General features: G+C 38.0%; 1 protein-coding gene across 4 annotated transcripts; it reads left to right on the plus strand.

Annotated features, from left to right (window-relative positions):
* The first annotated feature begins 1,194 nt into the window (after positions 1-1,194).
* pou2f3 (POU class 2 homeobox 3) lies at positions 1,195-51,870 on the plus strand. 4 transcript variants are annotated; one of them, XM_087251929.1, is made up of 13 exons: positions 1,195-1,314; positions 1,706-1,762; positions 8,390-8,424; positions 8,814-8,915; positions 11,222-11,333; positions 11,475-11,563; positions 21,648-21,821; positions 24,085-24,226; positions 26,212-26,345; positions 30,372-30,536; positions 33,043-33,085; positions 33,196-33,310; positions 50,877-51,870. In XM_087251929.1, exons 2-13 carry the CDS (start codon positions 1,714-1,716, stop codon positions 50,914-50,916), a joined length of 1,200 nt encoding a protein of 399 aa, XP_087108055.1. In that variant the 5' UTR covers positions 1,195-1,314; positions 1,706-1,713; the 3' UTR covers positions 50,917-51,870.
* The last annotated feature ends 20,219 nt before the right edge of the window (positions 51,871-72,089 follow it).

A 72,089-nucleotide genomic window follows, 5' to 3' on the forward strand; every position in this document is an offset into this window, starting at 1 on the left:
CGCCACAGCGGAATGAACTGCCAACTTATCCAGCAAGTTTTTATGTAGCGGATGCCCTTGGGTTGTTGGTGGGGAGGGGATTGTCTCAAACGAAAGTGAAGACCAGGGGGTGGTGTCTCCATCCATGCCGCCCCTAGCAAGATGCAACCCTGGCCTATCATCCACATTGCTGGTAAGTGTGAAAAGGAACGACATCATACTGCCCCGTAGCGTTGGTTTTAAAGACAAAATGCCATATGTATGTCTGGCTACAGAAGTGTACAGAAATGTATATAGGGCTACGTTTTCTAGAATGAGTCTACGTTGCTTTATCATTCATCATTCATTCATTATTTTGTCGGCTTAGTCCCTTTATTAATCTGGGGTCACCACAGCGGAATGAACCGCCAACTAATCCAGCACGTTTTTACATGGTGGATGCCCTTCCAGCCACAACCCATCTCTGTAAGACATCCACAAACACTCATTCACACACACACTCATACACTACGGACATTTTAACCTACCCAACTCACCTGTACCGCATGTCTTTGGACAATGGGGGAAACCGGAGCACCCGGAGGAAACCCACGCGAATGCAGAGAGAACCTGACACAGAAAAGCCAACTGAGCCGAGGATCGAACCAGCAACACACAAACTTTTTGCTGTGAGGCAACAGCACTGACTACTGCACCACTGCTTTGCCCTTTCTGTTGCTTCTAGGACAATATAATTTTTTTTTTAATGTTCAATCCACTTTAATTTGTTACTTTAACCTAATTGATTTGTGTTTAGAAAACTTGAATGACTTGTGTGGAACCAAGCATTTTTTTTACAGTGTAAAATAAAATGTTATGAAAAAGTACATGATGTGGATTTGCCACACAAGTGCTGTAAAAGTTTGAATATAAACCTGTAAAGTGCCTGAAAAGGGTTTAAATGTGAACACCTTGTAATAATTCCAGCCTTGATGCAAACGCTATATCTGAACAAACAGAACTATGCCGTGTTCAATCAAAGAGCAGGCACACTTTAAGTTTTCAGTGTACACAGAGCACAGGCAGAACAGCACGCATGCTCTAATTCTCAAGCTTTTCCAAGTTTGCCGTCTGCCTTTTGTTGTTTTATGCAAAAAGTCAGAGTCTGGATAGGACACACCGAGGGCCTTATGCAAATGACGTGTCTATTGGCTGCTGTGGGATACTGACGAGCTCAATGCGCCTCTACTAACTAACCCACTTTGCTAAATGAGTTCCTCTGAACATTTTTAAAAAGGCTTCTCTCAGTTTGTGAGTTGAGAAAAAGCAGGAGACATAATTCAACAGACCTTTTAGGTAAGTGGATATTTTTTATACATACTGTATAAATACAAATCTTCTTGGTCTCTCAGATTCCTGCAGTCTTCTCAAGCAGTGACCGTTTTGTGGAATCATATTGTTTTGCATCGTACCTGTTCACAGCTCTCTATATTGACAGATTTAAATGTTTTTGACTAGAAGAGATTAGGGTGGAGAGACAGAGTGATTGTGGTGAATGCTCAACGGGGATACCCTTGCTCTTATGAATATTACAACGAGCCCTTTACATAAAGGAGAGCATTTGAAAGCTGGACACATTAGAATAAACCTCAAGATCATTTTACTGGCAGGGCCATGGCATGAATTGCCCCAGTGTCTGCATAAAGTTGTGATCCTGTAGGAAAATCAGCTGTATTTATCATTACAGATATTAAGATGAGCACAGACGCTGTTGAGCAGACAGAATCTCAGCATGAACAAGCTGGTAAGGAGCATTTTCACGCTTTCAATGTTGCTTTGAAACGGTTTCTTATCTAATGTGTGATGATATTTAGTGGAAACAACACACCTATGTGTGTGTATGTATGTATGTGTGTGTATTTATATATATATACATATACTGTAAAGAAATCTTAAATATTTTTAGTTATAAATTAAGAATTAAACTTAGTAAATTAACAAACCACATTCATTGTCATTAATTTTTGTTGGGCTCATTATTTATTGATCTAAAGTCTTAATGTTAATGAGTTGTAGCTTAAAGTAAAGTGTGAAATTGTTTGTTACAGTGATGACATACACAACATTTATACACATTTCGAAGTATTCTGTGCTATATTGAAAGTATTTGATTAACCTAAACCTAACTATCGCTAACTAACTATTAAAAAGCAGCTAATTAATCGTTTATTGAGCTAAAATCTTAGTTAATGGTTTGTTAATGAGTTGTAGTTTAAAGTAAAGTGTGATCTTTTTTGTTACAGTGATAATGTTCACAATATTTACACATTTCAAAAGTATTCTGTGCTATATTGGAGGTATTTGATTAACCTAAATCCAACTACTATCTTACTAACTATTTATAAAAAGCTAATTTGTATTGAGATCAAAATATTAGTTAAAAGTTTGTTAATAGTGTGAGTTGGTGCACTTAAAGTAAAGTGTAAACTTTTTTGTTACAGTGATGATGTTCACACCAATTGTACATATTTAGAAAGTATTCTGTGCTATTGGAGATATTATTTGATTAACCTAACCCCAACTACAATTTTACTAACTATTAATGAGCAGCTAATTAGAAATGTATTGAGCTAAAATCTTAGTTAATGGTTTGTTAATAGTGTTGTTAATAGAGTTGTTGCTTAAAGAAAAAGTGTGATCACAGTGATGTTGTTCACAATATTATAGACACTTATAAAGTATTCTGTGCTATTAGAAATATTATTTTATTAACCTACCCCCGATCTTACTAACTATTGATAAGCAGCCAAATTTGTATTTTTTTTTTATTAAAACTCTTAGTTTTAGTAATCTGTGGTCTATTGGAAGCATTATTTGATTACCCTAAACCCTTACTGACAATTAATAAGCAGCAGTTTAGCAGTTTATTGAGTTAATCATCTTACACTGTTAAAAATGATGGTTTCCACACAATTTAATCATGTTGTCCCAACATAAATCATAAACTTAAAAGAAAAAAAACTAAGAATTGTGTTGATTCAGCTCATTTTAAATAAGTAGTTGGAACAAGTAGCAAAACTCATTTTTGAGTGTAGTTAATGGTGTGTTAATAGCTTGAACTGTGTGGTATCCATTATTTGATAGAATTTTATAATTTTATTGGATTACTTTTTTTCCATTCCAATGGGAGTTTGTTCATTGTTTGATTGATGCTTTCTCACAAGTTGTCCATCTTCCAGTCATTTGTTTTTCCGACATTTTATGTGCGGTTGAATGTAAATACATGTGTTTGTGACTCACATTCACATCAAATGAGGATCATCATTTCACGAAGTGCCGCAGGGCTTCTTCACAACAACAGTTTGTGGTTTTGACCGGAACTTTAACTCTTTGTGTTGATGGCAGTATGTTCAAACTGTAGGAGTCATACTTTTTTGACTATATATATATATATATATATATATATATATATATATATATATATATATATATATATATATATATATATATATATATATATATAACATTGAAGTCAAAATTATTAGCCCCCCTTTGAATCTTTCTTTTTTAAATATTTCGCAAATCATGTTTAACAGAGCAAAGAAATTTTCACAGTATGTCTGATAATATTTTTTTTTTTTTCTGGAAAAAGACTGATTTGTTTTATTTTGGCTAGAACAAAAGCTGTTTTAAATTTTTAAACAACATTTTTAGAACAAAGTTATTAGCCCCTTTAAGCTATATTTTTCAATAGTCTACAAAACAAACCATTGTAAATAACTTGCCTAATTACCCTAACCTGCCTAGTTAACCTAATTAACCTAGTTAAGCCTTTAAATGTCACTTTAAGCTGTATAGAAGTATCTTGAAAAATATCTAGTAAAATATTATTTACTATCATCATGGCAAAGATAAAATAAATCAGTTATTTGAGATAAGTTATTAAAACTATTATGTTTGGAGATTATTGAAACAATCTTCTCTTCATTAAACGGAAATTAGGAAAAAAAAACAGGGGGATAATAATTTAGGGGGGCTAATAATTCTGACTTCAACTGTATATATTGATCATCTTTTATGTTCCAGGCATTGACAAAAATCAGTGAAACAAATATTCAAAAAAGAAAGTGTAACAGACATATAATTAGCATCTTGACAGTCAGATGAAAAAAAAGACAATATTTTTGTAGTCAGTATTGCTGTTTTACACTATTTATTGGTGTTAGGATGACAGTTTTATTTGATGATTATTATTATTATTATTATTATTATTATTATTATTATTATTAAGTTGAGTTATTAAGTAAACTTTACAAATTTAAGTGGATTGAACATCAAAAAATAACCTCCATAACTGTGTTGTTTCAGCTCATTTTAAAAAAAGTTATTCAAACAAACAACAGCGTCATTTTTTGTGTTTATTTTATTATTTATCACACAGAGTAGCTGAGCTTAGTAGATGCGTGCAGATTGATGAATGATACATCTGTACCAGGATGTATGTGGCGGTTTGTTTGCTGTGAAGCGCTCATATGCCTCAGGCGATACTGAATCATGCTCTGCTTACAATGGCTTCTGTAGGGAACAGTCCTGTTTAAATGAGGAAGCTGAAAGAAATGAGAATTCAGAGAGAGAGAGCCCTGTATTGTCTCTGAATGTTAAAACATATATACATATATATGTGTGTCATTTATGTTCCACCACCTCTGCGGTGTCAGGTGTTTGGTTATGGATTAGGGTTTGGGTTAGACCTATCAGATGTCCCAGCAGGTCATGTGATAACTATAAATATTTGGGTTGTAGAAGAAACAAGAAAATGCATGTTTACAAATAGTCTTTATTCTGAATAAAGCCTACTTGATCATTATCGAAAGCTCATCTAAATCCAGGGTTAAACCAGTTCATTGAAAATTAGATAAGTAAAAACATAAATTATGTATTTACATATTCATATATATGAATTAATTGATTAATTAATTTTCTTTTCGGCTTAGTCTCTTTATTAATCTGGGGTCGCAACAGCGGAATTGACCGCTAACTTATTCAGCACGATTTTAACCTTCCAGCCGCAACCCATCTCTAGGAAACATCCATACTCATACACCACGGACAATTTAGCCTACCCAGTTCACCTGTACCACATGTCTTTGGACTGTGGGGTGCAGTGGGTAGCACAATTGCCTCACAGCAAGAAGGTTGCTGGTTCGAGACCCGGCTGGGTCAGTTGGCATTTCTGTGTGGAGTTTGCATGTTCTCCCTGTGTTGAAGTGGGCTTGCTCTGGTTTCCCCCACAGTCCAAAGGCATGTGATATAGGTGAATTGGGTAAGCTGAATTGTTCAGTTTATGTGAGTGAATGAGTTTGTATGGATGTTTCCCAGTGATGAGTTGCAGCTGGAAGGGCATATGCTGGATAAAACATATGCCGGATAAGTTGGTAGTTCATTCAACTGTGGCAACCCCAGATTAATAAAGGGACTAGGCCGAAGAAAAATGAATGAATGAATATAAAATAAAATTAAAACACATAATCATTCATTCATTTTATTTTCGGTTAAGTCCCTTTATTAATCCTGGGTCGCCACAGCAGAATGAACCGACAACTGAACAATTTAGCCTACCCAATTCACCTGTACCACATGTCTTTGGACTGTGGGGGAAACCGGAGCACCCAGAGGAAACCCACATGAAGGCAGGGAGAACATGCAAACTCCACACAGAAACACCAACTAAGCCGAGGTTCGAACCAGCAACCCAGCGACCTTCTAGCTGTGAGGCGACAGCACTACCTACTGCGCCACTGCCTCGCCTAAAACATAAAATATAAAATAAAAACATAAAATATGATAAAAAAACTAAATATAAAAAAACATAAAATAAAAAATAAATAAAAACACAAAATACAAAGTAAAAACATAAATTATGAAAAACTAAATATAAAATAAAAACATAAAATATAAAATCAAATCAAATAAGACATAAAATATAAAAGAAAAAACATAAAATATGAAAAACTAAATATAAAATAAAAACATAAAATATAAATAAAAAAAAAACATAAAACATTAAATAAAAACAAAAAATATAAAATAAAATAAAAACATAAAATATTAAATAACATAAAAACATAAAATAAAAACATGAAAGATAAAATAAAACAAAATATAAAAAAATAAAATAAAAAATATAAAAACATAAAATATAAAATAAAATAAAAGCATAAAATATTATATAAAACAAAAACAGAAAATATAAAATGAAAACAGAAAAATATCAAATAAAACCAGAAAATATAAAATAAAATGAAAAAAAAACTGAAAATATCAAATAAAATAAAAACAGAAAATATAAAATAATAACAGACAATATAAAAATATTAAAAGTAAAATAAAAAAGTGCAACAATTACTAAAATATTAATTTTAGTCTTTTACTATTAGTTTTAAATAGTTTTTATTCTTATTTTGGACTTTGTATGTATAACATGACAGCATTACAATTTATTCTGACTTTAACATTTTAAAGGGATGTGGTATAATTAAAACACAGGTAATGGGTTCCAGCATGTTTTATAGTCACATTATTGTTATTGGAGCGTGCATAAGCATGTATGTTTGTGTGTGAGAGAGAGAAACACAGATGCACCTGGAGGTCTGTAAGTATTCAAATGTGAAGGCCTCTAAAGGTTGCCATGGAAACTCATTTGCATGATCTGATGATTTCCATACTGGAAGTTTAGCTCAGGAGAGGCTTGATTTCCATATTATGGGGGGAGTGAGTGGCACTGCAACCACAGCCTCATAGAGCTCCATTTGAAATTCAAATCAAGAGAGATTACCTGCCATTGACGACCTTTGAACCCCCAACTAACCCTCCACGCTCACTTCAGTGGAACGTTTGGCTGTTTGTTTTCATGGTGTGGTCCATTATAGATACTATGGCAAGACATTGAAGGTGAACAGGTTTTAAACACAAATAATAATTACCACCATACTTCTGGTGTGTACTAAACTAGAGGTATTGATTCATTAAATATGCACAGTTAAATATTTGCATTCATTTATAACTCAAAAATCTGAACATCGGATGAAGTCAATTTTGGTAATTTTAGAATAAAAGGTTTTGCAGATGAATTTTGAGCCTTTTTTATGTAAAACACACATGCACACACTAATATGTACACTTTAGGTACTAATATGCAGACTTGGGGTACTAATATGCACACATACTAATATTCACACTTTAGGTAATAATATGCACACTTTAGGTACGAATATGTACACTTTAGGAACTAATATATACACTTAAGGTAGTAATATTCAGACTTTAGGACCTAATTTTTACACTTTAGGTACTAATATGCACACTACATGTGCTACTATGCACACTTTAGGGACTAATCGGTGCACTTTAGGTACTTATATGCACACTTTACATAATAATACTCACACTTTAGAAACAAATGTTCACTCTTTAATAGCACACTTTAGGAACTAATACGTACACTTTAGGTAATATTATATATACTTATGGCACTAAGATTCACACTTTAGGTACTAACATGCACACTTAGGTGCAAAGATGCACAATTTAGGTTCTATGCACAGTTTGGGTATTAATATACACACATACTAATATTCACATTTTAGGTAAACCTTAGGTACTAATACGCACACTTTAGGTACAAATATCACACTTTAGTTAATAATACGCAAACCTTTTAATTAAACTTCACTATTTAGGTACTAATATTTACACTTTAGGCAGTACGGCTGGGTCAGTTGGCATTTCTCTGTGGAGTTTGCTCCAGGTTCTCCAGTTTCCCCCACAATCCAAGACATGCACTATAGGTGGATTGAATAAACTAAATTGGTCAAAGAGTTTGTGTGAATGTGAGAGTGTATGGTCGTTTCCCAGTACTGGGTTGCATCTGGAAGTGCATCCGCTGTGTAAAACATGCGCTGGATAAGTTAGCGTTCATTCCACTGTGGCGACCCCTGATAAAATAAAGGGACTAAACTGAAGAAAAATAAATGAATTAATTAATGAATTAATGAATATTCACACTTTAGATACTAATATTCACAAACTTTAGGTATTAACATACTCACTTTAGATACTCATCTGTACACTATAGGTATTGATATGTCTTTTAAAGGTACCTATATGAAACTTAAAGCTACAAACATACTTAAAAAGGTACCTCCACAGTCACAGCATTTGGACTAATTTCTGACAGTGCAAGAAAATTTTGAGTTTTTAAAATTGTTTTGTTTTAATGAAAACCTATGAACTAATGGTTGGCAAGTTAAAAGGTCAAGTGGTGAAGAAAAAACTGAAAAAAGTGTTTAGTAAAATAAGCTTGATCTAATTGAGAAAGCACACAGTGTAGATGTTAATGCAGAACTGTACTAACTTTCCTTTTATTTTCCAGACATTGAACAAAATGGCATCGACTTCACCAGACAAGTGAGTATACAAACATTGCTTTACTAAATGGTCATCATCAGAAAATGAACCAGATAGATACACAGAGCAGTACATAGCTACACTTATATGCAACGTTTTCTTTAGTCCTCATTAGTTCTGTCATATGATCTATTGGTAAGGACAGTGAAAGGTTTCGTGCGCAGGAACTAAGCTTCAGGCTTGGAGGGTATTTGCATACTGTGCCTGCGGGAAGGGAAGGAATGTTTGTTAAAGGCCCTCTCCTGCAGAACAAGTCCAGCAGCCTTACTGGTCTCTGAGTACACACATAAAACACACACACACACACACACATGCCCGAGGACCAAAACACAACTGTAAAATGTGCTCTGGGTTTGAGTTACTTAACATAGTCTTTGTTTGGTGTACAGATTAAAACCGAGAACCTGAACGATTCACCACATTCTGGATCTTCACACAAGACATGCCACTTAACTCAGGGATCACCGCTGCCTCCTGGCCAGCTGACTGGGGTATGTTTCTATCTCAGGCATGGAGAGGCTGGAAATGCATCAACTTTAGATGTTTGGGTGATATTTAAGTTCATGCAGTGGTCAAAAGGGAATTATGTTTTGTAGTGAGAAAATTAAGATGAAATAAAGTACTTGTATATTCTGTAATTGTAATATTTCTGTAATTCTGTGATATTGTATTCAAGTACAATGTGAATGTACTTGAATTGTAATTTTTATAAATAAATAAAATGTTTTGGTAACACTTTAGTTTAGGTTACAATTCATAGCTTAATAAATTACTTGTTAGCTGTTTATTGATATTTAGTTAGGAAGAAGTTGGGTATAAGTGTTTGGGTTGGAATAGGGATTTAGAATAAGATCGTACTTTATAATAGGGATGTCCCAATCAGGTTTCTTTGCCCTCTAGTCCGAGTCATTTGATTTTGAGTGTCTACCAATTCCAAAACCTGATCGGATAATTCTACAATACATTAAAAAAGAATAAAGAAGAGCAAAAAAGGATGTTCCTTGTTTTTTATTTTATTTACCTTATTTTAATATTCAACAATTCTGTTAACAAACAGAGCACTTCTGTGAGGTAGCTTGAACAATCAAGTTATAAATAACATCAATTCTTCACTTTTGGACTTTAGTGCAACAGTAAATATAAAAAAATCTAATTTTAAAACAAATAGCACCTCGACTTAAAACACCCGGCAGGCAGTCCCAAGTTTACATATCTTGAGTGTGAAGTCTTAATCCTGTGCCACCACATAACTGCAATTGTGTTAAACAATAATGAGAATATATAAACATATATATTCATTCATTTTTGACTTATTTCTTTTATTAATCTGGGGTCGCCACAGCGGAATGAACCACTAATTTATCCAGCATATGTTTTATGCAGCGGATGCTCTTTCAGCTGCAACCCATTTCTGGGAAACATCCATACACACTCATTCACACTCATACACTATTAACAACAATTAAGCCTACTGAATTCGCTTGCACATGTCTTAGGACTGAGGGGGAAACCGGAGCACCCTGAAGAAACCCACACAAACACGGGTAAAACATGCAAACTCCACACAGAAACGCCAACTGACTCAGCCAAGGCTCGAACCAGAGACCTTCTTGCTGTGAGGCAACAGCACTACCTACTATATATGTGTATGTACAGTTCAACTAATAAAAACTATTAGCCCCCGCTGTTAATTTTTTCCCCCAGTTTTTGCTTAACAGAGAACAGATTTTTTCTAACACGTTTCTAAACATAATTGTTTTCATATCTTATTTCTAATAACTTTCTTTTATCTTTGCCATAATGACAGCAAATAAAATTTGACTAGATATTTTTTAAGACACTTCTACACAGCTTTAAGTGAAATTTGAAGGCTTAACTGGGTTAATTAGGTTAACTATGCAGATTAGGGTAATTAGGCAAGTTATTGCATAATGATATTCGAGTCCTCATCAGGCGATAACATCCGATTCCGATCGAGTCTGAAACCGTGTGATCGGGCCCAATTTCTGATCCCGTGAACGGATGTAAGCAACTTTATAACTACTAATATACAGTTAATATCTTAATAATAGGCAAGTAATAGGACAGCAGTAAACAGCATGAATTGTGACCTAAAGTGTTCCCAATATTTTTATTACTGTTTTTTATATCAGCAGTATAAAATAAATGATGCATTCAGTGATCAAAAATTGTTAAACAAATCAAAACAATTCATTTTTATCTAATTTCTGAAAACTGAATTACATTTTATGTATTTTTTATTTTAATGAAAGAAAATTTTAATAATTAGTTGCAATTTTGCTTTTAAACACTACATTTCATTTAAATCTGTAAACTTAATTTTTTCCCAGTTCTCACTAATGAACAAAATAATGTTTAATGTGAGAAAAACAATATATTAAAAATGTAGTTTTAAATTTAGATATTTAAAAAAAATGTATATTAATAAATTAAATAAATTTTAATAATTGATTTATTAATAAAAAAAATTATGAAAATGAAAAACCACAGAAAAGCTTAGACTTTCATTTAAATCCGCTCAATTGTTTTCAAAATAATATCATAATGCAAAAATCTTGATAGACTTTATGCAAAATGTATTTTCCTTCTGTTTTGTTCTATAGTCTCCTTATATTTCTAGATTAATTATTGATGTATGGATGTGGGGATTTTTTTATACTAAATTTAAATCAGACGTGTTCTTGGTGAAATCATTTTAACTTTAAAGCTATAAAAAAAAATGTGCGAAAACATGTAATGGCTTATATTAATGACTAGGGTGATGGGTGTTTTTCAGGAGATGCCCTCCCTGCACCCTCTGCCGCAGCTCGTCCTGATGCCTGGATCTCACCTGTCTTCTCCTTCATCATTCCTCCTCTCACAGGCCCAGTCAGGACATCAAGGTCTGTGTATGTACTGTATTGCCTATATTCTCAGAAACGTTGTTCATCGTTGAACAAACAGTTTTTTTGCTTGATTTAACTGCAGTACATAAATGCTTACTTTAACGCAAACCCTAATGCATGTTAAATTATTTTTGTTTCCTACAGCACTCCTGCCACCCAATCTGCTTTCCTTGCCATCCCAGACTCAGACAGGACTTCTCCCGCACCAACCTGGTCTTGCACTCACTCCACAGGTACATTACAAATCAACAAATAAATGAAGGAATGAATAAATGAGTGAACGAACCAACCAACCAACCAACCAACCAACCAACCAACCAACCAACCAACCAACCTTCCATCCATCCATCCATCCATCCATCCATCCATCCATCCATCCATCCCTCAATCAATCAATCAATCAATCAATCAATCAATCAATCAATCAATCAATCAATCAATCAATCAATCAATCAATCAATCAATCAATCAATCAATCAATCTTAAAATCAACCAGTCAGCCAGCTAGCAATTCAACGAGACAGTCAGTCATTCAGTTAATTAGTTAAACCAACCAACCACTGAACCAGAGAGTCAGTTAATCAATGAAACAACCAACCAAACATCTAATCAGTCAGTCAGTCAGTCAGGCAGTAAGTCAGTCAATAAACCAACCAACCAGTCAGTCAACCAGTTAATCATCCAGTCAGACAGTCTAATTAACCAACAAACCAGTCAGGCAATCAATAAACCAACCAACCAACCAGTCAGTCAGTCAGTCAACCAACTAATTAACCAGTCAATCAATAAACCAACAAACCACTCAGTCAGACAATAATAAAGCAACCAACCAGTCAGTCAGTCAGTCAGTCAATCAATCAATAAACCAACAAACCACTTTTTCAGGCAATCAATAAACCAACCAACCAACCAGTCAGTCAGTCAGTCAGTCAATCAATAAAACAACCATCCAAACAAACAACTACCCAGCCAGTTAGTCAATAAACTAACAAACCACTCAGTCAGGCAATCAACTAACCAACCAACCAACCAACCAGTCAGTCAGTCAGTCAGTCAGTCAGTCAGTCAGTCAGTCAGTCAGTCAGTCAGTCAACCAACTAAATGACTAGTTAATCAATAAACCAACAAACCACTTAGTCAGATAATTAATAAAGCAACCAACCAGTCAGTCAGTCAGTCAGTCAGTCAGTGAGTCAGTTAATAAACCAACAAACCGCTCAGTCAGGCCATCAATAAACCAATCAGTCAGTCAGTCAGTCAGTCAGTCAGTCAGTCAGTCAGTCAGTCAGTCAGTCAATAAACCAACAACCCCCTTAGTCAGGAAACCAATAAAACAAACAACCAGTCAGTCTGTCAGTCAATCAGTTAATCAACGAGTGGGTCAGTAAGTCAATAAACCAACAAACCAGTCAGTCAGTCAACAAACTAACCAAAAAAAACAATCAATCACATGACCAGTAAAGCTACTTTTCTCAAGTATCGCAGTTCGTTGCTTTGAAAATTTCAAGATTGGTGAACTCTTACCTGCGAAATTGCTTCACATGATTGCGTGAGACCAATCGAAGATCAAAACACGACCTCTTTGGAAAGAAATTTAAAACATGGACCAATCACTCACTTTTTTAATAGCTAATTATCTTGTTTAATGCTGCCACTTTTTGCAGTGTCGTACTACAGAATTTTCACATACGAACTTTAGTGTGATCCTAGCAAAATAAACCATGCAGTCAGTGAATCAATATTCCAACCAGTCAGTCAATCAATAAACCAACCAGTCAATCAATATACTAACTAGTCAATCAATAAACCAACTAATCAATCAACCAAAGTCCACCAACCAATCAGTCAGTCAGTCAGTCAATAAACCAAAAAAATAAACCAACTAGTCAGTCATTCAATAAACCAACTAGTCAGTTAGTCAATCACTCAATCAATCAATTTACTAATCAACCACTCAGTCAATAAACCAACCAACAAACCAGTTAGTCAGTAAAACAACCAACAAGCAAATCAACCAACTAGTCAGTCAATCAGTCAGTCGGCCAATAAATCAACCAACTAATAACTTTGTTACTCTGTAAAAAGCAATCAGCCAGTAAGTCAGTCAATCAATAAATCAACTAAACAACCAGTCAGCCAGTCAACCAAGCATTAGTCAGTCAGTCAATAAACTAAATAACAATCCAACCAGTCAGTCAGTCAGTCAGTCAATAAACCAAACAGTCAATCAATCAATAAACCAACTAGTCAGTCAGTCAGTCACTCAGTCAGTCAGTAAGTCAATAAACCAACCAGTCAGTCAATCGCTTAGTCCATCAATTTACTAGTTAACCAGTCAGTCAAAGAACCAACCAACAAACCAGTCAGTCAGTAAAACAACCAACAAACAAATCAACCAACTATTCAGTTGTTAACCAGTTGTCTAACCAGTCAGTCTGTCAATCAATATATCAACCACTTTTTTACTCTGTAAAGTACACTCAGACAGAAAGTCAATCAATCAATCAATCAATCAATCAATCAATCAATCAATCAATCAATCAATCAATCAATCAATCAATCAATCAATCAATCAATCAATCAATCAATCAATCATACTGCGGTCACACTAGAGTTTGAACTTGTGAAATTCTATCGTACGGCACTGCAAAAAGGGGTCTACAGTAGTTGCTGTACTCTGATATACAAATCAGCAAAATAAATATACTACATTTGTAAAGCAAAAATATTTTACCAAATTAAGCAGATGCCTTATCACAAACAATAGTTTCAAATTAAGTTGTATTTCAATGTGAGCCTGGTATGGTGCAGCATAATTACAAACCACTCTTAGCCCGGAAACCATGTTGGTAGAGTTTATGTGCATGTGTGCATGTGTGATGTGTTACCTTCTTGAAAGTTTCTCCATAACGGGTTATGTGGAAGTTAATTTCTTTTTGACTGTTGTTTGAAAAAGTAAATATCAGATAAAAAAAAAAAAAAAAAAATCCCAAACATAGTGTCCCAAACATAGAAATATCTGATCATCAACCATATCACTGTTTACATGATACTTGCCAAAGCAATGAATGGCACATTTGTATTCAATTTCTAAAGAGTTGTTATCAACACCACCACGGAAAATAAAACCATATCCGTGGTGACTGGTTCAGTTGTTAAAAGTGGTTGAGCAGCTCATGAGTTATGGGTTAAATAGGCGAATTATAATTCCTTCGACAAAAGAGGCTGACATGGATGTATCTGTAGTTACTGAAAGTTAATTCTACTCATTTGAAAAACGTTTTGAACTAAATGTAGAAGGTAATGAGTTAGCTTTAGAACTTAAATGGTTTGTTGCAATCGATTTCCTCAAATGTTTGAGTTACCTTGACTTTTTGGGTTTTACAGTGTATATAACAACACAGACAGGAATTATTAAGGTATCACTTTATTTTGATGGTCCCTCTAATGCATTTCGTTGAATTTAGGTTACATTGCATCTACATGCCAACTAATTCTCATTAAATTACAAGTAGACTGTTAGTTAGAGTTAGGGTTAGGGTTAGTGTAAAGCTTCTTATAGTCAGTTAAATGTTGAAGGCATTTACAATACAACAATACCACTTTTAGTCAACAAAATGTGTAATAGGGACCATCAAAATAAAGTCTTACCATTAAGATAAACATCTGTCTAATATAGGTCATTATAATATGTAGTCATCAATGCTAGTTAGTTGAAGTTTGCAAATTCGCTAAGCTTAATATTACTATAGTGGTAACTTGTACACTCAAAAAATATTGTTGCTGCTTGTTCAAACTTTTTATTTATAATGAGTTGAATTAACAGAATTCCTGAGTCTTTGGGGGGTACAACTTAATTATTTTATGTTTAATCCCTTTAAATTTGTAAAAACAAGCAAGTTTACTTAATTGATTTGTGTTGGGACGACATGAAGTAATTGTGTGGAACCCAGCTTTTTATTTTTTATTTTATTTTTTTGTTTTACAGTGTATGAGGGTTAAGAAAGAGTAAATTATTGTTCATCTTATTAAAGTTCAGTTTAAACAGAAATGGCTTCAACTGTCAAGAAGTACATTAAATAACTTATAGCTTGTGGTGACAGGTTGTAATGGCATTATAGCATGTCACTTGTACAGAAATTATTTCTCGTTACCCCTGGGAAGTGCAAAAATTGATAAGGAAGCGCATTGCTAATAATGAAAGCATGTTGGATCGTAAAAAGGGAGGTACCATAGAGGTACCCTGAGTTGTTAAGGTTAACTCAACATTTTGAGTTACAAATATAACTAATATTTAAAATATGTGTCAAATATTTACTTAAAAAAACTGAATTTACTTAATACTTAAATCAGTTGACTGTTGCTATTTTTTTTTTAACCCAACAGGTTGAGTTATAAAAAAAAGGTTAATAAATAATCCAATAAAGGTTTAAAATAACCCAATAAAGTACCAAATATTTTTTAACTCAACTACTGGGTTAAATAAAAACCCAATGTTTTTAGAATGAGGAATAGTATAGCAGAAAATGATAGCAGTTTTAAAACCTTGACTTTTACAGGGGTTAAAAAAATAACAAATTTGTTATTTAAAATTTATCAGGTATTTTGATAAAGAAAAAAACAACTAAAAAACATTTTTATTGCATTAGAGCTAAAATAAACCTTATAACGCAAAAACAACATTATGCACACATATTAATACAGCTCTTCTGTTTCACTTAAATCAGTTGACTGTTGAAATTTACAATTTTTAACCTAACTGGTTGAGTTATTAAATAAATAACCCAACAAAGGCTAAAAATAACCAAACAAAGCACCAATCATTCAACCCAAATGGTTGAGTTATTAATAAATAACCCAGTAAAGGTTAAAAATAACCCAACAAAGCATCAAATTATTTTAACTTAACTTATTTAATCAATATCTAAAAATATGCAGTTTTCCATTCTATGGGGCCTTTAGTAAATAATTCGTAAATAATTTTAATAAATAATTCAAGGAAACCCGCTAAGGACTTTATTCTGTGATAACAGCTGGATAAATAGTGTACATTACTCCACTACTTACATAGCCACATATGTTAAAAAATTACTTGAAATACTGATTTGAGTTTAAATATTTTAGCAGCTTTTGTCCTGTAGAGAAAACAGCTCTTAGTTAATGACAACTGTGAGCCAAGATAAACAAACATGTTCAAACAAGATGAACATTTTAAGAGATAATGTACTGTTATAACACATGTTTGCACAGCTCTTTACCAAATAAATAATTATGTGGGGATCACATGTTTATATTTCAATCTTGAAATCTTTCAAGCTGTTTGCTTTGTTCTCTGTCGTGCGAACAAGACGAATGTTACATGAAACATTACATGAATATAAAAGATTTATTCAGGCAAGTGCCACCACACTTTGGTTGGTAATGCATAAAATCTCATTGTTTGGCATTATATACCCTCAAAAACTGACATTTGCTTTTTTATCAAACTACTACTTATTTAAAAATGAGCTGAAACAACACAATTCATAATTTTTTTTTGTTTCAAATTAATTTTTTATGTTCAATCCACTTTAATTTGTATAAAAAATTAAGTTAGTTTGATGTCTTCATGTTGTCCCATTACAAAGATTGTGTGGAACCCAGCTTTTTTTTTTACAGTATACACTACCTGACAAATGTCTTGTCGTTAATCCTAGTTGTTAGAGCAACGAATAATAACTTGTATTCTAATTGATCATTTGGAAAAGTAGAAAAAGGTAGATGTTTTTCATCTTTTGAACTGCATCCCAGTCATCACAAATACTGCAGAAGACCAATTGAAACCCGCATGGACTGAAGATTCTCACAGAAATCAGTCAAGTTTGGGGAAGGCAAAGTCATGGTTTGGGGTTACATTCCATATGGGGCATGCAAGAGATTTGCAGAGTAGATGGCAACATAAACAGCCTGAGGTATCATGACATTTGTGCTGCACATTACATTACGAATCACAGGAGAGGGCAAATTCTTCAGCAGGATCGCACTCTTCATACTTTAGCCTCCACATTAAAGTTCCTGAAAGCAAAGAAGGTCAATGTACTCCAGGATTGGCCAGCCCACTCACCATAGATAAACATTTATAAGCATGTCTGGGGTAAGATGGAGGATTAGGCATTGAGTCCTGCAGGAACAATTTCTTTGCCATTTCAGATGACCTTATTAATTAAGTGTCAAGACTTTTTTCAAGGCAAAATCAGACCTTACTTTCCTAATTAAATAATTAAAAATCAAGGCTTGATCATATTTTATTTTGGTAAAATAAGCATAATCTAGATGCCCTTGCTATCATATAAGCCACTTCTGATACCAAATGATCAACTAAAAGTCAAGTTATTATTTGTTGTTCCTAAAACTTGGATAGGTGGCAAGATTTTTGTCAGGTAGTTCATATCTACTAATGGTGTCCCTGGTGCTGTACATTTTAAATGTACTTTTTAACATCTTGTAGTGTTCTCTGAGGTAAAAAAAAAAAAAAAAAAATCATTTAAATTGTGGAGTATTGAATTTGTGCATTAGATTGTAGGCTCTGAAGAAAGTGCTGACTGATATAATTGGCTAAACCCAAAGTTTAAAAACATACAGCCTACCTATGTAAACTTATGCATATGTTTCAAAGCCTACATCAATATACTGATTTATAGGTTAAAACACCTATACTACAGTCTTTACAACAGGCAAAGCAGACAGTATCTTCATTTGAATTTGCATATTAATCGAATAGGTAATATATGTGAATTTGAGCTTATTTCATGAGCATCAGGAAAGGACATTCTAAATAGCATGAATGTGGGTAGCATGAATGGAAATTTGACCTACTCCCTCTTATTATTCTTTTATGACTACATTACCTGCTTATAAATTACTTTAATCCCACTCTGAAAAGATCTCTTGCATGCCCTCATGGGATAGTAAAGTGTCCAAGTGATGCACAATTCAGAATGTTACCAGAAGTAATAGGTCATCTGCATACTTCTCACTTAGGTTTTTTTGAATACTTTGAATTGCTTTGCCACTCACCTCACATACTGTTTTTCATATAATATATGAAGTATGGGATTTTGGACACACCGAATGTTTTTCCACAGCCTGTTTTATATGTATATTTTTACTATAAGTAATCAAGTGGCTCATTCCAAAACCTGCTATTTATGCAGATATAAGCTTTTTGGAGACCATTTACACAATGTTCTCAACCAAAAGCTGGAATATATGTGCTTTGCCAGTTTGATTATGCAGCAACAGCATTTCAGGCATTAAAAACGTCTAAATTTGAAAGTGGAAGTTTTCTGAAAAACGGTGCCATAATCCTGTGTACACACCCAAAATATAAATCTTTGAAAACAGCGACACCATGTTTTGTGCATAGTGCATGTTAGATTAGTAGACATGCACAGTATTTGTCGATTTTAAAAGCAATCAAAGATACACATCGGTTGCAGATAGTATTGTTGCTGGTCAAGATTTGGATACTTGCTTCTTCAGCAAAGTTTAGATTTACTTCATTTGTATTACAACAAAAAGGTCCATCATATACACACTACAAAACCTACATGTTGTCACTTCACTGTATGTACTTTTTACTATCAAGGTAACAGCTTCAAATATGGCCTGGCATATACATCAGCCACTTTCTTAGGTACACCTTACTAATATCAGGTTGAACCACCTTTTACCTTCAGAACTGCCTTAATCCTTTGTAGCATAGATTCAACAAGGAACTAGAAATATTCCTTAGAGATTTTGGTCCATATTGATATGATAGCATCACGAAGTTGCTGCAGATTTGTCGGCTGCACATCCATGATGCGAATCTCCTGTTCCACCACATCCCAAAGGTGCTCTATTGGATTGAGATCTGGTTACTGTGGAGGCCATTTGAGTACAGTGAACTCATTGTCATGTTCAAGAAACTAGTCTGAGATGATTCACACTTTATGACATTGAGCGTTATCTGCTGGAATTAGCCACTAGAAGTCAAATTCTGACCCAACCATCTGAATGTCATCGCAGAAATCGAGACTCATCAGACTAGACAACCTTTTCCAATCTTCCATTGTCCAATTTTGGCAAGCCTGTGCAAATTGTAGCCTCAGTTACCTGTTCTTAGCTGACAGGAGTGGCACCCGATGTGGTCTTCTGCTGCTGTAGGCCATCCACTTTAAGGTTGGACGTGTTGTGCATTCAGAGATGCTCTTCTGCATACCTTGGCAGTAATGAGTACTAAGAGTTACTAGAAGTGGTTATTTGAGTTACTGTGGGCCTTTTATCAGCTCAAACAAGTCTGGCCATTCTCCTCTGACCTCTGGCATCAACAAGGCATTTGCGGCCACAGAACTGCTGCTCACTGGATACTTTCTCTTTTTTCTGACTATTCTCTGTAAACTGCAGTAAATCATGCCATGTTCAAAGTCACTTAAATCCCATTTCTTCATTATTCTGATGCTCGGTTTGAACTGCAGCAGATAATTTTGACCATGTCTACATGCCTAATTGCATGAAGTTGTTGCCATGTAATTGGCTCATTAGAAATTTGGATTAATGAGCACTTGGACAAGCGTACCTAATAAAGTGGCTGGTGAGTGTATAATACAAGTGTTATACAAGTGTTTTGGCTGATTTCACAGACATGTGCAATCATAGATTGTTTTGAAAAAGTTGTTGTGTATATGTAAAACTTAAAAAAAAATGTACATTATTTTGCTACATCATTGTTGTGTAAACAAAGCTTTGAAACTAGTTCTGAAACTTACCTTAGGCTACAGTGAAATCTTACACTCAAAAAATTACATTTGCTGTTTGTTCAAACTACTAATTTAAAATGAGCTGAAACAACACAATTCATAAGGGTTTTTTAGACAACTTAATTGTTCAATCCACTTAAATTTGTAAAAACAAAAAAGTTCACTTAACTCCTTTAAGTTGTCCCATCGCAAATCGATTGTGTGGAATCCAGCATTTTTTTACAGTGTACACTTTTAACCCTTACCAGACTTTTTACAGTCTAATACTGGCAACACTGTAGTACCAGCTACTCACTGTAATGGTTTGGTATACAAGGCCTGATAGACAAGGTTACACTAATATAAGTTTAAAAACAAAAAAGGACCAAAAGAAAAAAAAATGACATTTATTTCAAATAATTCTAAAAAAAATGCATTTCAAAAGAACACACACACACATACTTATATTATAAAAAAAAAAAACAAAAAACAAAATAAATAAAAAATAAAGTCGGCAAAACAGAACCCAAAGGATCCAATCTTTTTATTATTTACTTAATAATATTCAAGAAAACAAACATTTCAATTGTCGTTAGGAATTCACAGTTGGAAACACAGCTCTGAAAAATACTTAGCAACAAATTCACAACCTGGGACCTGAGAGTAAAAGTTTTCGAATACCTGTGATGATTCCTGTGCATGTTAGCTACCTAGCTGAGGAGATTGGAATTTAATGGTTTTTATGTGTTTACAATCTGCTTATTTGACAAAAAGACTGTTCATTATGGAAATAAGCAATATCTAGTGAATAAAAATAGTTAAATGAAAGTAATGTAAAAAGTTATATGAGGAGGGACTAACTAGCTAACAATGTAGCCCTCAAGTACACAGTTCAAGACAACAACAATATAACTTAATACACAGACTTACAAACCCTCAAAAATATTTAAACACATTTTACTTACTCATTGTAGATTTTTGGATTATAACACCAGACTCTGCATTTGAACTGCTAAACAGAGAATGGAGCACTCAGAAGTAAACAAATCAAACACCTGGCTCCCTTAATAGGCCAACATATTTTGAAAGCTTTTTTTCACAATTTTGTGTTTAGAATAAGAGAGACATCCTGTGTATGTGTGTGTCAAGGTCTAAATCATTGTTTTCTGCATTAAGATAAATGCACTATTCTATATATAGCACCATAAACAATCAGAGTAGATGGGACTGTAATGAATGAAAAGTAATTTACCATTTATTATCACAGTTACTACCTATAATGGCTACAGAGAGTAAATCACTGTAATTTATTCTTTAAACTACACAATTTCATACAAATCCTGCTCGTTTTACAGTAAAATGGTGTTTCCTGTTATTACAGCAAAACACTGGCTATTTTACAGTTATTTACTGCATAATCTACAGTAAGGGCTAACAGTGTATATGGCATTTTGATTTCTCATTGCATATCCCCTTGAAGAATTAGAAAATAAATTTATAAAAAAGGAAACATTAAACAATGAAAACAATAAACTTTTCGTTTTTGTGTACCCATAAGGCAATGGGCAGGTCAGGTCTCGCTGGTTCCTCTATGGATGGACATCTGGACATGTCTCACTTACAGGTGCCTAAACATGTGGGATCGCCACAAGATGAGCCCAATGACCTGGAGGAGCTGGAGCAGTTCGCTAAAGCCTTTAAACAGAGACGCATTAAACTAGGCTTTACTCAGGTGACATTTTACACCCGCTTTTAAAATGTTTTCTTTCAGTGTTTTAAACCATTAATCACATTTTGATCATCTTTAAAAAATATATGTGTTATGAAGAAGGGGTGGCTCAGTGGTTAGCACTGTCGCCTTACAGCAAAAAGGTTGCAGGTTTGAGTCCAGGCTGGGTCAGTTGGCATTTCTGTGCGGTTTGCATGTTCTCCCCACGTTCGCGTGGGTTTCTTCTGGGTGCTCCGGTTTCCCCCACAGTCCAAAGACATTTGGTACAGGTGAATTGAATAAACTAAATTGCCCGTATATGTGTGTGTGAATGAGTGTCTATGGATGTTTCCCAGTGCTGTGTTGCAGCTGAAAGAGCATCCGCTGTGTAAAACCAGCCTGATCTCACGAGAAAACGTAAGTATTTTACGAATTAGCCAGTTTAGTGGCTAATTCGTATGAATTCGTACGATTTCAGTCGTACGAAATTATACGATTTTAAAAAGGAGGCGTGGCACCTAACCCCACCCCTAACCCCAACCGTCATTGGGGGATAAGCAAATCGTACTAAATTGTACGAATTAGATCGTACGAATTCATACGAATTAGCCACTAAATCAAAAAGTTACGAATTGCCGTGAGATTGTGTTGGTAAAACATATGCTGGATAAGTTGCCGGTTCATTCCTCTGTGGTATCCTCTGAAGAATAAGTAGACTAAGCCAAATAGTGGATTCCACATTCTGAATACATCTGAATTCAATTTAAAACAGAAAACAGGATGCAAAATTGTGGTTCAGATTTGAATGTAGGAAGTACAGCTAAATGGAACTGAGTTGATTGAGGAGGGGGGTCATTATTCACTTTTAACCTTTGGGACAAAAAAAGAATGCATTTAAATAGATATTGTGTCTTGCTACTGTATTTAAAACATTGATAACAACTGATTAATTTTGTGTGATTTTTTATGTTTTTTTTTAATTCATATTATATTGCCTTTTTTTATTTTTTGTTGGTTTGGTTTAATTAAAAAAATATTTTTTTATGACTTTACATATCTAAACAAAAAGGTTGACTATTATCCTTTTTCTTTTTTTTCAAAAAAATATACATACTAATAACTCAAGACTTGGACCCTATATGTGATCGTTGTAATCAAGCACCCGCAGACTTAATACATATGTTTTGGGTTTGTCCATCAATCATTTCATTTTGGTTAGATACACATTGAACCATGTCCTCTTATTGCACTTTTTGGACTTTCTCTGAGTATAGCAGGATTATTGAGTTGTACTACAAACATCCTTGCATTTTTGACACTGTTACCAAGATGGTGTATTCTTTTATTATGGAAACAACGATTTCTCCTGAGTTTTGACATCTAGTTTGTGAGATGCAATGAACTTTATCCATTTGGAAAAAATCAGGTTTACAATAAACGGCAATACATGTGCTTTTTTTTTGAAACATGAGACCCATTTAGAATAATCTTTTCTAAGGATGTCAGTATCTCTACAAACTGTCAATCTAAATTTTAGGGCATTTCAATTGCAAAGCAAATGTAATTAAATACCTGAGCATTCATGTTTGTAATATTGGGTTATCAAGGGAGATATGTATTCTGTACAGGTATTATTTTTATTTTTATTGATTTATTATATATTTTTATTTTATTATTATTATCATCATTATTATTATTATTATTATTATTATTATTATTTCTTCTTTTCTCTCTTGAACAAATGTAATTTAATCTTGTTTGGAGGGGTAGGGGTGTAAATAATATTTGTTTAAATTCCTCTGTAAGATTACTTTGTTATATCTGAAAAAGTCTAATAAACAGATAAAAAACAAAATTCAAAAAAACATTTTAACTCCCTTGTGACCACCTGTGCGTTTTCAAACCCTAGTTCAAAAACCCCATGTTATTTATGATTTATTCTCATGAATAAAATCACCCTGTATTTATGTGTTTATATTGAATACATTTACGCATATTGACAATTGTGTGCTTGGTATTTTATACATATCAGAAAAATAAATGAGCATACTTATTTACAAAATATAATGTAGGCTACTGCTAAAATTGTATCTATATTGTTTATCATGTTTGGGGACTTTCATTCTTATCATTTTTATAGAAAACTTATAAGTTAAATTTCCCCCCTTTTCAGTGGTCTTTTCCATTTCAAATTTAAACCGACAAGGAACCATTTTATGTATCTTGCACAATGCTTTTGTTAAGCTCATCCAGTTCCCATCCTAACTCTTGTGTGATGTGTCCGCAGGGTGATGTGGGTCTGGCCATGGGAAAGCTGTATGGAAATGACTTCAGTCAGACTACCATCTCACGCTTTGAAGCTCTCAATCTAAGCTTCAAAAACATGTGCAAGCTCAAGCCTTTACTGGAAAAGTGGCTAAGTGATGCAGGTAAATGTGCTGCTGCCCTCTGGTGGACACAGCTAACTCTGGTTTTTATGAGAGGGGTCTGGATGCAGACCTGCAGTGCAACCTGAGCTGCATCCAATGCTTTTTAATATGCTCACCTAACCGCACCCTAACCCTACCCGTCACAGTGACGTCACTCAATCCATTGAGTGCATGTGTCTGACATTGCATCACTGAGTGATGCAATTTCAGCTTGCTTCATAAAGGCTGCATCAAGATACTTTTGGTTTTTATCACCTAAACGTGAAAGTCCATTGTTCGATGTGATCAGTTACAAAGGAACTAGTTAGTATAATTAAATTACTTTTCAGGAGAAAGAGTAAAGTAAGATTACTTTTCATTCATGTTGACATGTACTTGCAAAGTTTCTTAGAGTCAGTTAAATGTCTGTTGAAGAAGCATATCAACAGATATTAAGTACAGCCTACCAATACTCAAATCCACCATCAAAATAAAGTGTTACAACTGCACTTGCTTAAGAAACAATGAAATATTTAACAAATGTTATACCACAGTATGCGGTATATTTGATATATAGTCATTAATTTTAAGCTTATTGTGCCTCAATGAATACAGTTATCAATAATTTTAGTGTTTTATTTAAAAAAATATTAATAAATAGCTAAAAGGTCCTGGAAAAGGATTCTATTATCTATGCTTTGAGACTCTGAATTTTTTGGATTTAATCAAGTACTTAAATTACTTATTGAATTACTAGTTACTTTTCACATAAAGTACTTAGAAAAGTAATTTAACCCTGTAGAGCCGCACATGTCATATTTGATACAAAAGTTTCTAAGTCCTATAAAATATTAACCTGAATCTTTGGCTTGCAAACCTGTTGCATATAATTTGATACCTGTATTTTGCCCTCTTGTGGATTTTCATGATGCTGCAGGCAGTGAAAGGCTTTTTTTGCCTTTTAAAAGTGGCTGCTCTCATTGAATTACTTGCAGGCCTTTTGGATGGAAACTATTTGCTAATTTAAAATTGTTTTAGTAAGAATAACATTTTTTTTTTTTACTAATTTTATTAAATAAAGGTTTTCTTGACAGAAATAATGCATTACTTGTGCTCTATTCCTAAAAAAATCATGTCACTTTTTGTAATGTAATTTATATCATACCTACTACAAGGCAAACACAGTATTTGGATGATTTAATTATTCTAATTAGTGACTGAATTGCCATCCTAAAAATGCATTGTGGGTATTTTACAACAATTGCACCTTATAAAAGGTCAAGCTTCAGTGTGTCTTTTTATTTTAGAAGGCATGACCCTGATAATTTTACAACATGGAGAAACCTGATATAAATAAAAACACTTCTCCAGCAATAGTTTCTCTCTTTTGTGTACTGTGCAAGTGTAAAGTGAATCCTTGCCTGACCAAGGACTGAAACTGCTATTACGCCCACCTCAAAGTAAAATATTACAAGTCTATAAAGTATTTATTGTTAAAAAAAAAAAAAAAAAGGAAAAAAAAATGCCTGAAATGTTTTCTGTTGTCAAAATGTAAAAGGGCAAAAATAAAATTTTTTTTGTAATTAAAATTAACATTGTTACGATCAAAAAGTTGCATAAACGCCTGATGTGTCAAATGCTAAACAAAATAAATATGAAAAAAATCAGGTCTTACAGACTTCAATACAACCCTAATGATGTAATCAGTAACAAATTACTTTTTTGAAGTAACTTAATCAACACTGGTTCCTTCATAACTACTTGCTCTCTACTTGTTCCAAACCTGTTTGAGTTGAACATTAAACAAGATATTCTGAAGAATGTCTTCAGTAGCCATTGACATCTACAATGGGAAAATAAATATTATGAAAGTCAATAGCTCCAGACTTCTAACACTCTTCAAAATGTGTTCTTTGGTGTTTAACAACAACAACAACAAAAAAGAAACTCAGTCAGTTTTTTGGTGAACTTTTTCTTTAAATACATTAATTTTTACTTTTCCTCAGAGAATTCACCGTCTGACACCATGACCAACACCACTACTTTACCACCCCTCATGGAGGGATATGGAAGGAAGAGAAAAAAGAGAACAAGCATCGAAACGAACATCAAGCTCACGCTTGAGAAACGCTTTCTAGATGTGAGTTTACCATTTTTGCTTAATTTCCAGGGCTTCAAATCCTCATTTATAGCATGTAAAATATAAAAGGAGAGAGACATTCTTGCTGTTAGTATCTGTTTGCTTTGTTTTATCAAATTAAACTTTTTTGATTTTAAATGGATTGCTTGAGAACGTGATTAAAACTTTTAGGTTTCAAATCCATCTTTTCGAAAGAGTCAATACGTTTATATTGTTGATATTACATTAATACACCATAATCAAATGTTTGATAAAATCAAACATTATAATCAAGTTAATATTAATATATAACATTTTGTTTTCTTTCTTAATTTTAAATTAGTTATTAGATATTTATTTATTTATTTAAAGACCTCTGAAAAGGGAAATAACCTCTATTAGCTTATTTAGCAGGATCATTCACCCAAAAATTTAAATTCTTTCAACATTTACTCAAACATTGCTTGTTTTCAAACCTTTAGAAGCTTCTTTCTTCTGTTAAATGCAAAAGAAGGTGTTTGAAACCTGTAAACATTAACTTCCATTGTAAGTTTTCTACTGTGTAAGTCAATAGTTACAGGCTTTCGGATATGTCTTCAAAATATCTTCTTTTGTGTTCAACAAAGGAAAGAAAGTCAACCCAGTTTGGAAAAAGTGAAGGTTTACTTTTTGGAAGTGAATTTTCCTATTAATATCTGTGATATCTTAATGAAACTTGAAGTGTCCTGGAATATTCTTGGAAAATGATAAAGAGTGTGAACTTGTTTTTTATTAGCAAGAAGAATGATTAAAGTGTTTATCAGCTTCACTGATTACACTGTTTGCTCGTTCACTGTGGCCATTCTTTCTTAGTTTTTTGCCAGTAAATTCGTCAGCAAAGTTTTCAGCAAAAAAAAAAAAAAAAAAAAAAAAAGGTCTACTATGAGATCACAGGCACAATATTTAGCTTCAAAGAGTTCAGTAGATGGTTCATCTTCCAAATTTACAGAATGGCAGACTCTTTCAATATATTTGCTCCAATTCACAAAGCCCTTGCGTTGTCCATATGGTAAAGGATTAGGAACCTCTGTTCTGTTGATTTGTCCTATCTTGTCAGATTGTTCTACCTCTCATTCAAAAAGTAGTTAGCTCATTTTGATGACGCAATATGCTGCCTATCAGATTTTGATACCAGGGTAATTTTTAATGTGTAGTGTGAAATGAAGCTGTAATATCACCCTAACCTACCTAATCCCAAGCCACATCCTCAGAACCATCCAAAAACAGTATTGGTAGCATAATCTGATATGTAGGATCAAATGTCAGGACACTATCAATTCAAAAGCAGATAGAATTGTTCAGACTTTATTGAAAACTTCATTTTTTCAGTGGATTATCTTTCACAGATGAATTGTTTACCCAATGAATACTAATGTGTTAGCAAAATAAACTGAGAATTTTGATTTTACATGGATTTTAAAAAGTATCCAAGACTAAAATGAATGACTTCCCCACTTCTAATCTGTTGGTCAAAATTTAGGGAGGCATCTACTTTTAGAAGACTCCTAGATTTTCCATAGAAGGCTTAATAAAGGTGTGTTTAAATTTACACATTATGAATTAGACTAGCTTTATCTACCAAAGGACCAAATACATTAGTTTTCCTCAAAATTAAGCATTAGGAATTTAAAGACATCCAAGATCTAATGTCATCTAGACATGCAAACAAATTTCTGAGATATTTTGTGTCTTATTTTTTTAAAGGTAGATATGTTTGTGCATCATCTGCATAAAGATGAGACAACACATAATGTGTTATTATGTCGTACTGCTCATATAAAACTTGCACCCTGTCAACATGACAAGGAAGAGAAATCATTTGTTTGGGTGCACAAAAGTGTTCCTGGTGCTTTATATGATGATTACATACAGTATGATAAACCACTGAAGTCATATGAAATGTTTTTACAATGTTTTTGGTTTCTTTTTTGGACTCTGACAATATTAAAAAAAGAAACAATTCTGTTTAGGGTTAGAGAGCTCTCAGAATTCTGCTAAAATATCTTCATTTGTTTTCTGAATTCACCCTGAAAGGTATCAGGGTACTAACCCTTCAACAGAACATGTTTTCTCAATTTTTGCAGCCAATAGTCACACCATTCTCTGAAAAAAACTTCTTCTGCACACACACACACACACACACACACACACACACACACACACACACACACACACACACACACACACACACACACACACACACACACACACACACAAAATTCACCTGTACTGCACATCTTTGGACTGTGTGGCGAAACAGGAGCAACCAGAGGAAACACACACAAACACGTGGAAAGCATGTAAACTCCAAACAGAAATGACAACTGACCCAGCCAGGACTCGAACCAGCAATCTTTTTGCTGTGAGGTGACAGTCCTAAAGACCGAGCCGCCATGCCTTGAATATGTCATAATTTTAATCTTTATATATATATATATATTTTTTTTTTTTCAGTGATATTTCACAGCAGTGTTGTTTTAAATTGTAATAGTTTTATTTATATATTAATGGTGAACAGGAGAAGCTTCTTTTCAAAAGTATAAAAATATAAGATCATTCCAAAATTTTGACCAATTGTATATTTGTTGTAATTAGGATTAACTAAGGTTAATAAATGCTTTAGAAGTATTTTCTTGTTAGTTTATGTCAACTAAAGAACAGTAATTATGTGACAGCAAAAGACTGGAATAATTAGGAAAAAAACTATTTATAATATATCAAAAACAATGATCACATTATTATTTTAATGATATTTCACAGCATTTATGTATTAAATTGTTATAGTTTTAATTGTTTTTTTATTTGAGTCTTAGTGAACAGAAGAAACTCTTTTTAAAAGCATAAAAATATAAGATTAGTTTGGTGTCTTGGTGACATATACGTCGGTCGCAAATAAGTTGGCAGTTCATTCTGCTAAGGTGACCCCGGATTAATAAAGGAACTACGCCAAGAAGAAAATTAATAAATAAATGATAAGATTAGTCCATATTTTTGACGTGACATAGTATATATATATATATATATCTATATATATATATATATATATATATATATATATATATATATATATATATATATATATATATATATATATATATATATACATACATATATATATATATATATATATATATATATATATATATATATATATATATATATATATATATATACATACATATATATATATATATATATATATATATATATATATATATATATATATATATATATATATATATATATATATAGTTGAAGTCAGAATTATTAGTCCCCCTGAATTATTCACCCCCTGTTTATTTTTTCCCCCAATTTCTGTGTAATGGAAAAGATTTTTTTCAACACATTTTTAAACATAATAGTTTAAATAAATAATTTCTAATACCTGATCTATTTTATTTTTGCCATGATTACAGTAAATAATACTTAACTAAATATTTTTCAAGACACTTCTACAGCTTAAAGGGAAATTTAAACGCTTAACTAGGTTAAGTTAGGTTAACTAGGCAGGTTAGGGTAATTAGGCAAGTTATTGCATCATGATGGTTTGTTCTGTAGACTATCAAAAAAGAAATAACTTAAAGGGGCTAATGTTTTTTCCTTAAAATTGTGTTTAAAAATTAAAAACTGCTTTTATTCTAGCCAAAATAAAACAAATAGGACTTTCTCCAGAAGAAAAAAAATATTATCAGACCTACTGTGAAAATTTCTTTGCCCTGTTAAACATCATTTGGGAAATATTTAAAAAAAAAAGAAAAAAAAATTAAAAGGGGGGCTAATAATTCTGACTTCAACTGTATGCAGTTGAAAGGGAATCAAAATATTCTCTGCCATTACTGTGAAACACCTTTTCATTATTTCTGTCTATGCTTATATTTTATATATTATAGTATAATTTTGCAGTACTTGCCATGTGCTTTAAGATTCTGGAGACTACTACATTACATGTGGAAAACAGTAAGATAGCAGTACTCATTGAAACTTATAAATGCTTTCTGCCCAATCCAGAACCCAAAACCCAACTCTGAAGAGATTACGCTGATCTCAGAGCAGCTGGCCATGGAGAAGGAGGTGGTGCGGGTTTGGTTCTGCAACCGGCGGCAGAAGGAGAAGAGGATATACTGCCCAGTTTCCACTTCACCCATAAAACCTCACAACTTCAACCCTCGTCTGGTAAGTCTGACAAATCATTTTTGAATGAGACACATGTCTGTCTGTTCCCTGCACTAATGATTCAATTACTGAGGAAATAATCCACACTCTGGCAACCTAAATGGTGACTGTCATGTCTTATGTCCACCATACACTGAACATCAGTTTAGTTCTAACCCTGCTCCAACACACTTACCTGTAAGTTTTAAACAAACCTTAAGGACTTAATTAGTTTGATCAAGTGTGTTTAATTAGGGTTGGAACTAAACTGTGCAGATCTGAGGCTCTCCAGGAACTGTTTGACACTTGTGGTGTAGAGGATATTAAAAGAGAAAATCATAGGTGCATCCTAAATTACATACATATGCACTGTTCCACTAGTGTAAGTACTGCGTTCACACTAAAAACTAAATACCCGATTGATGCACTTATTCAAACATTAAAATGAAGTGTAGAATGATCAACACTTCATGCAATCCATACACAACTGCTTTGCTCACGTAGCGGAAGGGGCGGAGCTATCAGGCGCTCACGTTGGATTAGTTCATTTATTTTGGATTGATACTGCCTCTCAATGGTGAATGAGGTTATAATCTTGGCAGGTATTATTTGGTAGTATGGTTATTTATGTCACAAAGTTGGCAACCATCAAACATTATCTGGTAAACGGTTTGAATTTCCGCTTAGTAAAAAAACAATTAGTACTTCATTTGGGACAACACTACGTACATTTACTATGCTGTTGAGGGTGTAAGTGCACAAGTACATAGTCCATAAGTGCATAGTGTATAATGTGCCATTTGGGATGCAGCTTATGTTATATTATATTATTTTATGTTATATTATTTCATATGTATTAGGTTTGAGGTAATTGTTTTAATACTTATCAAGTTATATATTTAAATGTAAAAATGTACTAAATTGAGCAAAGGTGGCAGTAAAAACAATGTAACAAAGTATTTACAAATTAATTCATGTTTTTCTAAACCTTCTAATAATCAAATAACTCTAAAATAATATTCAGTAGAACTTAATTTCAACATCTATATTACTAAAAAAAATGCTTACTGATCAACAAATCATCATATTTGAATTATACTATATATTCACCGGCCACTTCATTAGGTACACCTTGCTTAGTAGCGGGTTGGACCCCCTTTTGCCTTCAGAACTGCCTTAATCCTTCATGGCATAGGTTCAACAAGGTACTGCAAATATTCTTCAGATGATTTTGGTCCATACTGACATGATTGCATCATGCAATTGCTGCAGATTTGTCAGCTGCACATCCATGATGCAAATCTCCTGTTCCACCACATCCCAAAGGTGCTCTATTGGATTGAGACATGGCGACTGCGGAGCACATTTGAGGACAGTAAACTCATTGTCATGTCTAAGAAACCAGTCTGAGATGATTCACGCTTTATAACATGGAGCATTATCCTGCTGGAAGTAGCCATCAGAGGATGGGTACACTGTGGTCATAAAGGGATGGACATGGTGAGCAACAATACTGAGGTAGGCTGTGGTGTTGATATTATGCTTAATTGGTACAAATGGGCCCAAAGTGTGCCAAGAAAATATCCCCTACACCAATACACCACCACCACTAGCCTGAACCATTGATTCTGACAGCAAAAATCAAGACTGAACCGTTGATTCTGACAGCAGAAATTGAGACTCATCAGCCCATGCTACGCTTTTCAATCTTTTATTGTCCAATTTTGGTGAGCCTGTGCGAATTGTAGCCTCAGCCTTAGTAGTCTCAGTTAGCTGGCAGGAGAAGCACCTGGTGTGGCTGCTGTAGCCCATGCGCCTCAAGATTGGATATGTTGTGCGTTCAGAGATGCTCTTCTGCATACCTCGGTTGTAACGAGTGGTTATTTGAGTTACTGTGGCCTTTTTATCAGCTGGAACCAGTCTGGCCATTCTCCTCTGACCTTTGGCTGCAACAAGGCATTTGAGTCAGAAGAACTGCCAGCTGTTTCTGGCACCAACAACGTGACATTCAAAGTCACTTAAATCACCTTTCTTCCCCATTCTGACGCACAGTTTGAACTGCAGTAGGTTGGCTTGACCATACTTGCCTAATGCATTGAGTTGCTGCCATGTGATTGTCTGAATTTGGGTTAACAAGTAGTTGGACAAGTGTACCTTATAAAGTGGCCAGTGAGTGTAAGTTTTATGTGATGATGAATAATGCTAAAAATTCAGCCTTGACTTCACAGAAATGTATTGCATTGTATAAAAAAAATAAAAAAAAAACTGTTCTTTTGACTTGTAATATTTCTCAAAATAATTTTAGGTCTACTGTACTTTTGTTTGAACAAATGAAGCCTTTGTGACCATAAAAGACTTTCAAAATAATTTGAACAGTATCATAATAACACATCTTCACATGTTTATAGCTGTATCATCCTCCTAAACTGTGTAAATGTATATGTATGTGTGTCTACAGGGATGTTTGTTTTCCTGTATGCAATCCAGCCTATTTCCTACTAATCTGTTTTTCAATTTCCTGTTATAGCCTTCAACTTCCCGCTCCTTTAGTCCACTTACTTCTGGAGGTGGTAAGTACAGAGCTGATCGGATGACAAAGCACATTACTGAAACTGTAGGGAAACATAATGTTGGAGAAATTAAAACCTAAATGTGTTTTTCCTTTTTCAATTTCCTGCAGTCTCATCAAGCTCCTCCCCTGGCAGCCCCAGCCGAGGCTCTTCCCCAGGCACACTGTCCACCACCTCCAGTCCGCTGACAGCACAGAGCGTCAACCAGACCTTTAACACTGCCGGGTAAAACACAACATCTTTCATAATACTTCAAATTTGCTTTAAATTTAAAATTAAATTTGTATTTTTTTTGTGTGTGTCAAATGATCAGCTGCTTCAAATCAAATTCAAATCTGCTTTCCTGTGATGGCTCACACTGAGCCAGAGAAATCTACATGCAGAGTTTGTCATAAATCACAACTTATCAGTGTTTTTAAAAGAAATTACGTTTACTTTAGGTTTCAGACGTTCAAATACAAGTATGTACAAGAAAAAACATTACATTTATGATTTGTAAAATACATGCTGAGGTCCATGAGGATGGCAATAATATTTTTTTAAAACAATAACTGGACTATGTGTGTTAATCACATAAGATAAACACTGTTTAGGTCACTAGAATATTTACGCTATTCTTCTCCCAGTTAAACAGCCAATTACTTTGATGCATTTCTGGGCAACATATTGATGTATTTCTGATTTCATCCACTGCAGCGCAGACTAAGAGGCCATTGACATATTGCTTTTAAAAGGGTGTGTAAAGTAGATGTGTTTGCTTACTGATTTCAATGTGCTTTAGGCTCGCGCTCTCTTGGCATCTGTCATAGGCGACCATCAACCTTTTTCTCTGAGATTGACAAATTGACAAACCATTGCTGCAGCTCTGATACAAGTTTTATATATGAAGAAAATGAAAAAAAGCACTGCTCTGTTTGTTGGACATAATTAGTCTACTGTTATTACAGAAATGTGTACATTCCATACAAAGTTTGAAGCTGATTGATTAGATCTAGTCACATGATTCAAGTGAGCTTTAGCATTTTGAAAAGTTGAGATGTTTTCAACTAGGCTTGCCTAGAAAGTATACATCCACACTGCTTACACAATCCATGCGAGTCGCTCGCTATTTGCGTTTACATGCCACACACCTCCATTAGAAATAACAAATTTGTGAGTGCAAAAGATGTAATATGTGAATGGCCCCTAACATGGCAGCACAAAACCCACACTGGGGTCAGCAAAAATATAAAAAAACTCAAAAAAGAATATTTATTGCCTATTAACCCACCTTTAAGTTTTTCCATACTTTTTAAAACTTCACTCGCTTCACATTGTGGTTGCATCGCCACAACAGTTGTGGATTTTATAGTAGCTGTTAACAGACCAGAGGTGCGTTTCCGAAAACCATCTTTGGCCAACTAAGGACACAAGTTGCATCGTTACATATTTTTTTTATTAGGCATTTCCCATATCCATCGTTCCAACAAACATTCGCAAACTACATTGCAAAATTGTACAATTGCAACTACACCTCTTAGGCTGTAATTAGAAGCATAGTTCCTGGTTGTGTTTTATTTCCAGTTATCCATATTACGCCCTATTCCTTTCATAACATTTAAACTTAGAATGATTTAAAATAAAACATTAAAGTCATCTCTCTTAAGTGTAATTTGCTTTCAAAGTATTTTTACAGTTCAGTTTTAGCTACCTTTATATTGACTACTGCGCGGTGCACTTTGAAAATATTTATGCCATTTTAAACACAGCCGTGACTCATGACGAATGCTACAGGTCACCTATTGCTTAAAAGCAGAATTTGCGTTACGTCTCCAAAGCTCGTGAAAACAAAAATAGATAGCATATGTTAATGGTTTTCATTTATATATAACTTAATAATAATAATATTTATAATAATAATAATAATTATTATTATTATTATTATTAAGTAGGATTTTTCTTAATTTCTTAATAAATAGCCTACTGTAAATTACAACGATTTAAATGATTTATAGACGAGATGTGTTTTATGTGTCAGCTAAGTGTTTTTATGTTTTAGAATAGAATATGGAATATTATCAATAATATTTGTAAAGAAAACATAGCCCCTATACCAGGGCTATTCAATTAGTTTGTCATAGGGGCTGGTTCATGAAAAGCATCCCAAACGAAGGGCCGGAAAGAAATGACTTGCTATGTGATTTTTGCTCCTTAAGACACCCACGTTGTTTTTTCTACATTAAATGTTAATGTATTGTATTTTGAAACTACATAAAATCAGTGCATTGTACGATACTTTTTTTTTTTTTTTTTTTTTACAAATATTCAAATTTTGTATTTTAGAGCACAACAAAAACAGTGCATTGCTAAAGTAGGCTTGTTCTACATTCAGCCACATTCATATGCCATGTTATGAACTGCATAACAATTATAGATGCAACAATAATAGATTTTGGTTGTACGATTATATCGTCTGAAAAATAATCATGATTTCACGGTTGTCATAATTCAAGCTTTATATTAGGTAAGTTATTTAGAATAACTGTTGTTGCCTTTTGCAATCATACAGTACATACAGTACATAATCGATTTAATAATAATTTGTCTAACATATCTTTTGTTTACATTGCACTGAAAGGCACGCACAACTCTCACCGTGAGATGTTTTCTACTGCGTGCGCCCGGAAAGCCGCAAGTGCGTCGCTCCGCTTGTGCGCGCATATTGTCATATATTCTGACCTTAGAAATAACAAACTTGCAAGCAGAAAAGACAAGATATGGGAACGACCGTTGCTGTAGTTAATCTGTGTGCTTGCGTATTAGCCTCAGTGTTCTTGGTGAACTTTAAAGTAGCGGACAGTTATAACTTTTTTGAACTGCAGCAGTTTCGTTTCATTCTGCGAGGCTTAAAGAAGCCTTTACGTCTTTAAAGCGCTGTTAATAGTGAAATCAGCTAATTGTTGCATCCCTATTAATGATATCAGTGCACTGTACAAAAGTCCTTTTCTACAAACACATCCAAATGTTTTATGGCTGCCCGTGCCACTCGCTTATGGTGACTCACGCTCTGTGCAGCCTTCAACTGCAGCTCGTGCTATATTGAACAGACGTACTTCGCTTCATAACTATAGAGGCCGTTTTTCGACTGAACTAAATTTATTTTTGATGTGGTCACACTTGTAATATTCACGTAAGTACTGAATATTTGCGACACTAATTTATAATTTACGACTAGTAGAGGAGTTTACTAGTGATGGTTAACCTGTAATACGGCAACACGTTGTGGATTAAAGCTGGAAGTTGTTGGTACTCACTGTCCGTCTCCTTATTTAATTACTGCATGTCCCGTGCAACAAATAAAGTTAAACGTAGAACAAGACATGGTGTCAGAAGAAAAGTACATTTAAAAATGGATTTAGCAAGAGTACCATCGCCGCACATAAACTGGGAATTGTCTAATTTACCCAACGCATGGAGGAAATTCAGACAGCATGCAGAGCTCATGTTCGCAGGTCCACTGAAAAAAAGGGGAGAAGATGAAAAGTGCAGCTATTTGCTCCTATGGATAGGAGAAAATGGAAGAGATATAATCAACACCTGGGCGCTGACGGCAGACAAAGCAAAGGTACTCCAAACATACTACGACAAGTATGAAGCATATGTGATGCCCAAAACGAACATAATCTTCGCCAGATATAAATTTCAAGAGCGAATACAAGGAGCAAATGAAAGTTTTGAGCAATTTGTAACTGAGCTAAGACTATTAGTGAAAGACTGTGCTTATGCAGACAGTGAGGAAATGGTCAGAGATCGCATTGTGTTTGGCATTCACTCTCCTCGAGTGCGAGAGAAGCTGCTGAGCGTTGGTTCGGAGTTAACGCTAGACAAGGCTATGGACATAGCCAGATCGCACGAAGTTGCACAAGCTCAGCTCAAAACGTTCGTAAACAGTGCATACAATCCCCGCGATCAAGTACTGCACGCTGTCACAGCACAGAGTCACAGAAGAGAGCAAAGAAAGCTGAAGTGAAAGTTTCACATCGCAGCAGCAATGACATCACGGAGCGCGGCAGAAGTTGCGGTTACTGTGGCAACCAGGCTCACGGTCCATCTGAGAAATGCCCTGCTAAGGGTAAACAGTGTGGCAAATGTGGAAAACATAACCATTTCGCCAAAGTATGTCGTTCTGTTTGCAAAAAGAATATGTATGCAGTGAGCAGAGAGGTTTCACATTGTGAAGAAGACCCACCTGCAGAGTTTTTTGTGGATTCAGTCTCACAAAAACCAGGTGACATGGAACAAGCATTTGTAGACATACTACTAGGGGTAGAGGAAACTGAAGGTAGTTTCAAGCTGGACACTGGAGCGCAGGTAAATGTCATTCCACTGCACACATTTGATAAAATAAAAGCTCAGTGCAAACTCTCACCGACTAAACACAGTCTCACTGGATATGGTGGTCAAGTGCTCACAGTAAAAGGGACATTTGCACTGCCATGCAGATATAAGGACAGAGAAACACTAATGAACTTTTACATAGTCAACACACAAGCACCGCCCGTGTTAGGTCTAAAAGCATGCCTCGACCTGGACTTAATAAAGCTAGTGCTCTCAGTAAATGCATTAAAAGAGGACAAATGCATTATGGAGGAATATGCTGATGTATTTGATGGCATTGGATTATTCCCAGGGGAATGCACAATCCATCTGAAATCCGACGCAACTCCAGTCGTGTGTCCTCCAAGAAGGGTACCTCTGGCCCTATGTGGCAGACTGAAAGAAGAGCTGCAAAATATGGAGAGACAAGGGGTCATAATAAGGGTAACAGAGCCCACTGACTGGGTAAATGCACTCGTAGTTGTGGAAAACTGCGAACCCACAAACTTAGAATATGCTTAGACCCCCGTGACCTTAACAAAGCGATCAAACGTCCTCACTACCCTTTACCGACGATTGAAGACATCACACCCAAATTAATGGGTGCAAAATACTTTGGTGTGTTGGATGCCTGTTCAGGGTACTGGGCAATCAAACTGACAGAGGAGTCATCCAAGCTCACAACATTTAACACTCCATTTGGAAGGTACCGATTTCGACGTCTCCCATTTGGCATCATTTCCGCACAGGATGAATTTCAACGCAAAATTGATGAGACGTACGAAGGTTTAAGGGGTGTTGTTGCAATCGTCGACGATAACCTGGTGAACAGGCAAAACAAAAAGGAGCATGACGACAACTTGCATGCGATGTTGCAAAGGTCTCGTGAGAAAGGTGTAAAACTCAACCCTGAGAAAACCATTTTGAGTGCTACCGAGGTTCGCTTCTTTGGTCACTGCTTATCTGCTGAAGGAATCAAGGTGGACCCCAAAAAGGTCTCAGCGATCAAAAACATGGAGCCACCAAAGAGCAAAGCAGAGCTCGAAACAGTCCTGGGCATGATAAATTACTTGTCGAAGTTTGCTCCCTGTTTATCGGACATTAATGCGCCACTTCGTCAACTACTTAAACAGTCCAGCGAGTTCATATGGGATTCTCAGCATGATGATGCGTTCAAAAAAATGAAAGACCTCATAACTAAGGAACCTGGACCGGTTCTAGCATATTATGACCCGCAGAAAAAAACTGCACCTTCAAGTGGACGCATCAAAGTATGGCCTTGGAGCAGTCCTACTTCAGGACGGAAAGCCGCTCAGCTATGCATCAAGGTCACTGACTGAATGTGAAGTGAGCTACGCTCAAATAGAAAAGGAGCTATATGCGGTCCTATTTGGCTGCAAGCGTTTTCATCAGTATGTTTATGGCCGTGAAGTCATAGTAGAGTCTGATCACAAGCCGCTTGAATCAGTGATGAAAAAACCTCTGGCTGCAGCTCCGCCGCGACTCCAAAGAATGATTCTACAGCTCCAGAAATATGACATCACCATCATACACTGACCTGGAAAGGAGATTCCAGTGGCAGACACCCTCTCTAGAAAATCCCTAGAGACAGAGCAAGACAATCTCAGTGAGGGAATGGACATGCAAGTTCACATGGTATATAAAAGCTTACCAGTCAGTGACACAAAACTGCAACAGATCCGTGTTGAGACTGAATCAGACAGCCAGGTCATTCGGCTGAAGCAAGTGATTCTGAATGGATGGCCTGGAGAGAGGAAGAAGTGCCCGGCAGGCGTCAGTGATGTCTGGAACTTCCGAGACAAACTCTCATTGACTAATGGAATCATTCTCAAAGGTGAAAAAATAGTCATACCAACCTCACTCAACAAGAAATGCTCACATGTATTCATGTTGGTCACATGGGTGTCGAAAAGTCAAAGCTAAGAGCACGAGATGTGTTATTTTGGCCAGGATTGTGTAAGCAAGTTGAACACATGGTCGAAACTTGCGATACTTGCCTGGAGCAACGTCGTTCAAACACTAAGGAGCCCATGATTTCTCATGAAATACCAACCAGACCATGGCAAGTTGTAGCTTCAGATCTTTTCACATGGAATCATGAAGAATACATGATTACAGTAGACTACTACAGCTGGTTCTTTGAAGTGGACAAACTCACCAACACAACAACTGTAATCAGCAAACTGAAAGTGATCTTCGCGAGACATGGTATCCCAGAGAAATTTGTCTCCGATAATGGTCCACAATATCGAAGCAAGGAGTTCGAAGGCTTTGCAAAGACATGGGGTTTCACACATACCACCACTAGCCCCAATTACCCCCAGAGCAACGGTTTGACTGAGAAGACTGTGCAGATCACAAAATCAATGTTGACAAAAGCCATGATGGACAAGAAAGATCCCTATCTCGGTTTGTTAGAGTATAGGTATACACCTGTTGACAGCTTTAAGTCACCTGCTCAGCTCCTTATGAGTCGCAGACTGCGATCCATATTGCCAACCACAATCAAGCAGCTCCTACCTGAAATTGTCAAAGTCACAGAGGCTCGCTGTAAAAGGGCAAAGCAGCAACAGCATCAGAAAAAGTATTATGATCGTTCAGCGCATCAACTGTCACAACTTCGCATGGGACAACCTGTTCGCATACAGGAACATGGCCACTGGAAGCCTGCTGTTGTTGTTAATCCAGCCAACACAGAAAGATCCTATCATGTTCGCACTTCAGATGGTCAGGTGTATCGGAGAAACCGACGTCACTTTCTCAGTACAAAAGAGGAAGCTGTGGAGCCTTGTGGTTCTGCAAACATTGAAGAAAATCAAAACAGCAATACATCGCCAATGTTTCCGGTACATGCTTAAATACCAGCACAGCCTTTAAAAGTCAGAGAGGTGCAGCCCATACAATATCATACCAGATCCGGTCATGCAGTGCGACCAAGAGAAATCTTTGATTTGTAATTTGTAATTCGTCTGGGGTGTAGGCGGTAGAGATGCGCGGATGGGCTATTATTTCATCCGCAACCGCATCACAAAACTCATTATCCGTCCGCCATCCATCCGCACCAACATTTTTGACCAATTTTTAAAACCGCACCCGCCCGCCATTTGCTGATTGGGCTCTTTATTTGAATGGCTTATTCCTTTTTTATTATACAGTGAATGTTTCTTTATTGATTATTAGAGAATAGAGAGTGCCTTTAATGTAAACATGTATTTAATCCAAACTTGCAAGTCAAATCCAGCATTAATTGACGACGCTTTAAAGTGACGCTAAACGATATGAGGACGTGTCATTTCGCTTGATTCAATTCCTCGATCCTCGAGTCTTTTCCTTGCGTCCTTCCTTCGCATCCCTCGAAACGAGGATGCACAAATAAGAAATGAGAAGCACCCTATAAAGCTCTCAGAATATCAGCAGTGAACTCCGTCTCCGGTCGGCGCACAGGTTCAAAAATAAATAAATAACCCACATTAAACGCACTGTACTGTACAATTTCATTGTAGCCTAATAGAAAACGCATTTTGACACATCATTTCAACATGCTGCTGTTTAGCCTACTACTAAATGCTTATTTCACTTTATTTTTTAGTAAATAGATAGAATAAGTCATTTACATTATAGCCTAATAATGTTCACATTTGCAGTTGTCTATAGCAAGCCCAAAAACGTACCTGCTTGCCTTGCACATCTAATTAATGGGCAGTTTTTCGACTATTTATTTATTTATTTATTATTTTTGTTGTGGATGTTATTGAGCTTGTAGAAATCGGAAACAACACCAATTCTGCGACACAGATGAACTTTTATTGATATCTCTATCAGACAATGCCTATTTTGTATGCCAAAAGAAACAACAGGCAGTAAAAAAATATTAACATAAATATCTTAATGTAGGCATAGGATATAGTCGCATGCTTTGGAAAACAGTTGAAAAAAATATATATAAAAACGTCATATCGTAGATATAAGCCTTAATAAGAAATTATATTAGAAAAATAAATATGCTCATTCCGAACATCGAGTCTGACCAGACTAAACTGGCTGTATGACAAGGAACTTAGGATCATCCCCACAAACTTGAAGCGTAATGAAATACTACGCCATCACAGTTGCGACAGAAATTCTGGCAAAATAACCTTAGCCTCGGAACGTAAAAGCGAGGCCAACATGAATAGAATAGGCTAAACCATCAGCTGACCGAACTCAAAAGTTTATATTAAACATGGGCTATCTGTAGCCTAAAAAACATAGGCTAGTTGGTTTAATACACCTGACCTAGGTCTAGCTTGAATTGAATTGAATTGAATTTTTCTTGGCACTATGCAGGAATAAAATGGCATCTACAGTGTCAGGATTCAGACGAGAGCGCCTGGCCTCTATAATGCGCCTTGCTGCACTGAAGGAGCGCTCGCTCGCAGCACTTGTTGCTGGAATGCATAAAATTCTCTTGGCAAGGTGCTGTAGTCGTGGGAATGCCTGGCCTTGTTTCTCCCAAAAGGAAAGTAGATTTTCCTCTGCTGATCTGTCTATAAGGAAGTTTGTAGAGGAATACTTCTGTACTTCATCCAGAATTTGTGTATCTGATTCCTCCTCCCATTCTGTGAAGTCAGTCCTAGGCTTTTTTGTTGGTGCGCCAGCTATGCCTACAAAAGACAGGTGAAATCTTAACAATTGATCCACGTTAATAATTAATCCACGTCAGTATACACAGCCTAATATTTTACACTTAATGAAAAATAACCTACACAATCGAGAATAAATTAATTTATGAAACATGGATTAAAATTAAGATACAATTAATACAAAACGAAATTCGCTTTAAAGAAAGGCTTTGCCTTTGATCTTTCTGTTTGAGGTCTCTGTGAAAGTTTGAAAGTCTCAGTGCCGCTTTTTAGAGTGGTCGCGTACGTAATGGAGAACTGTCACATGTTTTTCCTCATAAATGCAAACACGAAAACTAAATGACAAAAGACTTTTAAAAAAGGACAAATCATACATTAATATATATATATATATATATATATATATATATATATATATATATATATATATATATATATAGAGAGAGAGAGAGAGAGAGAGAGAGAGAGAGAGAGAGAGAAGAGATTTATAGCGTTTTGTAAAGGAAAAAACAACTTATTTATCATTAAAAATACTGTTGTTGGATTTATTAATCATCTTTCAACATGTTCAGAGTCAGACTAAGCAAAAAAAAAAAACTTTATCCAGGATAAATTGAATATTCTCAAAATGTGTGGGTATAGGTAAAATATGTCATTTTCCTGAAACCTTTTGAAATGAATTTATCGCGTTTTGAAAAAAAACAGCTCTTCAATTATAAATTATTATTACATTACAATACAATTAATGAAACAAGTTATACTATATATATATATATATATATATATATATATATATATATATATATATATATATATATATATATATATATATATATTTGGCACTTTATAACGAAAAGGTTGCTGGACCCTCATAAGCAAAGTACCGACTCACCTTCTGTTGCTGGCATAGGCTCGGTGACAGGGTCTTTTCCATCACTTACACGGACGTCTTTCTCTGGTGGAAGGTCGCGAACTTGCTTCATCACCTCTCGTCTGTCATCCTCTACCAGCATTTTCAGGGACTTAAATTTCGGGTGGAGAAAAGTGGCGATTTTATGAGTAGCATTAGGGCACATCTTCTCATCAAGAAGGGCAGACGCGCGAGAGCGGATACTTTTCATGTAAGGTGGGTCTCCAAACTTGGGCTCACAGTGTTTTTTGAGTTTAGAAAACCATAGCAACACCATGTGAATGGTTGGGTAATGTTCCCCTTCAAGCTCGCTGATTGCTAACTTGAAAAGGGTGAGAAAGTCGATCAAGTGTGTGAGTTGATCCTGGTGGATGCCACCAAGGCGATGTTCTTGGTCTCTGTTCTTTAGCAGCTCTCTTATGTCTTGGTATTGTTTCTGTATCGATTCCAACATAGTGACTTTGCTGTTCCATCGCACATCACATTCTTGATTTACAGTGTGCTTTAGGCTGGCGATAGCACCGGTTCTCTTTAGGTATGCAACGAGCTCTTTGCAGTAATCGATCATGTCGACTATATCTTCAATGCCATCGGACTCGGAGTCATTCTTTGTACTGAATGTATGTCTTAGCACCGTGTTAAGGATGTGTGCGGAGCACGGAATCCAGTGGTATGAACGAAGTGCAGCCTTTATGTTCGCGCCCTGGTCAGTGACAAAAACAATTTTGTCTGTTTGTATTCCGTAGGACGTTAACACACTGGTTATCTGCTCATTAAGGTTTTCGCTGGTTTTTTTCAGGGTAGGGTCAAATTCCACCGTTGCCAAAATACGATTTTCCAGCTTCCACTGACTGATGTAGTGACACGTCAAGACTGTGTATGCCCTCTTTTTAAACTCATCTGTCCACATATCTGTGGTTACGGCAATACCACCGTTGCTGGTTAAAGCTTTCTGGATGGCCTCTGAAAGTTTCTGCTTATCAATGGAAGCCTGCTTCTTTGCCCGATCGCACACTGTTTGCCGATGGGGTAAGATGGCACCAGCGTCAACAGCACCGAACTTAGCTCCAATGTCAATCAACGTCTGGGCCACTTGGTGGAATCCTTTACCAGAAACAATATCGAACGGGCGCATATCAACAGAGCACAGGTTCACACATGCATCCGTCAGCTTTGATTTTACATCCTGTGGTACTATATTGGGATCTCGACGGACAAAACTTGTCAAGGTGTTTGTGGAGGTTTGAGGTTTAGCAGCACACTTGTGATGCACCATGTTAGACGTACCCGTCTTGTGGCTGTCATGAACATAAACTGCTTCACAGGTTTTGCAAATTACATAGCCTGCACTGGTGTCATCCTGATTTACCACTTTGTAAAACTTAATCCAGGCAACACTTTTCTGACCTTCTATTTCCTTTGTTTTTAATTCTCCTTTTTTGAGTTTATCACGTACCTCCTTCGCCGGCGTTGCCATCTCTGATAATAACAGGCAGTCGATTTGCATTGACTCGACTAGCCATATACTGCCTGATGAAAAATTGACTATTTCAAAGTGTACTCGATTTTTTTGGATGTAGGTATAGTCAGATCATATTTAACAATTTATAATTTTTTTTTAATTTGATTGATACAACCGCCCGCCACCCGCCCGAATTTAATTAAAATATTATTTTTCGTCTCGTCATCCGCCCGATCCGCGGTTTATCCGCGGAGTCCGCGGCTGTAACCGCCAACCGCGCATCTCTAGTAGGCGGATCGCGGCCCCTGTGAGAGAATGAAATCTAAAATCTGGTATGGGCTGTCAGAAAGAAATGGACACTTTGTTCTTATATTAAGTGCCTTCTGTTACAATTCTGTTTAATCCAGCACCCTGTATGTTTATGCTAAAGTAATGTTTAATAATTTAGATATACACTTCAGTGATGTAATGTGTTATTTTCTTTTGTTGTTTTTTGAAAAAAAGGGAGATGTAATATTCACGTAAGCACTGAATATTTGGAACACTAATTTACGACTAGTAGAGGAGTTTACACGTTGTGGATTAAAGCTAGAAGTTGTTGGTACTCACTGTCCGTCTCCTTATTTAATTACTGCACGCCCCATGCAACAAATAAAGTTAAACGCAGAACAAGACAACACTGTTTGGAGGGCCGGAACAAATTGCCTCTGGGGCCGGGTTCGGCCTGCGAGCCGCCAGTTGAATAGTTAAAACCAGAAGTTTACATACACTCTAAAAATAGGAACATAACCATTTTTTTTTTTTAAATGTCTAATGGTAAATCATACTAAACCTTTCCTATTTTAGGTCCGTTAGGATTACCTAAATGATTCACATTTACTAAATGGCAGAATAATAAAAGAATTGTTTTCTTTTTTTCTTTTCTTTTTTTGAGAATATTTTATAAATTTCTAGACAGTCAATACCTACATTTTCTTAGTATTTATTTAGCATTTTTATATGCTACCCATATCAAACAAACCTGAACCAATTAATTAGGACCTAAACACCAGGTGATAATTACAAGCAAGTGTGTTTGATATGGTTTGCAACTGAAATCTGCAGGAAGGTAGCTCTCCAGAAACAGGGTTGGCCACCCCTGCGCTAGATGAGCGCTCCAGCGAGGGGGAGCTTGAGCTCTAAATCCACCCCACCCCTAACCCCAACCCCCAGTGACATCACTTGTAGAAGAAGTGCAAGGAAGGAGGAGCTGGAGCTCAAGCTCCCCTTACTGGAGCTCATCTCTGCCCAAGTGGCTCTGCAGTGAGCGCTAGATAGGGGCGAACGCTCCGCTTGCTCCTGTTACATTAGCTCAAAACACTGGAGATACAATGACTGCACTTGCAACCAAGAGAGCATCACTCGTGCGAGTCGAGCCAATAAACTGTAAACAGGTCGCACTGTGTCTGTATTTATTTTAGCTGCTGTGACAGACTCACATCATTTACCTATTTTATAGCTGCTGTAAGCTATGGATAATATACGGGAACACACGTGTGTCTTTGGTCCTGTCAGATGTGGCGCGTGCACTCTCATTACCATACAGCAGAGACTGAACTCCACCATGCGCGATTCAGTGAGCAAAAACTTGTAATCACGCAACCATGTAGAGACAGAAATCACATGCCATTGTTTAAATAAGATATTACATACGGCTATTTGGCTTGTTTATTTAAAAAAGTTGTGTTCTGGCGCTATATTTAAAATACAAATAACTTGACTTCAAGGAGGGCGGGGAAAGCCGTTGGAAGGGTGGGGCGCCCCCCTAATATGATGCTAGGGGAAACACTAGGCTCTCATATGATTCTTTCAGCAATTAATTTGTTCCTAAATGCCTCCTTAGCGCAATGCTAATCTGCGATGATAGGTCCGATGACCCAGTCTGTTGTGATTGGTTGATTGCGTTAAGCGCGAGAAATTCCCACAACAGCTTTTCAACAATATTGAAGTAGTGAGACTGCAGAGTGTTTTCAATTCAGTTCATCTTTATTTGTATGACGCTTTTACAATGTAAATCATGTCAAAGTAGCTTCACATAGAAGATCATGGTGAACTGAAACAATGTCAGCTCAGTTTTCACTGTTTAATTTCAGTTTAAATTAGCTCAGTTCAGTGTGGTTAATAATCACTACTAAGAGTCAAAACACTGAAGAGCAAATCCATCGATGCACAGCTCTACAGATCCCAAACCATGCAAAAACTTCACCAATTGGTCAAAGTGAAGAATTAAAAAACCTCAAGAGAAACCAGGCTCAGTTGGGCAGGACCATTTCTTCTATTTCCAAACACGTTGTTCACAGCTGGCTGCTCAGGATACAGCCTGGTCCAGGATAATGGAAACCTTGGGATCATCTCGTCGCTGGTCTTGGATTGAATCAGTGGCGCTGCATAGTCTGAGGGCCTCGGGATGAGTATCCCCAGGTGGAAATAGAGAATAAAGAGAATAATTAGTGCAGCTGCTGTTCATAGTGTATGTAAACAAGATGCAAAAACCTGCGTGGGGAACATTCATAGTAAAGTGAATGCTTTACTCAAAAGATAGGTCTTTAAAAGGCTTTTCGAGAATGTAGTTTTAAGGCTTGGTTGTGTAATTGTGCTCATGTTTCACTTGAAGGAAATCACTTTATTTTTTCATAAATCTCACTTTGATTATATACAGCTACTTAGCTAACATGAAAACGACTGATATATTTCCTAGTTCCTCTAAAAGGCCTGCCCTCAAGTGACTCTGATTGGTCTTGTGTCATAATGTGCTGCGATTCGCGGATCAGCTCCACATCACGCCCGTTCAAGCACACGCGTTTTGTGTTAACAGTCAGTCAACCTCATGCCCGCTCTCTAAAATAAAATCTGACAGGTGTCTGTAACGAGTAAAAATGGGCTCCTTTAAGAGATTTTGTCATTGTGTGTGTGTCTATGTTTGTGAGTGTGTATACTATGAACTCTGTAGATGCGTGTAACACGAGAAGTGCATGTGCGCGGGACCAATGTTTATTTTTATTTTTCTCTGATGCTCGGATTAAGTTATTTTCTGTAATTTATAGTGACGCTGCTGAAAGAAGAATAAAGCACAAGATTTGGGATGCGAACTGTGTGAGCCTTGATTTATTTTTCTGTTGCTATATGAGTTAGGCAAGCTCTTCTGTATTTTTTAACTCAACACGTTACACGACATCTTTCACATATATTCGAATATGCATGTATAAGTAACATGAATCGTTCACATATTTTTTGTGAGTTCATTATCTGAGATGTAAAGCGCATCGAAAAGCTATAGAGAAACACTGCAGTCGCACAAACATAGAGAGATGCTGCACGTGCTGGTAAAGTGTCTGTGTGTGTGTGTGAGTGTGTGTGTGTGTGAGTGTTTGTGTGTGTGTGTGTGTGTGTGTGTGTGTGTATGTGTGTGTGTGTGTGTGTGTGTTTATAGCAGTTTGATAAATATGAATTTGTAGCTAAATTGTTAGTGGTGGTAAACAGCATTTCCTGTTGTTTACATCTTTGCTACAACATACCATTAAGGCTAGACAATGTTCATGTCATAATCAATTTTAACAAATAAAAACACTTACAGGTCATGGCTCAGAATTCACAGCTTCTGCTTATAGAAGCTACTTCTTCTTTGAGAAGATTTTAACTGAATCCAGCACTGAACTGGGAGAGATTCTGGAAGCTGTGTTTTGTCAAATCATGCTTGCTTTGTATTTTATATTTCTCTGGAACATAATTAATATTAAACTGTAAGCACATCTGTCTCTGTGTTGTGTCCTTGGGAAGCCCAAATACAGAAACAGAGAAGCTCTGTGGAAATAGCAGGGTGGCATTTTCTTTCTATGCTGTAATGTTACAGCGCCTCTGGGGCCTCATGTACTAAGACTTGCGTGGAAATCTTACTAAAACATTGCGTACGCACAAAGCTGTAAATGTGCGTACGCAGAAAAAAATTCAGATGTATGAAACACTGCGTACGCCGAATCTCACGCATATTCTTTTGTACATCTGAGTGAACGTGAAACTGAGCGCAACATGCACGAGCGCAAAACCCCTCCCTGCCTCCTCCCCCGTATGAATATGCTAATGACTATGCTAATGGCAAAACCCAACGAAAAAGCAACGGCAAAATCAAGCAAAAAGAGAAACTTTGAACAGAATGTGAATTGGAGGTGCTGCTTTCGGAGGTAGACCGGAGAAAAGCGGTGTTATTTGCAAGTTTGTTGTCCGGAATTAACAACAAAAGAAAAAAATAGAGTAGTAAAAAATAGAGAGTTTAGCTGATACGGTTAACACAGTTGGGTCTGAACATCGCACTGAGTGCATTTAAAAAAAGAAATAGTGTGGTTTATAACTGAAAAATGTTGCAGTACCCTTAGCAGTCTCAGTGTCGCACCTCATAAGAAGCATGTGATCATGTACTGATATGTTCGAGCATAAACTTGGCTCGAATCCAGCGTCTAATGAATTCTTTCTTTTTTCCTCCGCTACATATCAGATTTTGCCCACTATTTATCAAGAGAAAGACAAGTAGGAATCATCAATAAGTTTGTGCATCATATTTTATTTGCACATTTATTGAATGGAAATTTTTCTGATTCACGTATGCAAATTCATCTTCAGATAGTGTCTTTATAGCGATGTGTGTGCAGTAGATAGCTCAGATTACATTGGGAAAACAGGCGACCGCTGCAAATTGTGCTTTAATGTTTAGCTGGTCAACTGTATGGTATGGAAACCTTATATACCTGCTAGATGAACCCGTCTCATACAGCTGCCATTGCAAGGATCAGACACTTTGTAGAGAAGAATTTAACACAACTGCCTCTAGGAGTCGCCAATGGAAATAAAACAGACACGCACAAAAAATGTGCGTACGCCTGCCAGAAAGCTGCCGTGAACCTGCGCACATTCCCACGTTCAGTTCATTGTTAGTAAATCCAAACGTGAGCGATTCTGAGCGTGAAACCTGGCGTACGCAAAGCTTTTGTGCGTACGCAGCGTTGATACATGAGGCCCCTGGTCATACCCCTTAGCTGTGCAGTGTGTGTGTGTGGTAAAAGTATCTTTGAGATCTCACAAGGCCCGGAAGTATTTTTTTGTAGTCTACAAAATTCGTTAATTTTTGGCTTTGCTAAACTAAATCTGTAAAAAACCAAGGTCCCCCCTTGCATTAAACTTTGAGCATTTTACATTCAAAGATGCTGTTTATGTTCACACTGCTTCCAAAAGACAAAATTAGATCTAATTTATTATTTAAACAATGGGTAAACCAACAAGGCCAACATTTTGCTTTACTCCCAAGTGAATGTAGTAAATCAATAAACGCGAGCCCTAATGTGTCATTATTATCATCTATGTGGATTTAAAGTCTTCTGCAATTAGTATTTTATCAGTTTTAAAAAGTCAGAAATAAAATCAGAAAACTTTTTTAGAAAATTCAGTTTCCTGGGGGTCTATATATGGTGACTAAAGTGAGAGATAACATTTTTAATTTTTCATAATAGAGCATAACATAAGTCCATTTCTCTGATTACCATTAAGAATATAATTAAAGATTGATGCAACTCCACAACCATGACCAGTTTGACAAACCTTATGTTTATATGCGAATCCTGGAGGGGTTGCTTCATTTAAACTAAAATAGTCATTTTGGTTCAGCCAGTTTTCTACTCCAGCCCGTCAGCACGGAAAAGCCTAGGACGCTCCCAGAAAAGATTACAGTTATTGTCAAAGAGCATTTTTTGTTCTTTACACAATGTTAATAGCCATTCATTCAGAGTAAAAAGTCTACTGGACCTTTCATTTCCTTAGAGGTAGGTAGGAAGTGGGCCAGAAACGATGATCTGCATGGTGGGTGAGGTGCAATGAACCATCTCGATCAGGCTCCTGAAGTCCCTCTTCAGGATCTCCATCTGCAACAGCCAAGTGTTGTTCTTCCCTACGTGAAGGACGACAGCACGGAGGCTCTAGCCAGTGCTCAGGATAGTAAATACCTGGGCAAAAATATTCTTAAAGCGAGCACCAGGGGAGTAGTGAGGTGCGTAAGTTGTTACTTTAAGTGGAAGCAGCACGGACGTGGTGAACGATGGAGTCACCAATGATAGCAACATCGCGACCCGTTAAGTTCCATATCCACATCATGCCAGCATGGCTAAAGACTCGTTACCGCGACAATTAATTCGAACCACTAGTCGACTCTTTTATAGATGAATCAATAGTTTGAAACATGGTGCACTTTCAGATTTAAGCCTCAGCTGGATATTTCACTTCACTTGGAGTTGTGTTACACATTGCATTTTTTAAAAACCCATTATAGGGACTCTTTAAAGTATACTGTGTCTTTTGAAGAACTAGTAAAACTGATGAAAAAACTGTTCTTTTCCTCAGATCGTGGTATCGCTGGAACACCGCCTCATACCATCACTGAGTCCCTCTGAAGTAGCACATCCAGAAGCAGCAGCTTAATTTCATATCCTACCAGATGGAAAAAAGCACTCATTCTGTAACGTTTACAACCTGCACTAAATCTAGAGGCAGAACACAGAACTACTTCTGCTTCTCCTGGTCTAATGTTCAAGGGCTTGTGAAAAGAGCTTCACTGCTAATTACTGAAGGGAAAATGCTCTAATATGCTACAGCACACTGTTTAGATATGCAATTTTGCTATAAATAACATGTTCGGCATTTTCAGCAGAGCTTCTAAGGTGTTTGAATCTTTATTTTACTTTCTGAGCAAAAATCTCTGCGCCAGTTTTGTTGGAGATGAAGGTTCAAATCTGGATTAATGTGTCTAAAACAAAACTGCACACAGCTAAAAACAAAGACCACTCATATTTGTATGCATTGTTTACATGCTTTATTATTGTTTTCACTCTTGCCTTAACTGATGTAATGATAATTTGATGGGATAATTGTATGATTTATTGAAAATTTAATTATTTTTGCTGTGCTCATATTGTCAATGAAATTGTCAACTCTGATATGGATATGTAGCGATATTTAGTGTATTGGCCAACACAGTTTACAGGGATAACTATGTTTTTTGTATGCACCTGCTTTTGTGTTTTAAAGTTTTTGAAAGAATTTCTGGCAGGGAAAACCTTTTAATATGCCTCGTGTGGAATATGAGCATCTCACACGGTTTGTGTGCAACTTTGTCCAAAGCATTTGAAGTTCCTTGATTTTAAGATTTAAGCTTATTTGTATGGTTAATGTTATTATATAGAAGTTGTTTGTTTGGTTGTTCTTTGCTTTTTTTTAAATTTTAAAACCGCTGTATATTTCACTTTTACTGACTTATTAAATTGTACTTTCAATTTGTACTTACTTGCTATCCAACCCTAATGCAGTAAATATATTTTAAAGACTTGTAACAACACAATGCCATGTGCTTTGTTATAATATAATATAATATAATATAATATAATATAATATAATATAATATAATATAATATAATATAATTAATATAATATAAAATATTATTTTTGCATTGAGACTTTTGGGACTATCCTTTAAAGGGGTAGTTAACCCCAACATGTAAATATTGTCACTTCTTACTCACCATTAAGTGGTTCCAAAAGCTATTTAAAGCAGGGACTAAGCCAAAGAAAATGGAGTGAATTAAATAAACTAGTTACTTTTAAAAACTGTTTCATGCCACAGTATATAAAACGTTTTTTTTATTATTTTTTTATTTATTTATTTATTTTTGTTTGTTTGTTTTTTTAATGATCATGGTTAATTCAATTTCAAATGTAGAATATACTTTAGCCATTATTTATGGTGAATGTAACAGAAAATGAGCACCCTGACGAAAAAAGAAAAAAACATTGTCAAACAAAGTCGTTTTTGCAGTTTTTTTATGCACAAACATGTTCTTGGAGCTTTATGATTACAGTTAAATCACTGAAGTCACATGGAAGGTTTTAATTTTTTTTTTAAAGGTTTTAAAAGTTTTATTTTCGTTTTTGGACTTTTGGACTCTTGACTTTGGACATAACAGAGTTCAAAAAAAGACAAACTGTTGGTGCAAATTTAAGTGATGTATCAAAAGCCACGGTATCCAAGGTAATATCAGCATACCACCAAGAAGGATGGACCACATTTAACAGGACTAATTGTGGGAGCAAGAGGAAGCTGTCTAAAAGGGATGTCTGGGAGCTATCCTGGATTGTATCCATTCATTTTCTTTTCAGCTTAGTACCTTGATTAATCATTTAATGAATGATTGAATGAATGGATTTAGCATATGTTTTACACTGCAGTAGCCCTTCCAGCTGCAACCCATCACTGGGAAACATCCATGCACATTTATTCACACACATACACTACAGAAAATTTTGCAATTTAGGTGGTTATTCTAGAACAACATACAACAGAAAGAAAATACAAGAAAAAAAAAACATCAAAGCAATATCCATATAAATACAAGGAAGACTATACAAATAAAAATCCCACACACAAATCAACAAAAAAATAACAAAAAAAGAAAGAAATTAGTTATCAGTTGTTATATTTTGTTGTTATTCAATGTGTCTCACTCTAGCATACAAAAAATGAACCACTATGTATGATCCATAAACGTAGTGAAACAAAATCACAAACCCAATACAAAAAAAATATGATAAATTGTATACACCACAAACCACACAATTCAAAATATAAGATGCACACCAAACCCAACTGGACTGGGCAATACCAATAAGCAAGTAATGTCACATCATCACCCAATCATAACAACAACACTAACTTCTCAAAATAATAAAAATAACACTAAATATAGCCGCAAGCGGTGATTGACAGGGTCGAGCATTTGGCAACCTAACTGACATTTAAGCAGCTTAGATGTAGGACCCAAAATTTAAGCCTCTACTGCACGGCGTAACCATATGGTAACATGATACTAATGTTCATTTCCCTGCCACAGTTTCTTTTAGACCAACATAATATATATATATATATATATATATATATATATATATATATATATATATATATATATATATATATATATATATATATATATATATATATATATTATTTTTATTTATTTTTTATGTTGGAAAGAGAAGACCTTAAAGTAACCAATGATGTGTTTTGGTTAATTCACATGACTTCCAGCGTTTTTCTGTAGCACAATTTCTAACAGACTGCCGTTTAGTATGAGTAGTTTCTAAATGCAAATATAAATGTCAATAAAAACAAAGGATCAAATTATGTCAGATACACAAAAAAAAACTGAAACATCACCTCCAGTAAGATATGATGACATATTAACAACTCAATTTTTTTTTAATCAAATTAGTTTTTTGTAAATCGATCAAATGTGTGTGTTACCAAATGGCAACACTGTGCAATAGTAGAACATGCAATATTGCAATGGGTTAGCTTGCAAGGTCAGCTGTAAACTTTTAGGTTGGAACAATAACAACATAAATGCTAGTAATATAAAGTTGATTATTCATATGTGAATGACATTTGCATTATGGATAAAATCTAGTTTTAATGGCAATGCTACTTTTGAATAGATATAAATACAGGGAGGAGTGTATTAGCGAGCACCACCATGTTCTATGGTAATTTAAAGAAGAAAAGGACAGAACTGGCTCTTCCTGCAGATGAAAGTAAGGATGAGATGGGTTTTAGTGACCATAAGAAGGATGCAGACTGGACATTTGATAAAGACAGTTCAGGTAAGTTAGCTCAGATGCAGATAAGGCAGGTGTAGTATAGTATATATATATATATATATATATATATATATATATATATATATATATATATATATATATATATATATATATAAACATTGTTAGCTAGTTGAATAGCTAAGGTTTTAGCAGTTGTTAGCTAAATTGAATTTTTGTGACACTGAACCAACATTATGAGGTCTTGTGCTGTCATCTAGTAGCTTAAATTTGTAATGTACATTTAGACCCTTTGCAGAAGCATACAAACACACACTCTGCATAAATGAGCTAGATATATTTATATAAAGAGGAAAGTTCAATTGTTTTTCATAATTACTGATTTATACAGTCCAGACATCACTCGTTTTGTTAAATTTGAGCAAAAAAGCTGGAACGAGTTCCCAAAGGTAGTTTTTTGAATAATGGTGAATAATTAATGGAAGGTTTGAGTTACAGCAGTGGATCCAGAGATTTATACAATACTGGTTTCATGGTGATTGAGCAAAACAACAGGTACTAGTTTGTAAAAGTAGGTTTTTCATATATTAATTGATATTTAATGAACTGTATGACTGACAGCAGTTATGTTTGTGTCAAAGTGTTCGGTATGAGCAGATAATATTATATTTGTATTTTGTGTGGCTGTGCAAAACTGAAATAACCAATCAATTAAAACCTCAAAAAACACAAAATCACCCCTAGTGGTCGATTTCTTTCAAAATTCTTACAGACCTCTAGGACCATGAGTCGAACATGCCCACTGAGTTTCGTTCTGATCACTCATTGTTAACCTTGTTTAATGGCTGCTCAATCTTAATTAGCTAATGGCAGCTATTTTTTTTTTTTTAGATATGCCAATATCTTTATAGTGTCATGACAACTTGGTCAAAGACATGCCAAATTCAAGCTGATTGGACTAATGGTTGTAAGTTTAAAATCTTTTTTATGATTTTTAAGCTTTATAGTGCCCCTATGTGGCCAAAGTTTGCGGGTTTTGTACTGTGACCTTAAATTGACCTTATACATCTGTACCAAGTTTGGTGATAATATCTCAATCAGTTTAAAAGTTATAGCTACAATTAACATTTAGCTTACACTTAGCATGGAACTTTTTGTTTACTGTTTTGCTTAAAAAATGAAAATTTCAATATTTTCAATAACTATTGATATTTAGTGTCCAGAGAACATTTCTACACTGGTTTAATTCCAATCGGTTAAAAAAAACCTAGGACTAGTTCGCAAAAATAGGTTTCAGACATATCGCGATGTAGCAGAATAAGGGTGCGTCGCAGAGAAAATCTAAATGACTTTGCAAAAACCCAAAGATTCCATATATGTAAATTATTTGAGTCTACGACAACCGGTTTACAAATGACGTCCTAAAACTAAAAAACATGTTTTTTTTTAAGTGCTGTAGCGTCACCTATCTTTGGATCTGAGTAGCAATGTGGGACTGCTACCATCTGGCCAAGTTTGAAGCCTCTAGACCTTATAGTTTGGCCTGGGCAATAGCAATTGAGACAGACAAAAAATAAATAAATAAATAAAAATTCCAACAAAAACAATAGGGTTTCAGCGCTTCACGGTCGAACCCATAACAACAATAACAATAGAAACAACAGCAACACATACAAAGGAAAAAATAGTAAATGAAATGACACTCAATGATGATACAAAAATCACATCACTCAAAGAAAGTAACCAACACACTAGTGTCACAATGTTCAAAGACGTGGAGACCCAAATGCAAGCGACAGTTTATTAAACTCAGAAGAGAACACAGAACAAAGAGAAGCTGGCTGGCTGGAAGTCAGGTGATCACAAGAGGAAGATGAAGGAACAAATAGTTCTCCGTCAACAAGGCGAATAAAGTTCATCGGGGAGATCTTCAATCTCCGTCAACAGAGCGAATCAAAAGTTCATCGGGAGATCTTCAATCTCCGTCAACAGAGCGAATCAAAAGTTCATCGGGGAAAAACTTCAACCAGCAATCAACCAGTGAACTCAACGAGGAGAGCCTGACAAAGACACAGAGACAAGTGAGGACAACGAACTGACAAGGTGAGACAGGTACGCTGAACATTTATAGCCACAGTAAAGCGCTACACCTGGAGAGCAATAATCAGCTGAGCGGTGCTAGGCGACCGATGACCATGATCATGTGACCGCCCAGCTGATGACATGAAAACAACAACAACACTGACAGCCACGCAACTCTCACACAAACACAGAGACAAGCACACACACACTGGTCACACACACACCGCAAACACAAATAAACAAATCGCATCAGCAGACACATCATAGAAGAGCAGATAGATTCACAACCGTGACATTACCCTCTCCCCTAGGGACGCCTCCTGGCGGATTAATTGCCGTATGAAAAACGGGCTTTACTTTAGATACATGAAACACGGGATGAATTCTCCTGTACGCTGGAGGTAATTTGAGGCGGACCGCCACAGGATTAATGATTTTAGTGACAGTAAAAGGGCCAATAAATTTAGGAGCTAACTTATTACAAACGGTGCGGAAAGGAATGTTTTTAGATGAAAGCCACACTTTTTGACCGACAACGTAAACGGGAGGCTTAGACCGATCAGCTTTAGCCTTAGTGCGCTCCCCCACCTGGAGGAGGGTCTGTCTGGCCCTGTTCCAGGTGCGGCGGCACCTCTGGACAAAGGCGTGAATGGAGGGGACCGCGACTTCGGATTTCAGACTGGGAAAAACTGGTGGCTGGTAACCTAGACTACACTGAAACGGAGAGAGGCCCGTAGCCGACACTGGTAACGAATTATGTGCGTACTCCACCCACGAAAGTTGCTGACTCCAAGAGGATGGATTCTGCGAGACCAAACATTGCAATGTGCGCTCAAGATCCTGATTGGCTCTCTCGGTCTGACTGTTACTCTGGGGATGAAAACCAGACTAACAGTAGCCCCCAATAAACGACAGAATTGTCTCCAGAATTTAGAGACAAACTGAGGCCCCCTGTCAGAAACCACGTCTGTCGGGAGGCCATGAATGCAAAAGACGTGATCAATGACAGCAACCGCTGTCTCTCTGGCTGAAGGTAATTTGGGCAGAGGGACAAAATGAGCAGCCTTCGAGAACCTGTCCACCATGGTTAAAACCACCGTGTTGCCGTTAGAAGATGGAAGACCTGTAACAAAATCTAGCGAGATGTGTGACCAGGGTCTCGAAGGCACTGACAGTGGTTGAAGGAGTCCAGCAGGTGGGCGATTGGAAGACTTAGAAGCGGCACAAACAGAGCAAGCCAAAACAAAATCGCGCACATCACGAGCCATTACTGGCCACCAGAATCTTTGTTTAATAACAAATAATGTGCGACTCACCCCCGGATGACAGGCTACTTTGGAGGAATGACCCCACCGGATAACGTCGGACCGTAGATCCTCTGGCACAAATAATCAACTCGGCGGGCATCCGATCGGGGGCGTTACCCCATCCAGGGCTGTGCGAACCCGCGACTCGATCTCCCAAGAAATATTCGCCACAAAAACCCTCTGTGGAAGCACCGGATCTGGAGATGACGTACGATCCGAGCGATTAAAAAGACGAGATAACGCATCAGGTTTGATGTTCTTAGAACCCGGTCTGTACGAGATTAAAAAATTAAATCGTCCATTGGCAGATTTGATGTACTCAAGATTTTTATGATCGGTCCAAACGATAAAAGGCACCCCAGAACCCTCTAACCAATGTCGCCACTCCTCCAACACAAGCTTAACGGCCAGCAACTCTCGATTACCACTGTCGTAATTTCTTTCTGCAGCAGATAAACAATGTGAGAAATACGCGCAGGGATGAATCTTGCCGTCCAAGGCAGAGCGCTGGGACAGGATGGCTCCGACCCCGACCTCAGACGCATCGACCTCCACCACAAACTGCCGAGAAGGATCAGGGGCTATGAGAATCGGGGCTGAAACAAAGCAACCCTTCAGTTTGGAAAATGCAGCTTCGGCTGCGTTAGACTACCTGAATGGTGTTTGGAGGAGGTCAAATTAGTCAGAGGTGCGGCGAGCTGGCTGAAATTGCGAATAAAACGCCAGTAAAAATTGGCAAAGCCCAGGAACCTCTGCAGGGCCTTATGGGAATCTGGGGTTGGCCAATTTACCACAGCCTGAATCTTCTCTGGATCCATGCGCATCCCCTCGACCGACACGATATGCCCCAAAAACTGAACCGACTGTGCATGAAAAACGCATTTCTCCGCCTTGACATAAAGCCCATTCTCTAACAGCCTCTGCAACACTCGCCTGACGTGCTGAACTTGTTCCTGGAGAGAGTGAGAAAAAATCAGAATGTCATCCAGGTTGACATAGATAAACTGATCTATCATATCTCTCAACACGTCATTGACGAGTGCCTGGAAAACAGCCGGAGCATTAGAAAGGCCGAAGGGCAGAACGCAGTACTCAAAATGCCCTCTAGGGGTGTTAAAGGCGGTTTTCCACTCATCCCCGGGTCTTATGCGAACCAAATGATAAGCATTGCGGAGATCTAATTTTGTGAAAAAGATCGCCCCCTGCAGGCGCTCGAAGGCTTAAGACATCAACGGCATAGGATACGTATTCTTAACCGTGATGCTGTTCAGCCCTCGATAGTCAATGCACGGACGAAGAGAACCATCCTTCTTTTTCACAAAAAAAATCCCGCCCCTGCCAGTGAAGAAGACGGGCGGATGATCTTGGCTGCTAGAAAATCAGAAATATATTTCTCCATAGCCTCCCTCTCTGGAACAGACAGCGAATATAACTTGCCCTTAGGGGGAGACGTACCTGGCAATAAGTCTATAGCACAGTCATAGGGACGGTGAGGAGGTAGAGAAGCAGCCCGAGACTTACTGAACACTCTCTTCAGGTCATGGTACTCACGGGGCACGTTTGATAGATCCACCTGCTCCTCCTGAAACACAGAACAAGGAACATTAGAACAAACAGACAATAAACAAGATTCATGACAGCTCTCACTCCAAGAGAAAACTGCATTATGCCCCCAATTAATGTGAGGTTTATGTAACACTAACCATGGATGTCCCAGAATGACAGAAGTATCAATGGTGTCAGTGAGAAAAAGTGTAATGAGTTCTGTGTGATTCCCAAAAGTAATGAGTTTTATGGGAGCAGTAATGTGTGTGATTGTAGGAAGGGACAGTCCACTAAGAGCATGCACTGCTATAGGTGAAGAAAGAGGAGAAACAGGGATGTTGAGACTGTTCGCTAATTTAGAATCAATAAAATTTCCCTCGGCTCCGGAATCGATGAGGGCGTGGCATGTGTGAGAAATGGAATTAAAACACAGTTTGATAGATAAGGAAGTCATTTAGGAGAGTTCCTTTTAGGCATAATTTCACCCACCAATAAACTCTTACCCATAGATGGCTTATTTTTTTTGGCCGGACTTAAAGCCACAAAATGACCCCCAACTCCACAGTACATACACAACCCCCCAGCACGTCGACGACATCTCTCCTCCGAAGACAGACGAAACCTTCCCATCTGCATGAGTTTGGGCTCCGACTCAGTGGGCGTTGCCTCTTGAACACAGGGCTGCGAAGCCAGACGCTGAAGGCGGGGCTCCTTGTAAAATCCCCTACGTTGAAGATGATTGTCCACTCTTACCGCCAGATTGATGAGCCCTTCAAGCGTTTTAGGCAACTCCAACGCGTAGATCTCATCCTTAATGTGCTCCGCTAGACCATGAAAAAACATGTCCCACTGCGCCTCGCTGTTCCAGCCACACTCCGCTGCCAGCGTGCGAAACTCGATGGAGTAGTCCGCGACACTCTGATCAGCCTGACGGAGCTCTGCCAGCTTTCTGGACGCCTCTCTGCCTGAAGCTGCTTGATCGAAAACCACCTTGAGTTCGTCTGAAAATGCTTTGAAAGTGTTACAACAAGGGTTCTTGTTCTCCCATACCGTAGTTCCCCATAATGCCGCCTTACCTGTGAGCAGATTAATCAAAAATGCCACCTTGCTCTGCTCGCTGGGAAAAGAAGAAGGCTGGAGAGCGATATACAGTGAGCATTGAGCTAGGAAGGCTCGGCATAGATGGGGTTCGCCCGCTTAACTCTGCGGCGGAGCTAATCGTGGTTCACTGGAGCGGCTTTCACTGACAACTGGACGGGCTGGTGGATCAACGGGAGGAGGCGGCAGAGCGGATCCGGCGGCGAGACCTGAGCTGAGACGCTGAACTTGGGTGGTGAGTTCGGAGACTTGGTTCACCAGAGCTTGAATGGCTTGGCTGGTGACTTTCGTTTGCTGATCCTGATGATCTAAGCGAGCGGCGCAGCGGGACAAAATCTCTTGGATCTCCGAAGTGCTTGCTGGGTCCATATTGGTCAGTTCGTTCTGTCACAAAGAAGACATGAAGACCCAAATGCAAGCGACAGTTTATTAAACTCAGAAGAGAGCACAGAACAAAGAGAAGCTGGCTGGCTGGAAGTCAGGTGATCACAAGAGGAAGATGAAGGAACAAATAGTTCTCCGTCAACAGGGCGAATAAAGTTCATCAGGGAGATCTTCAATCTCCGTCAACAGAGCGAATCAAAAGTTCATCGGGGAGATCTTCAATCTCCGTCAACAGAGCGAATCAAAAGTTCATTGGGGAAAAACTTCAACCAGCGTTCAACCAGCGAACTCAACGAGGAGAGCCTGACAAAGACACAGAGACAAGTGAGGACAACGAACTGACAAGGTGAAACAGGAACGCTGAACATTTATAGCCACAGTAATGCGCTACACCTGGAGCGCAATAATCAGCTGAGCGGTGCTAGGCGACCGATGACCATGATCATGTGACCGCCCAGCTGATGACATGAAAACAACAACAACACTGACAGCCACGCGACTCTCACACAAACACAGAGACAAGCACACACACACTGGTCACACACACACTGCAAACACAAATAAACAAATCGCACCACGCAGACACATCATAGAAGAGCAGATAGATCCACAACCGTGACAACTAGACTCTGTGTGAATCACACAGGGAGCGCACATGAATTGGCCAGCGATGATATGGAATCCGAGGCACTTACGTCCGAAGTCCGAATAAGGTCAGATGCCACTCGTTACAACAAAGCAGCAGCTAGCAGGCTCTGCAAAACAACAACATTCCTTACAACTCTTTTACCCTTTTTTCTCTACATATACTCTAACACAAAAAAACTTACCTTTGGAATAAACTCTACATGATACACATAAACCGACCGCGCACAATCAAGTTAAGTTTCGACAGCCACCACTGTCCTTAAATAATAAGGTTCATGGCCAACACAAACTCAAGATACTGTCACATTTTGTTCTATGACATAAAACATCACAGTTACATCACACTCTTGATTTTTTCAATTAGTTGCGCTTCTTTAAAAAGATGGTTGCTATCAAGTTGCTGAAGGGGACTACAGATGTTGTCTGTGACATTTTATGTCATTGAGCTGAACTGGTCTGGAATGCAACTCACTTGCATCAGACCATTGTGTTGGACATTTGGAGTTGTCTGTTATTTAAGTATTTTCATGAAAAGTATTTTATAGTTAGTAGTATTTTTCTAATTGGTAAGTCCTACTGTGTGTGGATAACTCCTTTACTTGTAAAGACCGTCAGGCCAGATTAGTTTGTTGATTATTTATTTTAATTAAAAATGTTATGAAGATACTGCTTACCAGTGCAGCCTAGCTCTTCCCTGCTCTCAGTAATGCAAACATTTAAATAAATGTGTAAAAAATACACACATGTTAACTGTCATTTTAACGTGATCACTTGATTATTCCTCAGTTCTTTCTTCATCCGAACACATTTAACACTTAACTGTAATATTTACACTCCTACTTAAAATTTAAAGCAGATGTGAGTGTATGGACTGCTTTTCACTATACTTCGAGACAGAAAAGAATATTGAATGTTGTTCTGTGTCCATGATGGAATTTGCAGGCATTTGGAAAACCTGTCCCTCATGCCTCATTTCTGTAATTTGTTAGTAAGGTAAACGGGCTGTATGCATGCGAGCACTTATTTAAATATGGGTAATATATTAGGGTAAGAGTGCATTAGTTAACATTAGTTAATGCATTAGTTAACATGAACTAACAATGAATAACGCATTTATTAAGCATTACCTAACCTTTGTTAATGTTAACTAAACATTTATTTATGTGTTAGCTAATGCATTAGTGAACATGATGTAACAGTAATTAAGGACTTTGTTCAGCATTATTTAATCTTTGTTAATGTTTATTTACACATTATCTAATGCATCTCTTTACATGAACAGCTTAATTAGTTCATGTTTACTCACTCATACACTAACGCATTTGTTAATGGATTAGATCACTTGATCTTATAATGAACAACACATTTATAAAGCAATACTGAATCCTTGTTCATGAAAACTTACAATGTTAGTTAACGCGTTAGTTAACATGAACAACATGTTAGAATAATTGGTAAAGCTTATAAGTGCATAGTTCCTGATCAATGTCAGGGACAAAGGAGTACTGCAATTGCATTCTTTCTAATAATAAATTAATTAGCTGAATAATTGGGTTCTGACTAGTAACAATTCAGATTAGAGAGCTCTCTAAATTATTTGCTACAAGAACAGATGGTAAGAATATAATTTACTAATACAAATTAAATTAGAGATCTCTACAAAACGTTACTAGTAAAAATTAAAGAGCTATATAATTTTATTTTTTAGGGGGTCACACACCAGATGAGTTGCTTGGCAACACGAACACCGCACAATGCAGCGACATACATTTGAGAATTCTGAACATAGGTTCCTATCAGGGTAAGCACACAAGTGGCGCAAGTAGTCTGCGGTGCCCAGCTACAATTTAGGACAGGGTTTTTCAAAGTCTAAGACAGTGGGCCTCCCTTTTGACACAACTTATCCATTGGCGCCCCCCTCCTCCCAAACATGTACACATGCACACACACACACACACACACACACACACACATATATATATATATATATATATATATATATATATATATATATATATATATATATATATATATACAGTATATATAAAGACACAGACAGATGTCAGACTGTTAACTCACTTTTATCATCATTTGCATGAAAGTGCAGTTATTTACAGAGTAATAACAAGTATTTTAATATAACGTTTTTAAAACTAGGATGATGGTTCAATATGAATAGAACAGATCCAAGAACTGTCCATTCCAGTCAAAACAGTCGAAGTTTAGCGGGTCTCATGCTGTCATTAGCCAAAATATTTTGACAAACCACACATAAAGGTCGTGGTTCATCAGCTGGTCCTGTCGATGTAAATCCTAAACTCAAATACTGATCATCATATCGTCGTCTTTTGGGTTTAAGCCCTGAACTTGAAGGCTTTTGTGGTGAGGGGGCGTGGCCGAGAGCCGTGGGAGCGGAGTGAGGCCACCGCGTAAGTGGATGCACCTGCGGTGCGCACCTGCCTCGGATCCCACGGAAGGAGCTCTGGATCATAAAAGGAGGAACGAGGGCAGAGGAAGCCGAGAGAGGACCGGGCCCGGACATATTTTACTTTTGCTTTCAGTTTGACGGCAGTCTCCGTGAGGAGCTGCCGTCCGTTTGTTTTGGTTTAGACGGCAGCCTCCATGAGGAGCTGCCATCACTGTTATTAATAAATCATTTTAAATATGCGTCGGTTCTCCGCCTCCTTCTTCCCGGCGGCCAAAGGGCCGTGAACTTCATTACAGCTTTGAATCGAGGAGGTCTCAGAAACCGACCCATTGTATTAGCAGGCATATACCTGTATTGGCGGGCTTGCCAAACAGAAGCGAATTCACAGCTATGACCTTCTGGGTAAAAAAGGTTTTCTTATATTTGACGTATTATTTTTTTTGCTTTGTTTAATTAAAACGTTTAAATATAATAAAAAATACATATAATAATTAAACTTAATAATTATATTTTTATTATATTATATATTTTCCCGCGCCTCCCCTGACATGCTCTGGCGCCCCCCCAGGGGAGGCGCGCCTCACACTTTGAAAACCCCTGATTTAGGACACTTCATCTTTCTGCCACGCCATCTTAATAGATTCATTTTAAATCACATGCGAATGTGTGCTTCTGGCACAATGTGGATCCAACTGTCATGTGTGCGCCATGTCACGGCACTGAATGATGCAGCCGGTGTGCGACCTGCTTTACTTTTAACAATTAAATTTTGATGAGTAATGCTGAATGTAGTTGAGATCCTGCTCTGCTCCTGCCCTTGCACTATCGTCCTCTCTTGTCACATCCAAGACTTCATCCAAGACACATTATGTTTTTTTTGTTTTCAATAAACACTGTTACTCAAATTTGTACCCAAATCATTTTTGTGCATGTGACACGAAACTGATCCCAGATGGATCCAACGAGTGTGGTGATTATCACATTTTCAACCTGTCATGCCATTCAGGCTTTGGTGACCCAGGTATCAGAACTTACAACACAGCTTTAGCATCTTCTAGAGACTGAACTGTATGCTGCATACTGAACTCACATGTGAGATAACGTTTATTAAGAGAGCCGGAACTGACGCTTTAAAAAATGCGTAAGGATTTGTAGAGCATCAGAACTGTCAAAACCATAGAATGACAGAAAGCTGAAGAAGTGCACACAGCACAGAGAATTAAACCAAATCAGGGTGCAGAACAAACTCCTTCAAAGTGTAAAGTCTGTGGAAAACAGCATGAGTGGAAAAAACTCAGTTGTCCTGCTTATGGAAAGCAATGCAGAAAATGTTGCAAGCTAAACTTTTTGCTGCCATATGCAAAACAAAAGATATTAAGATAAAAGGAAAACACAGTGTGGCAAAATTGAAGAGGAACCATTTCAGGAAATCCTAAGCCTTAGTTCGCAAATAAGGGAGACACACCGCAAAAACAACTGTTTGCAACCATGTTGATAGGAGAAAGACCAGTAAAATTTCAATTAGGCTGTGGAGCCAGTTTTAACGTAATCCCCATTTCAAGAGTTCACACTTAGCTGATGATTGGTAATAAGCTAGTTTGGCATGCTGTCCCGTGAGAGAGCCCCAAGCTTATGAGAGCCTCGAGCCCGGGGCTCCCTCCCGTTGCAGGGCAAGAGGGGAGTTTGAGCTCGGGTAGATTTCGAGAACACACCCCCCCCCCCCCTCCAGCTGCGTGAGGGTTGCTAAGGTGATGCGTTGCTGACAGAATTGAATTGAATTTAGTGCTAATTTTGTTTAGTCAATTTACTTAAGTGTCATGTTTTTGAAGGTGTGGGAGGAAACCGGAGGACCCGGGGAAAACCCACGCAAGCACGGGGAGAAGACGAACTCCACACGAAAATGCTATCCGTTTGAGTAGATGCCCGAACCGGAGGCATTTTTGCTGTGAGGCGCAGTGCTAGCCACTGGGCTGCCGTGCTGCCCTGTAGGCAAAGAGGAGGAGAAGGGGTGAAAGGGGGATTCTTCAAGACGAAGATGACTAAAGGTAAGGTGTTTGGTTATTTATACTTGGTTAGGAATAGTCTGATTGGTGGTTTGTACATTAGCTTGACTCTGGGCCAGCCGTGTCAATCATAAGCACGTGATCCTCTCGAAATTAGTTTATGAATAAACTTTACTTAGCAGTTAAACCCTGACACTTTGATGGAAAAGACTGAACAGATTCTGGTCATGTGTAATAGGAGCACTCTAAAAAACCAGTAGGAAAATACCTAATTAAAACAAGAAGCCCAAAAAATAGAAAACTGTACCGGCTGGAGTTTATTGTTGTGGAGGACACCTCGTGAACCTGCTGGAAAACAATGCAGTGTAGACAATGAATCTGGTAAGAATACAGCATGAAAATATTATGGCAATTGATGATGTTGTTTCCACAGAAAGATGCAAAGAAAAATAACTATGGGACAAAAGTGACATACATAGGGAGTATGCTGATGTATTTGAAGGAGATGGATGCCTGGAAGGAGAACATAACCTAGAAGTGGATACTGCAGTGAAATCAGTGAGGTTTCCAAGGTGAAGAGTTCCTGTGGCACCAATGAAACACCTAAAAGATGAGCTGGGAAGCCTGGTAGAGAGAGGCATTATAGCTCAGGTGGAAAAGAGCACAGATTAGATTAGCAGAATGGTGGTGGTAAAAAACCCATCTGGAAATCTCAGAATTTGTCTTGACCCAAGACCACTAAACTCAGACGGCAACATGTTACCTTGCCCATCATAGGTGATGTTCTCCCCGATCTGACCAAAGCGAGAGTCTTTACAGTGTGTGACATGAAAGACGGGTTCTGGCACATAAGGCTTTCAGAGAAGTCAAGCTACCTCACTACCTTCGCAATGCCATGTGGCAGGTATGGATGGATTAGAATGCCTATGGGAATCAGCCCGGCTCCAGAAGTGTTTCAGCACAGGTTGACTTAGGCATTGAAGGGGCTTCCAGGAATTCCGATTATACCGGATAACATCCTTGTCTGTGGGGAAGGCGACAGTGATGAGGCAGCTGAGAAAGATCATGACACAAAGCTAAGACAACTCCTGGATAGTTGTAGAGACAAATATTAAACTAAATTTCAACAACTTAAGCTAAGACAGAAAGAGGTGCCATATACTGGACACAGACTGACGTCTGAAGGACTAAAGATTGACCCAGAGAAGGTGAGACCTATATTGGTGATGCCCAGGCCATCTGATGTGAAGGGACTCCGGAGATTATTAGGTACGGTGAACTATTTGTCTAAATTTTGTGCACACTTATCAGACAGCTGTGACACATTGAGACAATTGACACACAAAGATGTGATTTGGGAGTGGACTGATGTACAGGAAGATGCATGTAACAAAACTTAAACTCAGCACCTGTTTTGAAGTACTACAATCCAGAAGACGACCTGGTCCTTCAATGTGACTCCTCTGAGACAGGACTGAGTGCTGCTATGAGAGAATACATAGTAAAATGTGCTGTTTGCAGAACTGTAGATGGGCAACAGCAGAAAGGGACAATGTGCTCTCATGCCATACCGACAAGGCCTTGGGCAAAAGTCGGCACAGATATATTCTCATTCAACAACAGAGCGTATCTCATCACAGTTGACTATTTTTCTAACTTCTGGGAAATTGATTATCTCACTGATAACAGCTCAAGCACAGTGATACACAATGTAAAGGCCCATTTTGCACGACACACAATCCCAGACACAGTTATCTTTGATAATGGGCCACAGTACAGCTCTCAGAAATTTACAAAGTTCAGCATAGCTTGGGAATTCAGGCATGTGATGTCATCTCCAGCATATCCGCAAAGCAACGGCAAAGCTGAGTCTTCAGTTAAAACAGCAAAACATCTCATGGAAAAAGCTCAGAGAGCAAAAGCTGATCCATACCTGGCAATACTAGAGCACAGGAACACTCAATTATTAAATGCCAGTCCTGCCCAAAGACTCATGAGCAGAAAAACTAAAACATTACTGCCGACATGGGACAACCTCCTGTAGCCAGGTGTTGTTAATACAGAGCACGCTGTAGAAGTCAACCAACGCGAACAAGCCTACTACTACAACAGAGGGGCGAAAGATCTTAGACCTCTGCAGGAGAGAGAACAAGTAAGAGTCCAAATGGACACAAAACATAAAGCACACTGGACACCGGCAAAGGTGGAAAGAATGACTGTAATAATGTTCGTTTTGTGGGAAGAAGAAGACAGGGTCGGCGATATCAGGTAAGCACAATTTTTATTTAGAATTATCTCTGTGTGTGTGTGCGTGTCGAGTCTGGATGTTGACAGGCTCTCCTTTCTCTCGGCTTCTCCTTCTCCTCCCCTTATGAAGGTGTCTCTCCGGCCCAATCACTAGAAAACACAGGTGTTAATAATTATTTATGATTAGACCACTGACCAGCCGCCGGTGTCTCCGCCTGCTCTCCCCCCTTTCTGGGTGTTCGATCACGCCTTCCCCACCACATACCCCCACCGCCCGTCTCAGGCCGGGCAGCCGTCTGGCCTGCAGCTCTCCCCCCTCCCCCCGCCCGGGAGAGGAAGTCCGCTACAACCATCTGCGCGCCCGGCCTGTGGATCACTTTGAATTTAAAAGGCTGTAAAGCGAGATACCAACGGGTGATCCGCGCGTTGGTATCCTTCATGCGGTGGAGCCACTGGAGGGGGGCATGATCCGAACAGAGGACGAACTCCTTGCCCAAGAGATAATAGCGGAGAGTGAGGACGGCCCACCTGATCGCCAAACACTCTTTTTCTATGGTGCTGTACTTCACCTCCCTGTTAGATAATTTGCGGCTAATGTACAGCACCGGCCGTTCCTCACCCTCCACCTCCTGGGCGAGCACCGCCCCTAAACCCCGATCGGACGCATCCGTCTGTAAAATAAAGGGGAGAGCAAAATTAGGAGCATGTAATAGCGGCCCCCCGCAAAGTGCAGCTTTAACTTTGGTGAAGGCCTGTTGACACTGCTCCGTCCACTGGACGGTATCTGGTTCCCCCTTTTTAGTGAGATCGGTTAAGGGACTGACGAGGGCCGAATATTCAGGGACAAACCCTCTATAATATCCCGCCAGCCCCAAAAACTGTCTCACCTCCTTTTTGGTCTTGGGCCTCGGGCAGGTTGCAATAGCTGCGGTTTTATCAATTTGTGGCCGCACCTGCCCATGACCCAAGTGGAAGCCCAGATACCTTACCTCCACTCGCCCAATTGCACACTTCCTCGGGTTGGTCGTGAGTCCTGCCCATCTCAGCGCTGATAATACCGCCCGCAGGTGCTGCATATGCCGCTGCCAGTCATTACTGAAGATAATGATATCATCCAAATACGCAGCGGCATATGCTGAGTGGCGGGCAAGTATTTTGTCCATCAGGCGCTGAAACGTCGCCGGAGCCCCGAACAGCCCGAATGGAAGTGTCACGAACTGGTGTAATCCAAACGGCGTTGTGAAGGCAGTTTTTTCTCGGGATATTAGAGAAAGGGGAATTTGCCAATACCCTTTCGTTAAATCCAATGTCGAATAAAAGCGAGCAGCGCCTAACCGGTCGAGCAACTCGTCAATCCGCGGCATTGGATACGCATCAAATTTTGATACGGCATTTAATTTACGATAATCTACACAGAACCGGACCGTGCCGTCTGTCTTAGGAACTAAGACGATCGGGCTCGCCCAGTCGCTGTGTGATTCTTCTACTACCCCCATCTCTAGCATTTTTCCCAATTCTTCCTGAACCACTTTTTTTTTGTGTTCAGGCAGACGGTACGGGCGGGTTCTAACGACCACGCCTGGCTCGGTCTCGATGTGGTGCTGAATCATCTTAGTGCGACCGGGCAGGGGTGAGAACACGTCTTTAAATTCATTTTGTAGGAGCTGGACGTCAGCGAGCTGGGCGAGCGAAAGATGATCACCCCCGGCGACCAGAGCACTCGACCGATTACGGTCTACGCACTCCGGTCCCAGGTCATCCTCGCCTGTAATCACCGTTGCTAACGCCACGTCCCCCGGCTCCCTCCATAGTTTTAATAAATTAATATGATAAATTTGAAGTGCCCCACTCCTGTCTGTTCGTACCACCTCATAATCGAGATCGTTCACTCGCCGTGTGACCTCAAATGGCCCTTGCCACTTGGCGAGTAATTTCGAGCTAGAAGAAGGCAGCAGTACAAGCACTTTATCTCCCGGTGAAAATGTTCGTAGCTTAGTGCCCTTATCATAACGCCGGCGTTGTTCATTCTGAGCCTTGAGCAAATTCTCCATGGATAGCCGCCCCAGTGCAGGGAGTTTTGCTCGCAGGTCCAGAATGTACTGAATTTCATTTTTGCTGTTAGAAGGCTCGTCCTCCCAAGCCTCTCTGACGACATCCAACACCCCTCGGGGCTGTCTGCCGTAGAGGAGCTCGAATGGGGAAAACCCAGTAGAGGCTTGGGGAACCTCCCGCACAGGGAACAACAAGGGCTCTAACCATTTATCCCAATTTTTCGCGTCTTCGTGAACGAATTTACGAATCATTGCTTTAAGTGTGCAATTAAACCGTTCCACCAGTCCGTCTGTTTGCGGGTGATAGACGCTAGTCCGAATCGATTTAATGCCCAATAATTCGTATAATTCGCGCAAAGTGCGTGACATAAACGCGGTGCCTTGGTCGGTGAGGATCTCCTTGGGAATCCCCACCCGGGAGATGAAGCGGAAGAGAGCCTCCGCAACACTCTTAGCGGAGATGTTGCGGAGAGCTACAGCTTCCGGATACCGGGTTGCATAATCCACTAGGACTAATGCAAATCGGTGTCCGCGTGCGGATCGCTCTAATGGCCCGATGAGATCCATACCAATTCTTTCGAAGGGGATCTCCATTAATGGTAACGGGCGCAATGGCGCTATTGGGGTGGCCGGCGGATTTACCAGGTGACATTCAGGACACGCAGCGCACCATCTGCTGACGTCTCCGTGAATGCCCGGCCAAAAGAAACGGGCCATGAGGCGATTTAGTGTGGCCGCTTGACCTAAATGTCCGGCCATAGGGTTAGCATGAGCCGCCTGGAAAAGCATTTCCCGACGGCTTTTAGGAACCAATAATTGGGTGGTATCTTCTTTTGATTGAGTGTCTTGGGTCACTCGATACACCCTGTCTTTAATGATCGCAAAATAGGGATAGTTGAGTGGTCGCTCAGGCTGGAGGACATGCCCATCGATCACTTTTACCTGCTCGATGGCATTTCTCAGCGTGTCATTGGGATTCCCCCAGCTGAGCGATCCGCCCCCTAGCCATCGATCCTTTCCTCCAAGAGGCACCCGCTGTCAAAACCCCTAATAGTTTATTCAAATCAGGCCAATTTGTTCCCAAAATCAGCGGATGCTTGAGGTGCGGGTTAACCGCTACCTCTACGCTATGTTTTTGACCCCGAAATTGGATCTCTACGGCCGCTAGCGGGTAGTGAATTTCATCACCGTGCACACACCTCACCCTAACCGTGCGGCTTTTATCCAATGCCATGTCTTGCATCAGGCATGGGTGGATAGAGGTTTGGTTACACCCTGAATCCACCAAGGCCTGATATTTATCCCCCTTTATACTCACCGGTATCTGATATAGCCCATTGTGACCGGGGGCGACTGCCGGGGCATCGGGTACGCGGATCAAAGCCCCCACCTCCATCGCGGAGCAATTCTCGGGGCTATGATCCACGCCCCCGCACCGCCAACACGTCGGCCCAGACCTCACCACTGCACCTCCGGGGCCAGTTGGTCCAACCGATTGAGCCGGAGAGAGACCTGTTGTGGCTGGAGAAACCACTAGAGGGCGTGCTTCCCCACCCCTTTCCGGATATCCCCCCCACTAAGGCATCGAGCGAGAGGTATCCGCCCCAGAGCCCCGCTTTCTCGGCGCTGGCACAGGAGGTCCCTGCTGTCTGGGTCTGGGAGGGGGGAGAGAAAGAGAACAAGAAAGAGAGAGAGAGGAGAGAAAGGTTGTATCGCCGACCCTGGACCTCGCTACCAGGTGGTCCTCCGCCAACTGGATGGCCATCTCAAGATCGGTGGGCCGGTGGCACTGGACCCACTCCGATGTTCGGGAGGGGAGGCGGGCGATGAATTGCTCCAGCACCACTGAGTCCACCACCTGGTCGATGTTCTGGCCATCCGGGATCAGCCATCTGCGGCAGGCGTCGCGGAGCTGCTGGGCGGACACGAAGGGCCGGCCGCTCTCACTCAGCTCCAAGGACCGGAACCGCTGGCGTTGTTCTTCCGGGTTGCGGCCGGCCCGTTGGAGAATGGCTCGCTTCAGGTGAGCATAATCCAGGAGATTCTGGGCCAGTAGCTGCTGCGCCGCGATCTGGGCTTCGCCTGACAGCAGCGGGATGACTCTCACCGGCCACTCGGCCCGCGGCCAGCCACACGCCTCCGCCATTTTCTCAAAGAGG

Source organism: Danio rerio, chromosome 5 (assembly GCF_052040795.2).
Source record: "Danio rerio strain M-AB ecotype USA chromosome 5, GRCz13ab, whole genome shotgun sequence".
NCBI classification, from domain to species: Eukaryota; Metazoa; Chordata; class Actinopteri; order Cypriniformes; family Danionidae; genus Danio; species Danio rerio.

Bases quoted from the DNA above. Each gene is read 5' to 3' on its own strand.
- pou2f3 (XM_087251929.1), top strand. From the start codon at position 1,714: ATGAGCACAGACGCTGTTGAGCAGACAGAATCTCAGCATGAACAAGCT. The intron at 11,564-21,647 runs GTACATTACAAA...TGTACCCATAAG, and splicing joins GTCTTGCACTCACTCCACAG to GCAATGGGCAGGTCAGGTCT. The intron at 33,311-50,876 runs GTAAAACACAAC...TCTTTTCCTCAG, and splicing joins CAGACCTTTAACACTGCCGG to ATCGTGGTATCGCTGGAACA.